Here is a 57,220-nt window from a genome sequence, read left to right on the forward strand (position 1 = left end):
CCCCTTTGGGGTGCTGCCCCTGCCTGAGCCCCTCCCTCCCGCTCCACTGTGGTCATCTAGGTCTGACTCTCTGTCCCTCCGGATCTCAACCTACGGGGTGCCTCTCCCAGCCCCTTACAGTCTCCGTGTGCGGCTGGTGCTCCCTTGAGGCCCTGACAGGGGAGGAATCTGGGAGGGGGGCCCCCCCGGGACTGTCCTGTGATCTAGGAGGGACTTGTGCAGGCTCACCGGCTGCCAAGGCTCCGGGCTCCACTTGGGGGGGTGGGTGGAGTCCACAGAGGCCAGCAGGAGGGTGATGGCCGGCCTGTGGGGGGTCCTGCCCGGGTGCCTGTCCCTTGGACTCTGTCTGGGTGCCCTGTGTCAGGAGGGGCGGAGCTCAGCTTCTGTGCAGGGAAGCCCTTCCCTCTGGCTCCCTCCAGGGTAGGGCATTACAGGGGTGGGGGCTGGACTCCACCCGCCCCTCTGGCCTGCCTCCACCCAATATGGAGACTCATTTTGCTTTAGTATTTATTAATTCATCAGAGAGAGAGGCAGAGACACAGGCTCCATGCAGGGAGCCCGACGGGAGACTCGATCCCGGGTCTCCAGGATCAGGCCTGGACTGAAGGTGGCGCTAAACCGCTGAGCCACCGGGGCTGCCCAGACTCCTTTCTATTCTCTTACAAGGTGCCCGCATTCCCACCAGGGCTGCTGACAATAGGATAGGCTGGCAGTGGGGAGGTTTCTATTTCAAATCCCTCCCCCCACACCCCACCCCCTACCGCTAGGCTTAGTGATTGTGACTTGCAATAGAGGGAATTCGTGTGACACTTCCCTCCTTGAGGGCCCACTACACACTGAGAGGCATTTGCAGGTTTGCAAGGGGTTGCAAGCCTTTATTTAGCTCTCTGGACATCGTGACACGTTTACAGAGAAACAGTTGGTAGAAGATCCTTAATATTTCCCTGCATGGCTCTGCATCGAAAATCAATTAAAGTAATTACTTCTCTAAAAATTGAAAACTCCTCCGCGGCGTTGACTGTAATCTTAATGATGTATGTTTGGAACCTAGGACAGATTTTTCAATGAAAGGAAATCTACTCAGATTTTTTTTTTTTTTTAAAGACACTTTCTTCTGGGCTCATTGCCTTAAGCTGGTTTCCTTGGGTCAAGCTGAAGATGGTGGAGGGCAAGTGGGCATTTCCTGGGAGGAAGTGTTTCTTTCCTTCTGCTGTTCACAGACGCCTCCTGAGGTCTATAGGCAGACTATAGGAGGCTCCATCCTTCAGGCTCCTTCTGCAGGTGGAGACAGGGGGGCAGAGGGGAGGTGGGACAGCCACAGGGATGGGGAAGGGAGGGGGCACCAGGAGGTGAGGGTCAGAGGAGTGTGGCCAGGGCGGGCAAGAGTGGAGCTGGCGCCCCGGAGGGAGCAGGTGACCCAGGGGAGGCTGTGAGAGGGGCCGGGAAAGACCAGGGAGATGAGAGGAGGGAGAAGGGCAGCGGAGGCAGCAGGAGGGAGGGAGGACCTCACCTGGAGAATGGCCCGAAGTTGCTGAGACAACTGCTGACTCCTCCTGTCCAGATCAGCCCAGGGCTGGAAGGGTGTCTCCTGGTGGTCCACGAAGCTCTGCCAGCAGTACTCAAAGTCTGCATGGAGGCGGGGGAGGGAGGTGAGCTGGGCTCTGGGGAGGGCCAGGGGCCTCAGAGTGTCTGATCTCCGGGACAGGCTGAGCCCCTCCCCACTGCACATCTGCTGTGTCCCCTCCCCGGGGCTCCCCTCACCCCGCGGGACTCTTTCTTCAGCCTGGAACCTCAGCCACCTGACTTGTCTCCTTTCTAGAGTCTCCGTGGCACGGCCACCCACGATTCTCCCTCCCCTTCTGGACACCGGTCGCCCCTGACCTGCAGGCCCATGGCCCTCCTGTCCTGTGCCCTGCGGGCTCTGCCCCCTCCCCTCCCCGCAGGCAGCCAGCAGGGGCCACCGCCAAGGATACTACTACTGCCCACCCCTCTGTAGCCCCCCCAGGCCTCTCCCTGCCCACCGTCCCCCCAGGAGGCCCACGCTGACCTCTGAAGGTCATTATGGAGATGTGGACCCCAGCGTCGTACAGGCTGCGCAGCCCCTTCACATAGGGTCCCATGGTGTAGATGCGGGAGGCCAAGATGCTCAGGCTCACGTGTCTGTTCTTGGCCAGAAACCGAATAATCTCCTCGGCACATTTTTCGCAGGGGGTCCAGGAGAGAAAGCACGTGACCTTGTAGCTGAGCTTCTGGTCCAGGTTCCTGGAGCGGATGTGCTCCAGGAGGAACAACTCGGCATGTTGTCCCCCGCCACCCTGACACAGAAGAGGCACGGAAGGGTTCCTGCATTGGCAGTCAATACGGGGGGCGGGTGGGGGTGGCGGGAGGTCCTGGCCTCAGGGAGGCCCCGCTCAGGTCCTGACCCTGGGATGTCAACGCACTATTCCCAGGATCCAGGGTCACCAGGACGGGTGGACAAGCGCAGGAGGGCAATTTCCCAGGGGCCTGGTGGGCGGTGCTCGGGACCCCCATTCTGCCTCTGCTCACTATGGCTCCGCACCTGCCTGTACCTGACGGGTGTCCCTTCAGGTGCTTGCGGTCCCACTGATCAGGGGTATGCAGGATTTCTGGCTTTTACACCACCGCATTCAAATATGATCCAACTTGACTACTGAGTTCCAGGAGCCCCGCTAAGCTTGTGCCCAAGGGAAGGGTCTTCGGGACCCTCACGACTGGGGCCCTGCAGGCAGAGGCAGCAGAGCCACAGACAAGGGAGAGAGGAGGCCAGGTGAGCACCCAGGTCAGTGACCTGATGCCGTGGGAGTGGGTGCTTCCTCCAGGGAGGGGTCCAGCCCTGTCTACATCCACCCATTCACCCACTCCACGCGGGTGTCGCTACCTCCACGAGTCCCAGCGCCGAGCCCACGGCAGATACACAAGGGCTCGCTGGGGGGGCAGGGCTGGGCAGGGGCGCCCGGGGGGAGGTGCCTGGCTCATGGGATGAATGTCACTGTTGGGGTCATAGGACTGGGACATGAGTCCAACCAGTCCAGGGGAGGGATTGTCTAGCAAGGACCCGGAGCAAGTCAGGTGAGCGGTAGCAGTGCAGAGATCTGGGCGGAGCGTGATGGGGACACGGGGACCGAATGGACATTCGGGGGGATGCTGGTGTGGGCAGCAGTGCCTTGGCAGGATCCCCAAGAGTGGGCGAGGGTCCCTCCAGTCCCTCTCGCTTGTGGCCAGGGGGAGTGTCGAGAGCCCACACAACTCGGACTCTCTGGCCAGGGGCCGCCCCGGGGAAGGGGCCAGGGAAAGCTGACCCTTGCCTGGAAGCCTTCTCCTCTGTCCTAACCCTTCCTCGGAGGCACAGCAGAAGGGGAGAGGCTGAGCCCGGGGCTTCGGGTGACAGGGACTGACGGTGCCAGGCCTTGGGACACTGGGACTGCTTCCCGATGTGTGGCTCCAAGCCAGTGACCACCACAGAAACGGTCCCCACCTGACTCCAGGCCGAGGTGTGGCTGCTGGGCCGGGACCAAGCCTGAGAGGTGCGTGGATCCAACCCCACACCTCATGTCCACCCGGAACCTTCTACCCCCTGATGGTCCCAGTATTGGGAGGCCCTGCACACTGCAGTCAGCCTGGGCCAGTCACCTCATTTTGAACGATGTCCTTATCCTGGTCCAGAGGGACCCCGGAGCTGCCATCGCTGAGCTCCACTTGGTAGCAGAGGTAGGTCTTGGATGGGTTATGATCATTCCGGAAGTTCTGGGTGAAGGTGTTCTCATCCAGTAGGTGTCTGTGGACACAAGAGTGGGGGAGAAGCTCAAAGACTCGGGGCTCCCTTTAGGGTATTGAGCATCATCTTGCTGATGTATGTTTGGAGTAGAAGAGAGATTTTACATAAAACGTACAGATACTTTGGGGCGCCTGGGTGGCTCACGGTTGAGCGTCTGCCTTCAGCTCTGGGCGTGATCCCAGGGTCCTGGGATCGAGTCCCGCTTCGGGCTCCCCCCAGAAAGCCTGCCTCTCTCTCTCTGCCTGTGTGTCTGCCCCCCCGCCGCCGTGTCCCTCATGAAGAAATAAATAACATCTTAAGAAAAAACCCAAAGAACAGCTAGTTTGATCTTTAGAACGCTAAAGTATTGCTCATGAGCTCATTCGTTTTGCCGGATTTTTTGGATCCTCAGCGCACGCCCTTTACCCCGGCGCCCCACATGCTGGCCAGACCCACAGAGGACAGGCTTCCGCTCGCTTGCTGGTGCCACCCCGCCTCCCTCTGCGACCCCTTCCGAGGGTCCCCGGGGAGGCCAGGCCAGTCCTCTGCCCGGTGCCCCGCAGGAGCAGCCCGGGACGCTCAGACCTCGCCTGGGCCTCTCCCTCTCCCGGGCAGGCTGGCATCCCATGTCCTGGTCTCACCAGCCCATCCCCGTCCTGCCGACCCTCTCCCTGTGGTGGAGGGACACCCTGGGGATTCCCCCCTTGACATCAAGGCCAGCCCGAGCCACACGCTGTGTCGGGGCCCGACGCATGCCCACTCGGGACCATTGCCGAAAACACAACACCAGAGCCTATTCTCCTCAGATAATCACGGGATTTTCTATAAGGATGAAAATACCACGAGCCCTTTCCAAACCAAAGTCCTACAGCTGGGAGGGACCTCCTGGCCCAAGGCTCAGAAGTGATCCCCAGGCCCAATTCCACCTGGAATTCCGGGATCGGAGGGAGTGAGGGTCGGGACCATCAGGGATGAGTCCCGGAGCCCGAGGGAGGCCGGCGGGACATCAGAGCCGGACGGGCCAGCAGGAGGGAGGCAAAGACGTGGAGGAGCCCTGGGGTCCAGGAGGAGCCCCTGGGGGTGGCGGTGCCCCATCAGGCCGCCCTGGGCAGGGGCTCAGCAGCAGGTGATGCAGGAGGCGGGGTACCTGTCCCAGTCCTCCGGGCCAGCCTCCATGTCCACGGCCCTTCACCGCCTCTGGCTCTGTGTCGGCTGCTCCTCCACCTGGTCGCACCTGTGCTCTCCCGTCGGGGTGCTCCCCGCGGACCCAGGAGCCTTATATACCATCAGCACTCCTGGAAGCTGCTGAGCTGGCATTACCGCGCCACACCCCTTCTCGACTCGACTCGGGCTACTCATGCCACCCTCATGGGTGTCGACATAGGAGGAAGTTGTCTGGGAAGTGTCCTACCCGAAGTCCCCAGGGTCAGGTTTTGGTTTCTCTGCTCTGACGGAGGCCCTACCTGGAAGCCTCAAGGAGTGACCAAGGGCAGATGAGGTCCGAGGAGGGTGCGGTCCCTCTCAGATTGAGGGACCAGCAAGGCGGGAGGCCTTGGGACCTGGACAGGCGTCGGGACCCTGGAGGGCGGCCGGGGCACAGACACAGCCCCAGAGGGCAGGCTCCTGGGCGGTGTCCCCACCCTGCCCCCCAAGAGTCTCCCTTAGCAGCCAGCAGGGCCTTGGCCTGACCTGGGCTCCCCGGGGCCCTCAGGGTGAGACACCTGTGCACCTGCACACAACCTTGTCCCGGGATGGCCGGAGCGTCCGGTCTGAGAAACGGCAGCCGGACCTTCCTCCCGGGTCCTCTCCAGGCGGGAGGACAAACTCCTGCTGAGCTCTCCTTCGGAGCCCACTCCCTAGGCGCCCACCACCCACAGGATGATTGAGACATTCAGCCCCATTACCACCGCAGCAGAAATGAAAGGCTCCAGAGGGTACTGGGACTTGGCCAGGACCCCACAGGGGTCAGAAGGATGGGTGCGGGGACGCAGCCCTCCTCCTGGGCGGCCACCTGTGCTCTTCTGTCCACCTCCAGGCCTGGAGCAATGAAGGGGAATTTGTGTTCCGGTCCCGAGGGGACCCGGGGCCCTAGCCTCGTCCCCGTGCGGCTGCCCCTCTGGCCCACTGACTCCCCCATCCTGGCTTCCCTACCCACTCCACCCCCCATCCTGGCCCATGAGAGACACAGCCCCAGGGGCCAGCTGGGCCAACCCGGGCCTGAGTCACACCTGGCTGCCTCCACTGAGAGCTGAGATCAGCGGGGCTGATCAGCGGGGCTGATCCCCCTCCCCGCTGTCTAGTCACATCTGAGAGTGGAAACCTTAGCACAGTGTCCCTTCCTCCTAGGGGGGGACAGACAGAACGGTGACCTCCCGGGGCCTGTGTTGAGGCCCCTCCCTCGTCCCTCAGCCTCTAGACCCGGTCCTCTCTAGCCCTGACCCCGGCCCCTGGGGGCCCAGGTGGTCTCTGCGGTGTCCTGCCTGGTGCCCAAGTTTCCACTCACAGCCTCTGCACCCAACGGACCGCACACACCCACAGTCTCTAGCCCTCCTGAGCTGGAGCCCCCATCCCTCCCTGGACGGGGGCTGCGGAGGCCAGGCCTGGGCCCCTGAGGATTTCCCCCACCCAGTCCCCAGCTCTTGCCTTCCAGGGGGGAGGATGCGGCCCTGATGCAGGCCAAACTCTCTTCCAGGACCCCCGGAGTTTCCTGGTCACTCACCCCCTCGAGGCAGCGCTGCTGGTCCCCCCACACCCATTGTTTCCGAGGCAGGGACCCCTATGTGTGCATGCAGCCCTGTGCTGGGGCAGGCAGTGGCTCCAGGAGCGAGAGGTCCTGCTGCATAAACCCTGGCCCTGGAGGCCCACTGAGGGCAGCAGCCCCCCCCCCCACACACACACACACATCTGTCCCCTGCCTTCCAGGTGGCTCCTGCAGCCAGGACACCCGCATCTCAATGGGCTCAGCCTGCGGCACTGGCTCTCCTGAGCAGAGGTGCCCCTTCAAGTGTCCTGGAGCGTCTGTGGGGAGACCAACAGGACCTCCTTTGCAGGAGGGTGCCTTGCTCCCACTTTCCCGGGACAGTCTCCCTAGCACTCCAGCTCCTCTGCCAGCAGCTCTGAGGTCTCAGGTTCTGGAATGTTCATCAGCACCCCGTCCTTCCCGGCTCCCCTACCCCTGCACTGTCTGCTCCGTGCCTCCGCCTGCCTGCCCCCTCTACTGCAGACAAGACTGGCTCTGCGTGTCTCCACGTCTGGAAGACCGATTTGCAGTGAGTGACCAGAGTACAGGCAGTGAGAGCATCCTCGTCCCGGGAAGACCAGAGGGCACATCCCGGCCAACAAGGTTCTTGCCCTTCTCCCCAAGGTTACCTCTTGACTCACCTGTGTGAGTCTCAGATGAGGGGCAGGAGCATGAGGCCCCGCCAGCTGGGACCTGGGTGGGGGGGCCTCACCTCAATGTTCTCGTCCCCCTGCTCCTTCCCAAAGGACCCCAGCCCCGCATCCTCACCCATGGCCCCCGCCCCATGTCCTCTGAAGTCTGACTTCACACAGACTTCACAGCACAGGCCCAGGGACTAGCATGCTCCCTGTCCCTGTAGCCCTGAGACATGCTCCTGAAAAGGTGGCTATAGAGCCTGCGTGGTGACCTCTGGGTCCAGGGGAAGCGCTCAACACGACCCGTGTGGCCATGACCTAGAAGCACACAGGTAGCCAGCTGGAGGAGGGAGATCCTGTCCTCTCTGGGGAAGGACAGCCCCTCCTCCCCGAGTCAGCTCTGGAACAGAGTGAAGATGTGAAAAGATCCTTACTGGGGTTCCGCCAGAGTTCCTAGCAAAGCGTGCCAGGGTCCGAGGAGGGAAGGGAAGGGAGGGCCCGGGTCCCCGTGAGAGCTCATGTCTGCACCCCTACCTCGGGAGCAGGTGCAGGCCAGGCCAGGACTGGTCTCTGTTCTCCCGTCAGGAAAACTGGGAACAGGCTGGGCTGCCCAGGGCGGGGGAAGGGGGGCAGACTGGTGGTGCCAGAGAGACAGACTGGAGCCAAAGTAGCCCAGGAGGGTGCACACACGGCCCCTCGGCCTGAGTCTCTCCACCTTCATGAAGCAGATGGTCCCATTAGCGTGGCTCAGCGGTTTAGCGCCGCCTTCGGCCCACGGCCTAATCCTGGACACCCAGGATCGAGTCCCATGTCGGGCTCCCTGCATGGAGCCTGCTTCTCCCTCTGCCTGTCTCTGCCTCTCTCTCTGTCTCTCTCTCTGTCTCTGTCTCTCTGTCTCTCTCTCTCTCTGTGTGTGTGTGTCATGAATAAATAAATAAAATCTTAAAAAAAAAAATAGATGGTCCCGTTAGCATCCTGACTCCAGGCCAGGTGGCTCTGGATGAGCTCCCAGCCCTGCCCGGTGCAGGTGGCCTCCCCTCCCTGGAGCCAGGGACCAGGACAGGCTGCCTGTGCCCAGCCCTGGGGCGAGTAGTGCTCCCTGGCTGTGTCGTGTCCCCTCTCCAGCAACTCATGGCGGTCTCTGGCTCATGGGCAGAGCTCAACACTGGGCTCCTGTAGAGACAGGACCCTGGGAGTTAGGGGGCAGGCCTTCCTGGATCCCACCCTCTGGAAACTGTAACTGTGGGGACCCTACTCCTCCTGTGGCGACCACCAGTCCTCTTCCTGGGTTTCCCCCTATCCCCTATGTCACTGTACCATGGATTTTTTGGTGACTTGCTTCCTGGGACAGAGGTAGGGATGTTGTCAGAGTCCAGAATCAAAACCAAAGGTGTGGGATCCCTGGGTGGCGCAGCGGTTTAGCGCCTGCCTTTGGCCCAGGGCGCGATCCTGGAGACCCGGGATTGAATCCCACGTCGGGCTCCCGGTGTATGGAGCCTTCTTCTCCCTCTGCCTATGTCTCTGCCTCTCTCTCTCTCTCTGTCTCTGTGACTATCATAAATAAATAAAAATTTAAAAAAAAAACCAAAGGTGTGATTTGATGATGCGTTTCTTCCAACAGTCACCATTTGGGGAGTTTCAACCGCTGGCCTTGGTCTGAGTCCAGATACTCACTTGGATGAGTCCTTTAACCCTGGGTGGTTCCTTTTTGTCATGTCCCCGCTTGTCGAGTAGTTGTGCGGGGTGTCTAGGTCATAAAGTGGCTGGGCTCGTTTGCTCAGGCACCAGCGTATAGGACAGCATGTTCTTGTCTATATGTATGTCCTGAGGTCCCAGGGATATCCTGAGTAGGGAACCACCTCTTCTAATCCACCCCTAAGGCTCACAGTCCTGAGATAGACGCAAGATGTGTGGTCACCTCAGCCCTGGAGGACAAAGTAGGCTGGTCTGAGCCACAGGCTGGTGTCCCTCTCTCTTTTCCCCACAGCACATTCTCTCTGCTCAGAATCCTCCTGCTTCTGGCCCTGGCTACCAGGGTTTGCTCCAAGCCTCCTCCTGGGCTGGGCTCAGGTCCTGATTCTGCTCTGCCTGGCGATCCTCAGTACAGAAGAACAGGGCTCAATCGACTCGTGTTATTGCTCTCGTTCACTTTACCAGTGGGTACCTGCTTCAGAGAGATGCAGATACTCAAGCAGGTGAAGGCTGTGGGTGGGTCCAGTACACCCAGTTTCTTCTACTCCCAAGACAAACAACATTGTTGGGCACTCCCATACTGACCTCTGAGGAAAGTATCTGGGGGCTGTTTCTGTTTCACGCTCTGACAACCTGATGTGATGCCAGAAAATCTGTGGCTGTCACCTGTTGTGAGCAAGAGGGGGTGCAGCTCTGTTCTCTGACAGTCCCTCCTCCTGGGGACAGAGGACAAGGCCTTGGCTGGAGATGCTCCTGTATCCGTTCCTGGATCCATCCCACCTCCCTTTCCAGGCCCTACATTTGTACTCCACATGTGTGCAGACTTCGGAGGGGGGGACATAAGGGTCCATGTTGGGAATCAGGGGTTGGGCTTCCATCCTGGGGGAATGGGTGGGGTGGGGTGGGGGAATCACCTGAATGTAACAAACAAAGCGTCTGGCTTTGTGAGCCTTCACTCTGGGCTGAGGGAGCGTTCTCAGGCGCTCCTGGCAGTTCCTCGCCGCCACACAGAGCTGTCCGTGTTACACACTCAGGGAAGCTGCCAGAACTCCCCAGCTTGGCTCTTTGTGTTTGTCTTCTGCTATTCTCCTCTGCGACCAGAGGGCTGCCCGCCTCCAGGCACAGGGTCTCAGCCCAGGGAGCAAGACGGCCACACAAACCTAACACCCCAGAGTCCACACGTCCTGCTGGGTCACAGTGGTTACTGAGTGTGATGATGGCCCAGCAGGGACCCATTGTTTACGGTTCCTGTTGTTGTTTCCTTTGGAGACCCTGCTTGTCCTGTTGCTCTCTGAGCCTTCCTTCTCACCAACCCCTTCCTCTGGGTGGCCCACACCCCAGCCCTTGCCCTGCTCTCTCTCTAGGCCCTTCTTTCTGGCTCTGGTCCTGCTCTGGCCACACCCCTCACCTCTCTGCTGATGCTCATTATGTGCAACCCTGTCCTATCGCACCTACCCTCGGCCTCCTGGGTGGACCCTCACTCATGTGCTCCCCCTTGGCTCCTCCTGCATCCCCAGTGTCTGAGCTCCAGCCAGAAGCTTCCCTGCGATGTCTCTGTAAGGGTGCTGTATGCTCACAAGGCCCTGGACTTCACTTGGATCCCAGCCTCCTCCATGCTCAGAGGCCTTGAACTCCTTCCTTGAAACACAGGGACAATGGCTGTGAATGACCATGGGGGCTGTTGTGGCAGCTAAGTGACAAGGCAAGTATCAAGTGCGTTAGACAATGTCTGAGATCACCATTCCTCAACAAATTATGATGTTATGATAAAAAAAAAGAGGGGGATATCCTTGTTTGATAAATCATTCTACTCACAATGTAAGCACCAGTCCACCGGAATTTCTGGCCATATACTCGCAACCCGGCACGGGAGAGGCAGGGTGGGCAGTGGCCTCAGGAGAGTGGTCACCGCTGAGATTCAGGGTGGGCCCAGTTCCTGGGGATGGAGGAAAAGATGGGGTGTCCAGGGCTGAGCCCAGATGGGGGCATGGGAACAGGAGCAGCCAAGAGACAGAGCCCAGAGAAGGGGAGTGCAGCCTGGAGGAGGTGCTCAGAAAACTGAGACAGTCCTCAGTGCAGAGGACACAGAGGGGTCAAGACAGTGGCTTAATTTTTGGGTCTGTCCCCAGGGCCTATGGCACTGCTTCTTGCTCTGACTAGAGGCTTATGCTTGATGACAGCTCATGGTTTCACCAAGATGTCCTGTGGGACTCAGGCGTCCCAGAGATAAAAATGGAGGGCCCGGCACACAGCTGTGCCCAGGATGGAGGCCCAACCCCTGATTCCCAACATGGACCCTTATGTCCCCCCCTCCGAAGTCTGCACACATGTGGAGTACAAATGTAGGGCCTGGAAAGGGAGGTGGGATGGATCCAGGAACGGATACAGGAGCATCTCCAGCCAAGGCCTTGTCCTCTGTCCCCAGGAGGAGGGACTGTCAGAGAACAGAGCTGCACCCCCTCTTGCTCACAACAGGTGACAGCCACAGATTTTCTGGCATCACATCAGGTTGTCAGAGCGTGAAACAGAAACAGCCCCCAGATACTTTCCTCAGAGGTCAGTATGGGAGTGCCCAACAATGTTGTTTGTCTTGGGAGTAGAAGAAACTGGGTGTACTGGACCCACCCACAGCCTTCACCTGCTTGAGTATCTGCATCTCTCTGAAGCAGGTACCCACTGGTAAAGTGAACGAGAGCAATAACACGAGTCGATTGAGCCCTGTTCTTCTGTACTGAGGATCGCCAGGCAGAGCAGAATCAGGACCTGAGCCCAGCCCAGGAGGAGGCTTGGAGCAAACCCTGGTAGCCAGGGCCAGAAGCAGGAGGATTCTGAGCAGAGAGAATGTGCTGTGGGGAAAAGAGAGAGGGACACCAGCCTGTGGCTCAGACCAGCCTACTTTGTCCTCCAGGGCTGAGGTGACCACACATCTTGCGTCTATCTCAGGACTGTGAGCCTTAGGGGTGGATTAGAAGAGGTGGTTCCCTACTCAGGATATCCCTGGGACCTCAGGACATACATATAGACAAGAACATGCTGTCCTATACGCTGGTGCCTGAGCAAACGAGCCCAGCCACTTTATGACCTAGACACCCCGCACAACTACTCGACAAGCGGGGACATGACAAAAAGGAACCACCCAGGGTTAAAGGACTCATCCAAGTGAGTATCTGGACTCAGACCAAGGCCAGCGGTTGAAACTCCCCAAATGGTGACTGTTGGAAGAAACGCATCATCAAATCACACCTTTGGTTTTTTTTTTAAATTTTTATTTATTTATGATAGTCACAGAGACAGAGAGAGAGAGAGAGGCAGAGACATAGGCAGAGGGAGAAGAAGGCTCCATACACCGGGAGCCCGACGTGGGATTCAATCCCGGGTCTCCAGGATCGCGCCCTGGGCCAAAGGCAGGCGCTAAACCGCTGCGCCACCCAGGGATCCCACACCTTTGGTTTTGATTCTGGACTCTGACAACATCCCTACCTCTGTCCCAGGAAGCAAGTCACCAAAAAATCCATGGTACAGTGACATAGGGGATAGGGGGAAACCCAGGAAGAGGACTGGTGGTCGCCACAGGAGGAGTAGGGTCCCCACAGTTACAGTTTCCAGAGGGTGGGATCCAGGAAGGCCTGCCCCCTAACTCCCAGGGTCCTGTCTCTACAGGAGCCCAGTGTTGAGCTCTGCCCATGAGCCAGAGACCGCCATGAGTTGCTGGAGAGGGGACACGACACAGCCAGGGAGCACTACTCGCCCCAGGGCTGGGCACAGGCAGCCTGTCCTGGTCCCTGGCTCCAGGGAGGGGAGGCCACCTGCACCGGGCAGGGCTGGGAGCTCATCCAGAGCCACCTGGCCTGGAGTCAGGATGCTAACGGGACCATCTATTTTTTTTTTTAAGATTTTATTTATTTATTCATGACACACACACACAGAGAGAGAGAGAGACAGAGAGACAGAGACAGAGAGAGAGACAGAGAGAGAGGCAGAGACAGGCAGAGGGAGAAGCAGGCTCCATGCAGGGAGCCCGACATGGGACTCGATCCTGGGTGTCCAGGATTAGGCCGTGGGCCGAAGGCGGCGCTAAACCGCTGAGCCACGCTAATGGGACCATCTGCTTCATGAAGGTGGAGAGACTCAGGCCGAGGGGCCGTGTGTGCACCCTCCTGGGCTACTTTGGCTCCAGTCTGTCTCTCTGGCACCACCAGTCTGCCCCCCTTCCCCCGCCCTGGGCAGCCCAGCCTGTTCCCAGTTTTCCTGACGGGAGAACAGAGACCAGTCCTGGCCTGGCCTGCACCTGCTCCCGAGGTAGGGGTGCAGACATGAGCTCTCACGGGGACCCGGGCCCTCCCTTCCCTTCCCTCCTCGGACCCTGGCACGCTTTGCTAGGAACTCTGGCGGAACCCCAGTAAGGATCTTTTCACATCTTCACTCTGTTCCAGAGCTGACTCGGGGAGGAGGGGCTGTCCTTCCCCAGAGAGGACAGGATCTCCCTCCTCCAGCTGGCTACCTGTGTGCTTCTAGGTCATGGCCACACGGGTCGTGTTGAGCGCTTCCCCTGGACCCAGAGGTCACCACGCAGGCTCTATAGCCACCTTTTCAGGAGCATGTCTCAGGGCTACAGGGACAGGGAGCATGCTAGTCCCTGGGCCTGTGCTGTGAAGTCTGTGTGAAGTCAGACTTCAGAGGACATGGGGCGGGGGCCATGGGTGAGGATGCGGGGCTGGGGTCCTTTGGGAAGGAGCAGGGGGACGAGAACATTGAGGTGAGGCCCCCCCACCCAGGTCCCAGCTGGCGGGGCCTCATGCTCCTGCCCCTCATCTGAGACTCACACAGGTGAGTCAAGAGGTAACCTTGGGGAGAAGGGCAAGAACCTTGTTGGCCGGGATGTGCCCTCTGGTCTTCCCGGGACGAGGATGCTCTCACTGCCTGTACTCTGGTCACTCACTGCAAATCGGTCTTCCAGACGTGGAGACACGCAGAGCCAGTCTTGTCTGCAGTAGAGGGGGCAGGCAGGCGGAGGCACGGAGCAGACAGTGCAGGGGTAGGGGAGCCGGGAAGGACGGGGTGCTGATGAACATTCCAGAACCTGAGACCTCAGAGCTGCTGGCAGAGGAGCTGGAGTGCTAGGGAGACTGTCCCGGGAAAGTGGGAGCAAGGCACCCTCCTGCAAAGGAGGTCCTGTTGGTCTCCCCACAGACGCTCCAGGACACTTGAAGGGGCACCTCTGCTCAGGAGAGCCAGTGCCGCAGGCTGAGCCCATTGAGATGCGGGTGTCCTGGCTGCAGGAGCCACCTGGAAGGCAGGGGACAGATGTGTGTGTGTGTGGGGGGGGGGGGCTGCTGCCCTCAGTGGGCCTCCAGGGCCAGGGTTTATGCAGCAGGACCTCTCGCTCCTGGAGCCACTGCCTGCCCCAGCACAGGGCTGCATGCACACATAGGGGTCCCTGCCTCGGAAACAATGGGTGTGGGGGGACCAGCAGCGCTGCCTCGAGGGGGTGAGTGACCAGGAAACTCCGGGGGTCCTGGAAGAGAGTTTGGCCTGCATCAGGGCCGCATCCTCCCCCCTGGAAGGCAAGAGCTGGGGACTGGGTGGGGGAAATCCTCAGGGGCCCAGGCCTGGCCTCCGCAGCCCCCGTCCAGGGAGGGATGGGGGCTCCAGCTCAGGAGGGCTAGAGACTGTGGGTGTGTGCGGTCCGTTGGGTGCAGAGGCTGTGAGTGGAAACTTGGGCACCAGGCAGGACACCGCAGAGACCACCTGGGCCCCCAGGGGCCGGGGTCAGGGCTAGAGAGGACCGGGTCTAGAGGCTGAGGGACGAGGGAGGGGCCTCAACACAGGCCCCGGGAGGTCACCGTTCTGTCTGTCCCCCCCTAGGAGGAAGGGACACTGTGCTAAGGTTTCCACTCTCAGATGTGACTAGACAGCGGGGAGGGGGATCAGCCCCGCTGATCAGCCCCGCTGATCTCAGCTCTCGGTGGAGGCAGCCAGGTGTGACTCAGGCCCGGGTTGGCCCAGCTGGCCCCTGGGGCTGTGTCTCTCATGGGCCAGGATGGGGGGTGGAGTGGGTAGGGAAGCCAGGATGGGGGAGTCAGTGGGCCAGAGGGGCAGCCGCACGGGGACGAGGCTAGGGCCCCGGGTCCCCTCGGGACCGGAACACAAATTCCCCTTCATTGCTCCAGGCCTGGAGGTGGACAGAAGAGCACAGGTGGCCGCCCAGGAGGAGGGCTGCGTCCCCGCACCCATCCTTCTGACCCCTGTGGGGTCCTGGCCAAGTCCCAGTACCCTCTGGAGCCTTTCATTTCTGCTGCGGTGGTAATGGGGCTGAATGTCTCAATCATCCTGTGGGTGGTGGGCGCCTAGGGAGTGGGCTCCGAAGGAGAGCTCAGCAGGAGTTTGTCCTCCCGCCTGGAGAGGACCCGGGAGGAAGGTCCGGCTGCCGTTTCTCAGACCGGACGCTCCGGCCATCCCGGGACAAGGTTGTGTGCAGGTGCACAGGTGTCTCACCCTGAGGGCCCCGGGGAGCCCAGGTCAGGCCAAGGCCCTGCTGGCTGCTAAGGGAGACTCTTGGGGGGCAGGGTGGGGACACCGCCCAGGAGCCTGCCCTCTGGGGCTGTGTCTGTGCCCCGGCCGCCCTCCAGGGTCCCGACGCCTGTCCAGGTCCCAAGGCCTCCCGCCTTGCTGGTCCCTCAATCTGAGAGGGACCGCACCCTCCTCGGACCTCATCTGCCCTTGGTCACTCCTTGAGGCTTCCAGGTAGGGCCTCCGTCAGAGCAGAGAAACCAAAACCTGACCCTGGGGACTTCGGGTAGGACACTTCCCAGACAACTTCCTCCTATGTCGACACCCATGAGGGTGGCATGAGTAGCCCGAGTCGAGTCGAGAAGGGGTGTGGCGCGGTAATGCCAGCTCAGCAGCTTCCAGGAGTGCTGATGGTATATAAGGCTCCTGGGTCCGCGGGGAGCACCCCGACGGGAGAGCACAGGTGCGACCAGGTGGAGGAGCAGCCGACACAGAGCCAGAGGCGGTGAAGGGCCGTGGACATGGAGGCTGGCCCGGAGGACTGGGACAGGTACCCCGCCTCCTGCATCACCTGCTGCTGAGCCCCTGCCCAGGGCGGCCTGATGGGGCACCGCCACCCCCAGGGGCTCCTCCTGGACCCCAGGGCTCCTCCACGTCTTTGCCTCCCTCCTGCTGGCCCGTCCGGCTCTGATGTCCCGCCGGCCTCCCTCGGGCTCCGGGACTCATCCCTGATGGTCCCGACCCTCACTCCCTCCGATCCCGGAATTCCAGGTGGAATTGGGCCTGGGGATCACTTCTGAGCCTTGGGCCAGGAGGTCCCTCCCAGCTGTAGGACTTTGGTTTGGAAAGGGCTCGTGGTATTTTCATCCTTATAGAAAATCCCGTGATTATCTGAGGAGAATAGGCTCTGGTGTTGTGTTTTCGGCAATGGTCCCGAGTGGGCATGCGTCGGGCCCCGACACAGCGTGTGGCTCGGGCTGGCCTTGATGTCAAGGGGGGAATCCCCAGGGTGTCCCTCCACCACAGGGAGAGGGTCGGCAGGACGGGGATGGGCTGGTGAGACCAGGACATGGGATGCCAGCCTGCCCGGGGAGGGAGAGGCCCAGGCGAGGTCTGAGCGTCCCGGGCTGCTCCTGCGGGGCACCGGGCAGAGGACTGGCCTGGCCTCCCCGGGGACCCTCGGAAGGGGTCGCAGAGGGAGGCGGGGTGGCACCAGCAAGCGAGCGGAAGCCTGTCCTCTGTGGGTCTGGCCAGCATGTGGGGCGCCGGGGTAAAGGGCGTGCGCTGAGGATCCAAAAAATCCGGCAAAACGAATGAGCTCATGAGCAATACTTTAGCGTTCTAAAGATCAAACTAGCTGTTCTTTGGGTTTTTTCTTAAGATGTTATTTATTTCTTCATGAGGGACACGGCGGCGGGGGGGCAGACACACAGGCAGAGAGAGAGAGGCAGGCTTTCTGGGGGGAGCCCGAAGCGGGACTCGATCCCAGGACCCTGGGATCACGCCCAGAGCTGAAGGCAGACGCTCAACCGTGAGCCACCCAGGCGCCCCAAAGTATCTGTACGTTTTATGTAAAATCTCTCTTCTACTCCAAACATACATCAGCAAGATGATGCTCAATACCCTAAAGGGAGCCCCGAGTCTTTGAGCTTCTCCCCCACTCTTGTGTCCACAGACACCTACTGGATGAGAACACCTTCACCCAGAACTTCCGGAATGATCATAACCCATCCAAGACCTACCTCTGCTACCAAGTGGAGCTCAGCGATGGCAGCTCCGGGGTCCCTCTGGACCAGGATAAGGACATCGTTCAAAATGAGGTGACTGGCCCAGGCTGACTGCAGTGTGCAGGGCCTCCCAATACTGGGACCATCAGGGGGTAGAAGGTTCCGGGTGGACATGAGGTGTGGGGTTGGATCCACGCACCTCTCAGGCTTGGTCCCGGCCCAGCAGCCACACCTCGGCCTGGAGTCAGGTGGGGACCGTTTCTGTGGTGGTCACTGGCTTGGAGCCACACATCGGGAAGCAGTCCCAGTGTCCCAAGGCCTGGCACCGTCAGTCCCTGTCACCCGAAGCCCCGGGCTCAGCCTCTCCCCTTCTGCTGTGCCTCCGAGGAAGGGTTAGGACAGAGGAGAAGGCTTCCAGGCAAGGGTCAGCTTTCCCTGGCCCCTTCCCCGGGGCGGCCCCTGGCCAGAGAGTCCGAGTTGTGTGGGCTCTCGACACTCCCCCTGGCCACAAGCGAGAGGGACTGGAGGGACCCTCGCCCACTCTTGGGGATCCTGCCAAGGCACTGCTGCCCACACCAGCATCCCCCCGAATGTCCATTCGGTCCCCGTGTCCCCATCACGCTCCGCCCAGATCTCTGCACTGCTACCGCTCACCTGACTTGCTCCGGGTCCTTGCTAGACAATCCCTCCCCTGGACTGGTTGGACTCATGTCCCAGTCCTATGACCCCAACAGTGACATTCATCCCATGAGCCAGGCACCTCCCCCCGGGCGCCCCTGCCCAGCCCTGCCCCCCCAGCGAGCCCTTGTGTATCTGCCGTGGGCTCGGCGCTGGGACTCGTGGAGGTAGCGACACCCGCGTGGAGTGGGTGAATGGGTGGATGCAGACAGGGCTGGACCCCTCCCTGGAGGAAGCACCCACTCCCACGGCATCAGGTCACTGACCTGGGTGCTCACCTGGCCTCCTCTCTCCCTTGTCTGTGGCTCTGCTGCCTCTGCCTGCAGGGCCCCAGTCGTGAGGGTCCCGAAGACCCTTCCCTTGGGCACAAGCTTAGCGGGGCTCCTGGAACTCAGTAGTCAAGTTGGATCATATTTGAATGCGGTGGTGTAAAAGCCAGAAATCCTGCAAACCCCTGATCAGTGGGACCGCAAGCACCTGAAGGGACACCCGTCAGGTACAGGCAGGTGCGGAGCCATAGTGAGCAGAGGCAGAATGGGGGTCCCGAGCACCGCCCACCAGGCCCCTGGGAAATTGCCCTCCTGCGCTTGTCCACCCGTCCTGGTGACCCTGGATCCTGGGAATAGTGCGTTGACATCCCAGGGTCAGGACCTGAGCGGGGCCTCCCTGAGGCCAGGACCTCCCGCCACCCCCACCCGCCCCCCGTATTGACTGCCAATGCAGGAACCCTTCCGTGCCTCTTCTGTGTCAGGGTGGCGGGGGACAACATGCCGAGTTGTTCCTCCTGGAGCACATCCGCTCCAGGAACCTGGACCAGAAGCTCAGCTACAAGGTCACGTGCTTTCTCTCCTGGACCCCCTGCGAAAAATGTGCCGAGGAGATTATTCGGTTTCTGGCCAAGAACAGACACGTGAGCCTGAGCATCTTGGCCTCCCGCATCTACACCATGGGACCCTATGTGAAGGGGCTGCGCAGCCTGTACGACGCTGGGGTCCACATCTCCATAATGACCTTCAGAGGTCAGCGTGGGCCTCCTGGGGGGACGGTGGGCAGGGAGAGGCCTGGGGGGGCTACAGAGGGGTGGGCAGTAGTAGTATCCTTGGCGGTGGCCCCTGCTGGCTGCCTGCGGGGAGGGGAGGGGGCAGAGCCCGCAGGGCACAGGACAGGAGGGCCATGGGCCTGCAGGTCAGGGGCGACCGGTGTCCAGAAGGGGAGGGAGAATCGTGGGTGGCCGTGCCACGGAGACTCTAGAAAGGAGACAAGTCAGGTGGCTGAGGTTCCAGGCTGAAGAAAGAGTCCCGCGGGGTGAGGGGAGCCCCGGGGAGGGGACACAGCAGATGTGCAGTGGGGAGGGGCTCAGCCTGTCCCGGAGATCAGACACTCTGAGGCCCCTGGCCCTCCCCAGAGCCCAGCTCACCTCCCTCCCCCGCCTCCATGCAGACTTTGAGTACTGCTGGCAGAGCTTCGTGGACCACCAGGAGACACCCTTCCAGCCCTGGGCTGATCTGGACAGGAGGAGTCAGCAGTTGTCTCAGCAACTTCGGGCCATTCTCCAGGTGAGGTCCTCCCTCCCTCCTGCTGCCTCCGCTGCCCTTCTCCCTCCTCTCATCTCCCTGGTCTTTCCCGGCCCCTCTCACAGCCTCCCCTGGGTCACCTGCTCCCTCCGGGGCGCCAGCTCCACTCTTGCCCGCCCTGGCCACACTCCTCTGACCCTCACCTCCTGGTGCCCCCTCCCTTCCCCATCCCTGTGGCTGTCCCACCTCCCCTCTGCCCCCCTGTCTCCACCTGCAGAAGGAGCCTGAAGGATGGAGCCTCCTATAGTCTGCCTATAGACCTCAGGAGGCGTCTGTGAACAGCAGAAGGAAAGAAACACTTCCTCCCAGGAAATGCCCACTTGCCCTCCACCATCTTCAGCTTGACCCAAGGAAACCAGCTTAAGGCAATGAGCCCAGAAGAAAGTGTCTTTAAAAAAAAAAAAAAATCTGAGTAGATTTCCTTTCATTGAAAAATCTGTCCTAGGTTCCAAACATACATCATTAAGATTACAGTCAACGCCGCGGAGGAGTTTTCAATTTTTAGAGAAGTAATTACTTTAATTGATTTTCGATGCAGAGCCATGCAGGGAAATATTAAGGATCTTCTACCAACTGTTTCTCTGTAAACGTGTCACGATGTCCAGAGAGCTAAATAAAGGCTTGCAACCCCTTGCAAACCTGCAAATGCCTCTCAGTGTGTAGTGGGCCCTCAAGGAGGGAAGTGTCACACGAATTCCCTCTATTGCAAGTCACAATCACTAAGCCTAGCGGTAGGGGGTGGGGTGTGGGGGGAGGGATTTGAAATAGAAACCTCCCCACTGCCAGCCTATCCTATTGTCAGCAGCCCTGGTGGGAATGCGGGCACCTTGTAAGAGAATAGAAAGGAGTCTGGGCAGCCCCGGTGGCTCAGCGGTTTAGCGCCACCTTCAGTCCAGGCCTGATCCTGGAGACCCGGGATCGAGTCTCCCGTCGGGCTCCCTGCATGGAGCCTGTGTCTCTGCCTCTCTCTCTGATGAATTAATAAATACTAAAGCAAAATGAGTCTCCATATTGGGTGGAGGCAGGCCAGAGGGGCGGGTGGAGTCCAGCCCCCACCCCTGTAATGCCCTACCCTGGAGGGAGCCAGAGGGAAGGGCTTCCCTGCACAGAAGCTGAGCTCCGCCCCTCCTGACACAGGGCACCCAGACAGAGTCCAAGGGACAGGCACCCGGGCAGGACCCCCCACAGGCCGGCCATCACCCTCCTGCTGGCCTCTGTGGACTCCACCCACCCCCCCAAGTGGAGCCCGGAGCCTTGGCAGCCGGTGAGCCTGCACAAGTCCCTCCTAGATCACAGGACAGTCCCGGGGGGGCCCCCCTCCCAGATTCCTCCCCTGTCAGGGCCTCAAGGGAGCACCAGCCGCACACGGAGACTGTAAGGGGCTGGGAGAGGCACCCCGTAGGTTGAGATCCGGAGGGACAGAGAGTCAGACCTAGATGACCACAGTGGAGCGGGAGGGAGGGGCTCAGGCAGGGGCAGCACCCCAAAGGGGAGGACCTGGGGGAGCACAGAGAAGGCTGCAGGCCAGCAGCCTGTGAACTTTGAGTTTCCGCAGAACAACAAGTGATTTGGAACCTACTGGAGAGCCCCGTACTCCCAGGAACTGCTGTCCTATACTGTCATTTGCTCAGTCTGTCTGACTTTGTGTAGGACACACTCCCAGGAGGCTCCATTCAGGTCCCAGAGTGACAAGATGAGCAGGCCTCAGGGTCCTTGGCCCCAGACCATGTCTCTGACCCCAACCTGAGCCCCTTCCCCAGCACCCTGTCGTGCTCCCTGGATGGTTTCTGGAATGCTCCAAAGAAGAGTCAGGCTCACAGGGCGAGCCTGCTGCCGAGTATCAGGGAGTATCAGGAGCGGGTGGCACTGACCTTGAACTCTCGGGGGCATCTTGGAAACACACGTGACTCGGCAACAGCCCCCAAGGAGGGTGATCTCTGCTTGCTCCTTGGGACAGACTATCTGCATCGCTGGTCACTGCAACTGCAGAAGGTGCTGGGGGTTCAGCTTGTGGTATGGAATGTCGAAGGCAAAGCTGAGGCTCCGAGGGGAGGCCTGTGGGTGGGGAGCTGGGAGACAGCAGGGAGCCGGGGTCCTCCTCTGTCAGAGGGCAGGCCGGGGAGGCCGTGGGCGGTTGACTGGAGGGGAGGTGCACCTTCAGCCGGAGAGGGGACGAGCTGAGGCTGGGACCAGCGATGTCCCTTCGAAGTCTGGGAGGACGGGAGGGGGGCCCAGGGGTGGACTCTCAGCATCGTGGGCGGTGGCAAAGGTGCTGGGTGAAGGCCGGGCAGTCCAAGCCAGGGGTGACCTGGGCACAGACCACAGGAGTGCAGAGGGACGGGCTCAGGGCTGGTGTGTCCAGCTCCGGGGTCGGCAAGGACACAGACACAACTTTGGGTTTGGGCTTGGGTTTGTCTGTCGCCGTGATTTGGCAGGCGTCTGTCGTCACACTGGTACCCTTCCGTTTCCTTCCCTACAGGGACGCAGGCTCTGGATGATGCTTTGTAGCCAGTGTGACAGGAAACGAACCGAACTCAGGCGATATATAAATGTAACAGGCGACCTCGCAGGTCCCGTGTGTCGCACCTGCAGGAATGCTAGTGGGGTTCCAGGGTAAGAGGGGGGACCCGGGTAGCGTGTGGTGGCCGGTGACAGGGCCGACGTGTCCCGGGCTGGAGGGGCTGGAGCAGCGCGGGGCCAGCAGGGGGACCGGGAGGGACGGGAGCCAGGCCGGGGCTGAGACGGAAGCCCGCTCCTCCCCGTGGTCCCCATGGAGCCCTGCCCCCCCCCCCCCCCCCCCGGATCCAGCACCGGATCCAGCAGGGCCGGCTCTAGGCAGCAGGCGGTCGGGGCCACCGGGAAGCGTGTCTGTGGGACTCGCCCTGGGCTGCAGGTGGCAAGGACTCGAGGGACCAGTGGGATGTGAGGTCGCGCCGGGCCCTCGGGGAGCGTAGCCTCCTCCTGGACAGGCTGGGAGATGAGCACTGCCCCTCGGGGGGTCGGGCACCCGCAGCTCCTGCAGGCCCGGCAGCTCCCAGCCCCTGTGGCCCCAGGTTCTCCTGTCATCAGGTGGGCGGCCCGGCAGGCCCCTCGTGTGCCCCGAGCCCGGGCCGGGTGACCCGCCGGGCGCTGGCTGGACATACGTCTGCTCCGGGACCCGCTCTCCTCGTGCGCCTCTGGACGATGCCCCTCCACCGTCTCCATTATCCCGTTCTGACAGCTCTCCTCTCTGGGCTAAGCTGACGGTTGACGCCTCTCCTGGTCTCAGTGGTCATGAGTCCGGACTCCAGGTGGGGTCCCGGGCCCTCGGCTGTGCCCTCTTCACCCAGCGGGGCTGGCGGGCGGGAACCAGTGCGGCCCCCACCTGTATTCTGAAGTCACCGGCCATCTGGGCTGGGTTGGCATTTTTTTTTAAGATTTTTTGTAAGTTATCTGATAGCAGGAGCAGGCGTGAGAGGCAGAGGGAGAGGGAGAAGCAGACTCCACAGCGAGCAGGGAGCCCGTCCTGGGGCTCGATCCCAACTCTGCGACCATGCCCTGAGCCAGAGGGGGGAGCCCTAACCCACTAGGCACCCTGGCGCCCCAGGGGTGGGATTTTTAGTGACCCTTTTTATCAACATAATTGAGTTGAATTTCATCTATATAATTAAAATAAAATTTGGAAATTACATTTAAAAATGGATCAAAAGAGGGATGCCTGGGGGCCTCGGCGGGTGAGCATCTGCCACTGGCACGGGTCATAATCCCGGGGTCCTGGGATCGAGTCCCACCTCGGGCTCCCCGCAGGGAGCCTCTTCTCCCTCTGCCTGTGTCTCTGCTTCTCTCTGTGTGTCTCTTATGAACAAATAAGTAAAATCTTTTTTTAAAAAAAAAGGATCAAAGGAGAGAAAGAGTGAAAAAAGAGAGAAAGGTGTCCGACCTGCCTACATAGACCCTGGGCTTCGTACCCTCTTCCTGTCGGAGGACCGCAGCCAGCTGGACCCCTGTACTCCCCGGAGCTGGACGCCCACAGTCACCTTGACTCTCTGGGCCTCTCCTCCACGTTCTTGGCTGTTTCTGCCTCTGGTGCTCTGGGTCCTGGAGTGTGGCCCACCGTGTGACCTGGGAGCTGACAGCGGGTCTCCCCCACGCCCAGCGTGGTAGACTTTAAGGACTGGATCTGAGGCAGGCAGGAGCGAGCCTGACTGGCCACCAGGGTCTGTTCCTCATGCCTCATAGGACTGGGAGTGGCTCTTTGAACCCTCCCACCCCGCCCAGCAGTGAGGACGGGTCCTCTCAGGTCCCCCCACAGGGGAGGACACAGCCTCTGGGGGAGAGGTCACAGCCAGAGCCGGGAGGTGGCCGTCGTGCTCTCCATGCTCGGTCCATGCGCCCCAACTCAGAGCCTGGCAAGCTGAGGAACGTCCGAAATGGGGCACCAAGATGTCTTTGTAAGCGTGGAGGTTTACGCGATCCCACAAGCAATAGCCGAATCTCAGACACAATGATGAGAAGAAAATAGGAGGGAGCTCCCTTCAGGGGAAGAGGAAGTCATACAGGCTCCTAAGGAAACAATTACTTTTCAGAGAGGAAGCCCACTTGTCCTGTGTTTTCAGACAACTCACCACACACTCAGTCACTCCCGTGTCAAATGATCAGCCCACCCTTCACATGCTTTCTTAGAAGTTTCCTTACATAAGGATTGACGTCACGCCAAGTGAGCCCCCAGTGCCCGCGCCCCGACTTAAGAAATAGACACAAGACTGGCCGACTGGGCCCCGGGCCCCCGTTTCCTGCCCGCTGGGAGGTTCGGGAAAATGGGTGTCCCCTGACCTCCAGCTCGGGGCTCAGGAGGGGCGAGGGATTAAGGGAGGGTCGGGGCAGGGCCTGGGAGGGGGCCGGCCTCTGGTCTGCAGGTGGTGGCCGTCCTGCCCTGGAATCCAGGCGGGACCCACACCTGGAGGCCTGTCCCCCTCCGCCCGGCGGCCGGGCCTACACAGCTCCCCAGGTCTCAATATGTCAGAGGAGGAAGGCGAGCTCCTCAAATCCCGAGAGACGCCATCAATATTCACAAGGGCCCGTGAGATTCTGCATGTGCACGAGCCCTGATCCACTTGATCCAGCCAGTCCCCTAACGGAGCACACTTCGGGTCTTTCCAAATGTTTGCTATTCTCAAGAAAGCCCTGGCGCTGAGTTTTACAAATGCTCTGGCATTCTGGACAGATGGTCGTTGGAAATCCCCAAAGCATTGCAAGCTGAGGCTCTGGTTCGCCTCGACAGATTTCCCTGTGACACCCTGCTTGGAGCCCTCTCCCACTGAGGCCGTGAGAGGCGCCTGGTGACACCCCCGCCCCGGCTCTCCTGCATTTGGGGGATCCTGGCAGGGGAAGAACAGGACCACCCAGCGGCTTGGGAGGAGGTCAGCCCCAAGCCATATCCCGGCCACTATTCTGGAACACAATCCCTGAGTTACTGAGCTCACGTCACTCTGGATGAAGGCCCCTCCTTCCACAGCTGGGCTCAGCAGAGTCACCCAGGTCGAGGCTCCCTTGTTGGCCACCTAGAGCTGCTCGCTCAAGGAGAAGGGGTTCAGGTTGGACCCATGGGGTTGATGTCCTGGGCTGAGGAGAAGCCCAGAGGGCGTGGGGACGGAGGATCAGTGTCCTGGCAGGGGGCCTGGGGACAGTCATCATGTAGAGGGCCTGAGGGATGGAAGGGGCAGCCCCTGGGTCTCAAGGGGTGACCGTGTTCCCAACTGCAACAGAGAAAAGCATGAGATGTGACCACACGGACCAGCCGAATTCGGGGCAGGGCTGCCCAGAGGCCACCGGCGAAGGCAACAAAAGCTTCCCGGGCTGGTCCCACGTGGCTGGAGACACAGAGATGAAAAAGCCCCTGCCTGGACCCCGAAAAGCCCTCTGGACCTTCCTTTTTTTCACCCACCACCGTCCCCCTGGCCTCCAGGAACCTGATGCCCCCAGAAGACTTTATCTTCCAGGGATAGGTGACGGGTGGCAACAAGCCTTCCCTATGTTACCATGTGGTGCAACAGGCCAGTGACGCCTCCTTGTTTCACGATGACTTCCCGCACAGCCAGGCCCCAGGCGGGGACAGGCCCAGACAGCCCGACATGCAGGGACAAGAGTGAAGCCGTCGGTGGGCCTTTCTCAATCATACACCTGTCCTCCCAGCGCGTGGACTGTGAAGGTCCTGGCAGCAAGCAGGTGGCTGGGGACACCAAAGGTGGAAGCCGGGTCCTGAGGCATCCCTTCAGCTGGGGTCCACAGGCAGAGCAGGGGGTGGGTCCGTGGGACGAAGATATGGGGTCACCTGGGTCCTCTCCTGTCTCCTCTAGGCTGCCATCTCCTCGAGGGCAGGACAGTACCTAGCACATCCTTGCATGCCAGGTTCCTGCCGGGGTGGGACCCCGAGTAGGTGCTCCTGGGTGCTGCTGGATGGCCGAGGGACACAGGGAAGGACTGAACCAGCCTTGCCTTCCCTGTGGGTGGGAGTATCACATGTGGAAATGTGGCATACCTTCTTGGAGAACATTCTGGCAAAGCCAGACGCACACAGGCACTGCCGGGGCCCTGGCAGGTTCCCGGAGCCCTGGCTCTGAAGGTGACTTGAGCACAGAGCTCCGTGCCTGAGCCCTTTGTAGCCAAGACCCCCTCCAGTCCTCCCAGCAGATGGGCAGGAGCTGGGACCGTGCACAGGCGGAGGTTGCCAGGGGTCAGTGGTCCTATAGGGGCGGCGGGGGTGTCTAGCTAGCTCCCAGAGGGAGGATTCCAGCCTGTGCTGAGCGTGAGGTCAGGATCCTGGGTAGGTGACCCTGGGGACAACTTCAGAGTCCCTGGAGGGCGAGGAGGCAGACAGGGGCATGTGTGGTGGGGCGGCTTCTCTGTCCTACAGGGAAGCTGACTGTCTCCTCTCCCACCACAGAGCTCCCAGGATGTGGGAGGACGCAGGCACCCCAGGGAGGCCGGGAGCCCTGGTGCCACCTGTGCACAGGTGCTGGGAGAGCCCCGGGGTGAGGATGCCCTTGGGCCCTCTGCTCCTCTCTTTCCCATCCTACCTGTTACTGGGTCTTCCTCCCTTTGGGGCTGACCCTCCCTTGTGTATATTTTCCCTCTCCTGCCTCTTTCTGGCCCCTGTTCTCCCTTTGGCTTAGCTCTGCTGTTCCCAGTCCCTTGTCCCTGCCTTGTCTCCCTCCCTCCCTTGTGTGCCTTTCTCAGGCCAGGCTGGCGGTAGCGTGGGGAATAGGGAGTGAGGAGGAGCCTCTGGGAGACCAGAGTTGGCCTTTGTACCTTGCCACATGATCCCCAGGCCTATTTAAACCACATTTTCTTCATGTCCCTTATGTTCCCTATCACTGCTCTCTGCAATTTCATAGCATAATGTATTATTTTATAAAATTATAGAGAAAAGCCAGAGATAGTGACGTAATGGTGCCTGCTCCTCTGCAGAGACAGCATGTCCTTTCTAGGGATTTCTGGGCAACCTGCTGTAGCCCCCACACAGACTCACCTGAGCCAGCTGGCCGCCCAAGCTTAACTTGGCTGTGGGGTGGTCCCCAGCACATGACCATCACTTGTCCCTTTATGAACTGGGATCATGTCTGTAGCGTTCTGGCACCCCAGCTACAGCAGTGGCCATGCCCCTTCTCTCACAGAGATATTCTGGTAAGGAGTATTGTGGCAAGGGATGGGGGGTCCACCTGAATACCGCAACATACAAATCTTTCATCTAAATGAGGAGTAAATGACAGAGAAGTAGACAGTTGGATAGATAAGGAGATACATAGATAGTAGGAAACAGATAAGGAAAGAGTACACCAAGGCTAAAGCCAATGGGGAACATGTTCACAATATGCAAATTTGCGTGAGGAGCATATGGATACTCTTTACATACAACTTTCTGTAAGTTCGGCATAAAATAAAACGTTTAAACAAGTAAAAAAATTAAATTAAAATGTTCGCTCTCTGTAGGAGGTAATATGGAGCCTTTTCTGTTACAACTTATGTCTGCTCTTCAAATTGCCCACAATGAGTGACTGTTGTTCTCACAGTCATGGAAGTCAGGAAGAAAGAAAAATCTCGGGCAGCCTGGGTGGCTCAGCAGTTTAGCGCCTGCCTTCAGCCCAGGTGTGATCCTGGAGTCCCACGTTGGGCTCCCTGCATGGAGCCTGCTTCTCCTTCTGCCTGTGTCTCTGTCTCTGTCTCTGTCTCTCTCTCTCTCTCTGTGTGTGTGTGTGTGTGTGTGTGTGTGTGTGTGTGTCTTAGGAAAAAATAAATTTTTAAATCTTTAAAAAAAAAGAAAAATCTCCTGAAGCCCCCATTTCCTCACAGGATCTCACCGGTGATAGAACCTGTTACAGGGATCCCTGGGTGGCGCAGCGGTTTGGCGCCTGCCTTTGGCCCGGGGCGCGATCCTGGAGACCCGGGGTTGAATCCCACGTCAGGCTCCCTGCATGGAGCCTGCTTCTCCCTCTGCCTGTGTCTCTGCCTCTCTGTCTCTCTCTGTGTGACTATCATGAATAAATAAATAAAATCTTTAAAAAAAAAAAAGAATCTGTTACAAGTACAATCTTAAAAATAGGCCCCCCCCCAACCACTGTGAGCCACCCTTCAGTCTACAAGAGCTGCTGCAAATGTGGGGAGCAACCCTCTGGCAAGTGCTGCCCCAGCTCCAGGTGTCACCTCCCACAGAAGCAAGAGGTCAAGGATTCTGCATTCCAGTCAGCACCCCAGAAGATGGGGGTTCTGGGGCTCCTCCTTAGACAGAGCCTGGTGGCCCCAGCCATGGGAGCCAGAAATTGATGAACAGAAGCCATGTTCACCTAGACAGAATGTGCTACCATTTTTCTGTCTCCTTGGATCTTTTGGATCAAAAATAGTTTTGCTTCTACTTTAAACGCTTCCAGGTCCATGAACAGAGAGAGCATTACCCACATGTGCTTCGGGCTACAGTGACCACAGGTTGATGCCAGGCCAGCCTTGCTGTTGCTGATCCCTTCAAAGCCAGGTGTCATCCAGACCTCCATTTTGAAGAATCCAGGAGAAAGATGGGCCCGGTTTAGCACTGAGTCCATGCTCATGATTGCAAATTCTTTAAATTCCATTATGCTAAGATTGCATTATTTTCCCCTCTTGTCTTCATCAGTTTGGGCTGCTGTAAGAAAGCACCACAGACTGAGTGGCTTATAAACAACAGAAATTTATTTCTCATGGTTCTGGAGGCTGGAAGTTTGAGATCAGGATGCCAGCATGGTTGGGTTCTAGTGGGGACCCTCTTCCATGCCCTTACCTGGCAGACAGCAGAAAGAGGAAGTAAGCGCTCTGTGATTCTTATGAGGACACTGATTCTATAGATGATGAGGACTCTACGCCCATGGCCTCATCTAATCTTAAAACCTCCCAGAGCCTCACCTTCCTGGTACCATCACATGGGGGCAGGTATAGGATTTCAACATATGAATTTTAGGGGGACACAAAGATTCAGTTGGTAGTTTTCCCCCATGATCACTGAGACTTCCCAGGACCCTGACACGGGGACAGATTTGAGCCTTGTTCTCTCTCCACTGAAAGTGGGGGATGGTGAGGCACTCGGGAGGGGCTTCTGAACAAGGGGGAAGCTGGCATCACAGTGTCTGCCCCCCACCCCCAAGCAAGAATTCCAGGGTCCCCAGAACCTACCCAGGTATCTACTGAGCTGAGGATAACAAGAGCAGAGGGGGAGGACTCAATTCCAGATGGATTCCCAAAGCTGATTTTCAAAAGCCATGTGACTCCCAGCTGTCCACTTCCTAATTCAGAAATGTGGGGGACGAGCCAGATGAAAAGGGAAAGGAGGGCCTTGCAGACCAGGAGCAGAGTAGAGCAAAGATGGGGAAGCAGGCGGAAGCAGGGTGTGGGAGCCGGTAGCCAGGAATCCCGGATGCTGCTGGTAGGTGACCTTGGGGCCAAGAGAGGTGGAGATGAGGCTCTGCTGGCATGGAAGCCAGGACACAGAAGGTCTTTTGTGTGTGTGTGTGTGTGTGTGTGTGTGTGTGTGTGTGGTTTAAAAAAAACACACAAAATATCTCATTCTGAACGGGACAATTCAATGGCTTTAAGCACATTCACATGGTTGGCTGTGCAACCATCACCACCGTCTCCAGACCCTTTTCATCATCCCAAACCGAAACTCTGGCCCATTACAAACTGACTCTCCCTTCTTCCTCTCCTCAGCCCCTGGCAAAATGTCACCTGTTAAGGAAACCTGCAGGACAGTTTCTACTTCGTGTCTGCAAGTCTAAATTTACAATAATGAATTCCATTCTATTTTTTAAAATATATTTAGAAGGCATGTAGGATTGTAGAATTAGCTACCCAATTTTATTCAGCCACCATGCAAAATACACGAAAGTCAGTCCCACTATCGCAAATTTTGGAAGAATAGGATAGTAGGCACTGTTATCTAACAGTAGTTTCAACTCTTATAGCCCAAAATTTCTGACTCATTCTCCTAAGAAAAATAAATCCCTTTTGGGTCTTTCTTCTCAGACACATAGGGAGCAAGAACCATAAATTCAGAGTGTGACAATTATATTCTGTTGCATACACAAATAGACTTGGAAATTTTGCAAGTTGTACTGATTAAAGATAGGCTGTCTGTTAAATGGAATTGAAAAAGTAATCCTGACCCAAGTGCCACTACTTAGTCCAAATGATCAAAGAACATTTTGTAACATATTTTTACTTTTGGGAGATGGTAAACATCGATACCATGCATACTATATATGTCATATTAATAATTTAAAAGTATACAAAAGGGATCCCTGGGTGGCGCAGCGGTTTGGCGCCTGAATTTGGCCCGGGGCGCGATCCTAGAGACCCGGGATCGAATCCCACATCGGGCTCCCGGTGCATGGAGCCTGCTTCTCCCTCTGCCTGTGTCTCTGCCTCTCTCTCTGTGTGTGTGTGTGTGTGTGACTATCATAAAATAAATAAAAATTTAAAAAAAATAAAATAAAAGTATACAAAATAGGACCATACATTCCTACTTCTCAGAGTATCATGTACAAGATAAACCCTGATAGGTAGAAGCAGTCTTTTTTTTTAAGATTTTTATTTTTATTTATTGTATTTTATTATTATTTTTTATATTCATGAGAGACACACACAGAAAGAGAGAGGCAGAGACACAGGCAGAGGGAGAAGGAGGCTCCCTGCGGGGAGCCCTACGTGGGACTAGATCCCAGGTCTCCAGGATCATGCCCTGGGCCGAAGGCGGCGCTAAACCGCCAAGCCATCCGGGCTGCCCTAGAAGCAGTCTTATAGACAAAAACAATATGGTTTCTCCACTGCTTAGGTAATATATCTTAAAGAAACCCAAGAGATTGCTGAAAAAAAATTTTTGTCCACTAGAGATTGACAGCAAAGACATGTAGGACTTAAAATGTCTGCTTTTTAAAAAACATCTCAGGGCAGACTCTTCCATCACTTCAGAGGCACTGTGGATTAGTTTCCCTTGAATGAAGGGCATCAAACTCATTTTTTAAAAAATCCACACCTGGGTGGCTCAGCAGTTGAGCATCTGCCTTCGGCTCAGGTCACAATCCTGGGGTCCTGGGATGGATCCCACATCGGGCTCCCTGCGAGGAGCCTGCTTCTCCCTCTGCCTGTGTCTCTGCCTCTCTCTGTGTGTCTCTCATGAATAAATAAATAAAATCTTTTAAAAAATAACAAATTAAAACAATTTAAAAATCCAGACTACATACTTTCTGTATAAAGAAAAATAACAGATTTCTGGATGACCAGATTTGATCACATTGCATTATTCAGAATGAAATCATGTTTTTGGTAAAAAGCTATTGTTTATTTGTTAACCACATTCACTTGTGAACTAAGATCTAGTTCAGTTGCATTTATGGTACAATATCTCATTTCCAAAACAGTGGCACCAATGTTCCTTAAGCATACATGGTACTCAATTTTTAGTAGCCGTTGTATTTTTAAGAGGCTAACAACTTGTAGAACAAAATGTTTTAACTATATTTACTTTGTACTTCCTACTATTAACAGCTATAATATTAAAAGGAAGAATAATCTACCTCCAGGGGGATCATTCTCATTCTCCCATCTCACTACTTTTTTTTTTATTTAAAAATTTTATTTATTTATTCATGAGAGACAGAGAGAGAGAGAGGCAGAGACACAGGCGGAGGGAGAAGCAGGCTCCATGCAGGGAGCCCGATGTGGGACTCAATCCTGGGACTCCAGGATCACGCTCTGGGCGGAAGGCAGGTGCTAAACCGCTGAGCCACCCGGACTACCCAAATACTTGTGTATTTTGGATGGGATTCTGGATTTCAAGTGAGTCTGAAGGCAAATCTAAGACAAAACAATCATGAGTTCACAGTACATTACAGTGCCCCGAAAATTAGCCATGTGAGAAGTGGTATCTCTCAAGAACCTATAGGGGGTGAGGCATTCTGAGGTCCCTACATGTGCAATATTAGAATCTGTAACAAGGGAACAATGAGAACTTAAGAATGTCACCTAGTCAAGTTGCCAAGCAAACAACACTGATGGCCAGTAGTAAATATATCTTATGATGAAAACTGCATTTTGTTAGCAATGCCTCCCTAAACATCCCCAGCTCTGTCGAACTATACTTTGTGTTAAAACTCTCAAGTTAGTAGGGGACATAATCATAGCAGAATGCTGGTGACAAACTACTAGTTGTGAAAATTGGCAAAGGAGTTCACAAATTCCTGAAAAGAGCAAATTGAATCATTTGCCAAAAGAAATACTGGGCAAGATAAAACTAGCCCCAATCTGAAATTTGAATGAAATGAAATGAAACGAAAATTGCGAACCTATGAAACAAGTTTCCGAGCAGATGTCAGGTTTCCTTAGGCCCCAAGAATGATCATTTTCACCAATTCCCACATCAGAAGGAGTCATGAAGTATTTTGATGCTGTGAAAGAGGAAACAAGGAAGAGATGTGCGCACAAGTTTAAGTGGATCTGATTTTTAGAAGCCACTACTAGAAAATAAGCTATTAAACTGATGTCAAATCGACAAAAATGTTTAAACGCTTTGAAAACAAAACAACAACAAAAAAAAAGGACAACCAGAAAACACAAGGTGGAGGGAGCACAGTTGAGGCTTGTAAGAAAAAAAAAAAATTTAAACCCAGATGGTTTTGGCCCATTAAAATGTTTTACACTATTTAATGAGCAGGAGGGTTGGGGGGCGATTGAAAGCAGCTGGAAAACATGCAAATTGTTTGAAAACCCTGCATGACACATTCAGCCTGCAAACCCCACTCAGCTGGTTGGTTGCCAAGGACAATAAAGCCGCTTCTCTCCGCGGATCCTTCTGGGTGTCAGGTCCTTCCCCTTCCGCGACACTCCTGCAACCCAGAGCTCCTTGCGCAGACGGTGACACACTAGCGGTCTGCAGGGAAGGGGCTTGGCACAGCTCGGAGAGCAACCCCGCTTTCATTTTCCAGATCCTCTGCGTGTTCAGGTTTACCCTGGAGAGCTGTGATCGCTCCTTCTCCGGGGACTCATTCTCTGCCTTGTCCCATCCACAGAACCGCCCCTCCCTTCTAATGTCCCAGTGACGGTAAGGGCGTCCGTGTGTCCTGCCTGCGAGGCATCTCGTTTTCAAAAGAAACACTCGTTTTCAAAAGAGTGCAACAGCCCTCAATTTTTCATAGCTATCGCATTCGTTAAAGGCTAACAACGCGCAGTCTCGGTTCGGCTCCGATCGGCCCGGGCGCCTCCGCACCGGCCCTGGACGCGGGCCGCGCGGTCAGCCTGCCCGGCCCCGCACCGCGCAGCCCGCTCCGGCCGCGCGCATCGCCGGCTGCCGTTCCGGCTGCCGCCGGCAGGGGGCGATGGCGAGGCGGGGGCGCGCGTGCCGGTGGGCGTGCCCGCTCTCCGCCCCGCCCCGCCCCGCCCCACCCGCCGCCCTCCGCGCGCCCCCGGGACCCCGCAGTGCGCGCCGAGCCCGGGCCCCCGGCGGCAGCGGGCGCGGCGGGCACGGCGGGCGCGCAGCGGCGCCGCGCACCGGAAACCTCTGGAAGTGAAGATCTTTGTCTTTCCGTACCGCGGGGGACCGGAGGCCGCTATTCTGTTCAGTTTTGTTTTGTCTTAAACGCTGTTGGGCTTATTTTTGTTTGTTGAAAACCCATACCAATAAAGCCGTCTACTGAGAATGTTCCAGATTCTTGGTGTGTGACTGGCAAACAGAAGATGCAAGGATGGCGACTGGCCTTGAAAATATACGGGTGTCCTCTGTAAAAAAAAAAAAAAAAAAAAAAAAAAAGAGGGCTTTGGGGCGCTGCCCATCAGGGTCAGCCTTCTGGAAGCAAATCTGGCCAAGGGATCCAAGGTCTCTCTACCCATACGTGCACTCCACCCCACCCTCCCCAGGTTCGGTCTACACCGCAGGAACTAACAATCCTTAAGGTCTCAGTGGCTTGAAACAACGAATTCTTTTTCCTGTTCATGTTAACTGCCCGTGGTGGGCGGTGGGGGACACTCTGTCCCCTAGTCCTCGTGGAGATTGGGGGGCTGAGCCGGAGCCTCCACCCCGAACACTGCTCGACAACTTGGCAGGGACGCAGCACATCGCTCCCCGGCTCCTCAAGCTTCCACCTGGAAGTGATGCGTCATTTTTGCTCACATTTCATTGGCCAAAGCAAACCACCCGCGCACACCTGAAACCAAAGGTGTGGGGAAATGGAACTCCGCCAAGTGACAGAAGAAGAAAAGCGAGAATGTTCCCAAGCAGCACGGATGGCCCTCACATCTCTCACCACCGGGGCGAAGCCAGCTTCCTGGTGAAGGTCTGAGACAATAAATCAGCGAAGGAAAAGGACAGAGGTGTGATCAGTAGAAAGAGGAAACATTTGTCATTATTTCTAGGTTATTTTGCTCTCCTATCTCTACTTAAGAGGACAGAGGGTCACAACCCCGCAGAAGTGAACTTCCGTGTCCTACTTCAGCACAGGTATGAGTTGGCTCAGGCACAAAGCATCCATTTGCCTAGAATGTTCCTTCCACACCTTACCTACCACCTCCTCCTGGCCGTGAAAAAGCAAAAAGCCAGAACGGAGGGAAAGAGTTGAACACAAATAATTAATGGTCTCACAACCTTACCCTCCTTCCTTCTCTCCTCTTCTCTTCTCTTCTCTTCTCTTCTCTTCTCTTCTCTTCTCTTCTCTTCTCTTCTCTCTTCTCTTCTCTTCTCTTCTCTTCTCTCTCTCTCTCTCTATATATATATATTTATATTTATATTTTAAAGATTTATTCATTCAGGGGACTTGGGTAGCTCAGTAGGTTGAGCATCTGCCTTCAACTCAGGGTATGATTCCAGGGTCCTGGGATTGAGCCCCATGTCAGGCTCCTTGCTCAGTGGGGAGCCTGCTTGTCCCTCTCCCTCTAACTGCTGCTCCACCTGCTTGTGCTCGCTCTGTGTGTGTGTCAAATAAATAAAATCTTTTTAAAATGATTTATTCATTTTAGAGAGAGAGAAAGTGAGTGTGTGAAGGAGGGGGGAAGGGCGGAGGAGGAGGGAGAGAGACAAGTAGACTCCCCATTGAGCATGGAGCCCCATGTGGGGCTCCATCTCATGATCCTGAGATCATAACCTGAGCTGAAATCAGGTCTGTCACTCAGTGGACTTAGCCAGCAGGCACTGCCTGATATATTTTTTCAGACTTGCGGGTCTTATTCATCTGTTTTCACCTCCCCCTCCCCACTCACCTCTCTCTCTCTCTCTCTCACTCTCTCTCTCTCACACATACACACACAAACACACACACACACACCCCAAAACCGCCATTGTGAAGTTTCAGAAAATTAGGAATAAAAATAAGCCTAAGAAATGACCAAGTGGGAGAGGCATATTGCCCTTTCCTAATTGAACTCGGATCAGACTAACATAGGGCTTCTGGCTGGCAAGTTATGTTTGCTATTTTTGAATTCCTGCGGTTATTATTCTGTTGCATTATATCTCCAGTTCACAAAAACAAATCAGTGACCCAAACAGGTTCTTCCAATTGTAAATTAATGATGAAAATGGCAACATAAATTCTCAGAAGAACACAGTACACATCATGAATAAGCAGTTCTCCAGTGTATCGAAGAAATATGGAACCATGCATTTCAGAACAAGCAAATTCTTGAGGAATGATTGTACACAGGTACAGGTAAATGAAAATTGTGAGGACAGGTCCAATGGGAAATTTTGGAAATTTTCATTTATTGCACCAGCAATGTATCTGCCCCTAGTCCTCAATATATTACCAGTAACATTAAAACTGGGATAAATAGTAGTCTGAAGCCATAAAAAGTGTTTTCTGTTATCTCTCCCCAAAGCAACCAGTCCAGTTTTCCCAGAACAAACCCAAAATAATGCTTTCTAATGTAAGGTCTTGTTACTAAAGATACAGAGGAGGCCAGAGCTACAGGGGCATCATTCTAAATTGCTGCCCTATTAATAAATGCACAGAAAAGTCAGTCGTACAATTACCAAGAAGCCTGTAAACCAGCTGCAAAATTAATGATAAAGGTTATGCACGGAGAGAAAGCAAAGAGGCCTATTGACAAAACTCCCTTATCAGATAACACAGTTGGACATTATGCAACATTAGGAACACACATGGTGGAAAAGCAATCAGTGCATGCACATGCTAGTAGATGCTTGGCTTTGGAGAAAGCCAAAATCCTCATGTGAGGGGTATGAAGCAAGCCCTTGGCACATACGGGGCTCAAACGTGAAGGAAAAATGCTGCCTGGCTTGGCATTTTGTTTGTCGTGCCAAAGTATGATAAGAGGTCTTTCATTTATAGGTTATTTATTTTGTGAGTCATGCGCTAGAAATGGTACTTTGGGATCAGTGCCAGAGCTGAAGGAGCCGTGGCTGCCACAAGGAAGGGCTCGGTTCTGTGAATAAAAGAGGTTGCTCCACGCACTGCTTTACCTACAGAAAAGAGTTGATGGTCAACAAAATGCATCGGGACCTTGATTCGGGGTTAAATGAAGTAATAAGAAAAATAACGAATATCATCTAATCCTAGCAGAGTGAAATGCACATCTTTTTGGCCCGCTGTGAGCAAAAGCAGGTAGTGTACAGGTCAGTCTGCTTTCAGCCAGGGATGATAGAAAGCCAGTTCCAAGTGGATTAAGCAATAAATGGAACTAATTAGATCATTTGTGATGTCAGGGCTCTGGCTCCATTTCGCTGCAGGTGCCTTGGCTCTGTCGTCCTCCTTGAGTTGGCTTCTTTTCAGAGCAGCTTCCCTTGTGGTAGAAAAGTGCTACAGCAGTACCAAACCCCACACGTTCACCCCTCGCCATCCAGACCCACCCCAAATTCCCAGCCAAAGACCTGAGATTCACACTGATTGGATGGGCTTTGGTCACATGTCCACTTCTGAACCAATCACGGTGTGGTAGGGGGTGGCCCCACTGATTGCTCCGCCCCTGCCCTGGTGGCTGAAGGCCAGCAGAGCTGGAGCGAGGAGGGCGGGAGGGTGCGAGGCAGACCTCACTGATATGAAACTGGCCTTCAGGCTTAAAGCACTGGCTTATCTTGTTTAAAGTCGTTGATGAAACTCCACTTTTTGGGTACAAATTGGTGATCTGTGCTCTGAAAACTTTGAGGAACGGCGGCCTACGAGGATGCTTCAAGTATCCAATACCTGATCCCATTCGTTGCAAACAAAACAAAACAAAACAAAACAAAACAAAACACCCTCTCCTTCATCCGTTCCTGTCGGAATAAATGAGGTCAGTAAATCTCAGGGAGAGAGCTGGAAGCTTCTGCTATGCTGTGGCTCTGCAGTCTGTACTGACCTAGCACCAGCCCCAGGATGTCAGTGTCCCCTGCAGGCTGCCCTCACCATGACAACGCCTCTGCCTGCCTCCTGCCGCTTGTTTGTTTCTCCTTCTTCAGCTCCTTCCTTCCAACCCCTCATTGGTCTGATTTCTCTGTTTGCGCAAGGGCTGTCATGGTTGTCTATGCACAAGGCCTATCATGTCCCTAAATGGCTCCCTCAGCCCCAGGTCTCCCTGACCTTCCAGGTCTGGTAGCCAAAGCTGACCTAGAAGATCCACTGCCTCACATATGACTCCAGAATAGAGACTCTGATTGGTGCAGCTTGCATCAGGTGTCCACACCTGGTCCAATTAACCATGGGAGGCTGAGGAGCCCACCAGTGTGTGGGAGGAGGGGAGATGGCAGCAAAAGGGGACCCTGGCTCAGTAAGTACTTCAAAGAGTTGACAGGTCCTTTGGAAGACATCTTGACATCCTCCTCGAAGTATACCTTTCATGAGACAACGGTTCTTAAGGGTGACGGGTCAATGTTGCCTAATGAGTGAAAAACCAACACTCAAGCAGATTGTGTGGAATCAGGATAAGTCCTCAGCTGACTGGAAAAAACTCTGTTCCCCACTGCTCTGAGGGGAGGGCTGGCTGCATCTCTAGATCTGATTAAAGCCGGCGGGGGGGGGGGGGGGGCTGCCAACCTGATTCTTCCAGGAGCTGAAGAAAACCATTCAGCTGCAAGTCAGACCAAGCCTTACACTGCATCACCTGACATGTATCTTGTTCCCACACCAGATCTGTTGTGTCTTTATGGGCTCTCCTAATGACTTCTTCTGTCTTTGGGAATTACTCCCTACTTTTGCTGACCAAAGCTGGAACACGCATGAGGCACTGAGATAGGGAAGAAATCGTGGGTCCTGCTGAGGTTTGAGCTCATCTCTTTCCCCTTCTTAACCTTAGACCTAAGCTTCTGTTTCCAAACCCTGATGAGCAATAGTTGCCATCACAAAATCAGTTTTCTAACCTTTGACACAATCTCCAGACGTTAAACAAGATCCTCGTACAGATTGCAAGCCCATCTTTCCCTTGTAAAGTTTGTGTCTTTCTTTGCACAAGAAGAAAATAGCCAATGGTGGTAGGGAAAATATGGCCTTTGGGGTCAGCAAGATCTGAGTTCGAGCGCTAGACTCACCACAAGAGCAATGGGATCTCACTCAGGAGGCTTGCCTCTGTGAGCCTGATTCTTGACTGAAAAATTTGTGATAAATCTCCCATGGGGATTAAATTAAAGAACCTAATTTAAAATGACTGACTTAGGTAAATCTCAAATGTTAACCCCTTTGCCCTCCTTCAGGGCTGGGATGAAAGCAAAACTTGAGTACCTAGTCTAGGCTCTGTCTCTTACACCCAACATTTTCTCAATTCAACCAGTGCTTACTGAACACCTACTGTACACCTACCCTATCACTGGCAAGGGAATCCAACATGGAATCTGAACTCCAGGAGCTCACAGTCCTGTGTTTCCATCATCATCTATAAACTTATCATCAGAGAGAAATGGTGAGGTTGTATGCTTCCCAACAGAGATCTTGGAGACTGTAAAACTTTGTAAATGATGATTGCAAGGGAAAAAAATTCCATTTTCCTCTCTCTGGAAATGTCTCAGCAGCAGGATTTTCCAAAGGAATTGGTCTGCCCTTTTCTCTTCTCTCTCTCACTCCTTGCTCTCCTGATTCCCAAGTCCTGGGGTGAGTTAAATAGAAGTCACCACTGCCCCAATGGAAAGTGGAATAACTGTGCAATAGAGACCAGCAGATGTAGTTCAGGACCATGAACAGCACCAGGTATCTGGCTCCTGGCCAGAAACAGGTGAGTCTTGTTAGCCAGTGGCCTTATTGCCCCAGTATAGGAGCCATTCTGATGGCAGTCTCCCTGCCCCTGGTAGGTTCGGCTCTTGCTGCTGGAGAAACTGGATCTACACCAGATCTTGTGTTGTGAACTATTACAACACTCTACTGGGGCTGGAAGATGAGTCTGAAAACCCAAAATACCCAGGAACACTGTCCATTTGGACCAATGCACAGAGAAAGGGAAAATCCAATTGTCAGCTTCTGGAGTAAGCAGATATAAAGGGACTGAGCATTTGTGGATTTGCCCAAGAGCAATTTCTAAGCCAAGTCACGGTGCTTTTCTGCTTTGAGCCTCCTCTTAAGCCAGTCAATGACTTTCAAGCACAAGAGTTCACAGAGGAATGTCCTAGTGAAAGAAGCCCAGAGCCGAATCCAAAATGTGGCTGATCCTTTTCTGCGTGCCCATGTGTGGCACTTGAAAGGGTTGATCTTCCCTTTCTTGAAACTCTGTTTTTATAGCGATGCCTCTCATAGCAAACTGCTCGATTGACATTCCTTCTTCCTCCTACCCCATCACTAAAGGCCTTGAACAACACGAAGTCTGGACCCCTATTTACTATCTCTGTGTGTGTGTGTGTGTGTGTGTGTGTGTGTCCTCTTTTCCTTCTGTCTCAAGCTCCTAGTCTCACTTCCCTGTCTTTGCCTCCAAAATCTGTTTCACTATCCTGGATTCTTTTTTTTTTTTTTTTAAGATTTTATTTATTTATTCATGAGAGACACAGAAAGAGAGGCAGAGACACAGGCAGAGGGATAAGAAGCAGGTTCCATGCAAGGAGGCTGATGTGGGACCTGATCCCAAGAATCCAGGATCAGGCCCTGAGCCAAAGGCAGACGCTCAACTCCTGAGCCACCCAGGCGTCCCACTATCCTGGATTCTTAAACTCTAGTCCCTTAGGCTAGCAATGTAGAATCACCTGCAATTCTTCCTGTCTCTCCCTCTCTTGTTAAATCTGCTAATGAAAACTTTTTTCCACTATATTCTTTTTTTTAAATTTATTTATGATAGTCAGAGAGAGAGAGAGAGAGAGAGAGAGAGAGGCGCAGAGACATAGGGAGAGGGAGAAGCAGGCTCCATGCACCGGGAGCCTGACGTGGGATTCGATCCCGGGTCTCCAGGATCGCGCCCTGGGCCAAAGGCAGGCGCCAAACCGCTGCGCCACCCAGGGATCCCTTTTTTCCAATATATTCTAAACCAAAATATATGCAGGCTGAAGAATAGAGGTTTTATTTTTTAATAAAGATTTTTTTTTTGTTTTTAGAGAGAGTGTACAAGCGGAGGGAAGGACAGAGGGAGAAGGAGATAATCCACAAGCAGATCCCTCACTAAGCAAACACGGGGGCTCCATCCCACAACCTTGAGGTCATGACCTGAGCTGAAACCAATGCCTAACTTACTGAGTCCCCAGGCGCCCCTGAAGAATAAAGTTTTTTTTTAAAGATTTTATTTATTCATCTCACACACACACACACACACACACATACAGAGAGAGAGAGAGAGAGAGAGAGAGAGAGAGGCAGAGGGAGAAGCAGGCTCCATGCAGGGAGCCCGACGTGGGACTCGATCCTGGGTCTCCAGGACCAGGCCCTGGACTGAAGGCGGTGCTAAACTGCTGAGCCACCTTGGCTGCCCCAAGAATAAAGTTTTAAATGATAGTTTGGGCATCCAGTTGAAGTTGATGAGGTGACCACATGCATCCAGCCATTTGTCTCTGGAGATTCCTCCAAGATGATAGTAAAAAATAAAAAATCAGTGAACCCATAATTAGGAAGAGAAAGGAAGAGAAGTCATAGAAAAGAAAGATCTGAAAGACCGAAAATAGATGGAGAAGAGAAAAATCAGCGATGCTTAGATACTTGGAAGGAAATTCAACCAAGAAACAAGCTGTTTTGCCTCCGGGGTTGCTCACAAAATGGAAGACAGAGCCCAGGCTCACTGTTTGAGGTCTTGGGTCTTGGATGGATTGCCCCCTGTCTGTGAGAAGAAGATCGGGAAGCCTGGGGGGTAAGGGAGTATAAAAGACCAGGAGCTATGCCAACCTCCCGCTGCTCTATAACTGGATCAGTCACAGCCTGATGTAACCACAGAACAGTAACCACCTGAACTACCCTCTGTGAAGTGAGATCAAGACGGAGGGCCTGAAAGACCCAGCAACTGAAAAATGAAGACCAGAGAGAGCAATTGGGCCGGGGGCAGGGCGGGGGTGGGGGGGAGGAGAGGAAAGGAAAAAAGAAGATACAAAAACAGAACAGTTTCCTTTGAAAATAACTCTGTAAACCAGAATTCCCAAAACCTACAGGGAAATCAAATGCTAAGGAAGTAAGACAGCAAAATCAACGCATGAAGTCACTACAGATTAAGCAATCTTAAAGGACAATATTACAATAACTTTAAAGAAGTTTATGAGAATATTCAATGATCTGAATGTCTGCTCTGACTCATGGCTGGGAGACACTTGTAAAGAGGCTTCCTCCTGGAATTTGTGGGAGGTGAGCTGAGTGCCAGACCCCACCCTTGAAACACTGGCACACAGGGTGTACAACTCCTCTGCTTTTCACCACTTGCTGGACTCCTGCCTTTAAGAGTATTCCAACAGAAAAAAAAAAAAAGAGTATTCCAACAGTCAGACCTGAGTCCCAACAGGCTGACTGAGGAAGTTAACGAGGCATCCCTGCAGCCAGAGGGAAGAACATCAAATTGAACAGTTAGAACACATGGCTGATGTAGCAGACTGAATAAAGCCCCACCCCTCCAAAGATGTTCACATCCCAGCCTCAGAACCTTCGAATATGTTGCCTGGTGTAGCCAAAGGGACTTTGCAAATGTGATTATGCTAAGGGTTTTAAGATAGGAATATTATCCTGAATTATCCAGAAGTGCCAGGTGTAGTCACAAGGGTCTTTATAAGATGGAGGCAAGAGAATCAGAGGCAGAAGAAAGAGATGGGATGACAGCATCAGAAGTTAAGAGTGATAGGCCTTGAACATAGAGAAAGGGGCCGTGAGCCAAGGAATGTCGGTGGTCTCCAGAAGCTAGAAAAGGCAAGGAAGTGGATTCTCCCCTTGCAGCCCCCAGAAGGAAACTGACATGTTGATTTTAGCCCAGTGAAATGTATTTTGGTCTTCTCACCTCCAGAACTGTATGATAATACATTCATGTAGTGTTATGGTCACTTTGTGGTTATTTCTTATACGAGCAATTGAGAACTAATATGCCTAGTGAAATGGAACTACTTAGTTTAAAAATGAAATCTAAAATGCAAGTGCTACATGTACATGCTCTCTCTCTCTCTCTCTCTCTCTCTCTCTCACACACACACACAAACACACACAACTTCTTGGAGCAGAAAACATGATTTTTAACTAAAAACTTCAGCAGGTTAATTAAAGATTACTGAGACCCAATTAGTGACTCTAAAGATGACATGCAGGAAATACCTCAAAAACATGGAGAAGAAAGTTTTTTTTTTTAAAAAATGTAATTTATGAGGGAAAAGAGACATAGTGAACAAAACCAGGAGATCTAATGAACATATAATAGCTACTCCAGATGGAGACAAGCATGAACAGATGGGGGAAGAGTCTTAATTGAATGCTAGAAGAAAATCTTCCTGAGCTGAGGAAAATATATCTATCAACTGATTGAGAGGCTTGCTGAGTTCTATCTGGATTGATGAGAAAGTCACCTGTGAGGGCACATCCTGGTAAAATGCACGATCTTGGAGAATAAAAAGAAAATCTTCCAGGCTTCCAGGCAGAAGAGTTTAAAGGATGGAGTTTTATCTTACAGGGTGCAGTTTTTGCTTTGGGTTGAAAACCTATATATGGTACTTTCTCTCTCATCACTGGAATATATAAGTCCAAGAATTAAGAGATAGAAATAGGAATGAGTCCTCTCACTATTACACCTAGTAACCTGCTTGCAGAATTTTCACTTCCCTCCCCACAACTCCGAGCTCTGTAGGTTTGAAAGTCTTGCTTCCTAAGAGAAGAATGCTTCTATCAAAAGGCACAAGTATAGTTCCATTACACTGGAAGTTGGGACTGCTACCAGTCATTTTGAGTCTTTCTTCCACTAAACCAAGAGGAGAAGAAAGGGGCTACTCTACTGCCCGAGGTAACTGACCTTGGTTGCAAGGTGAAATTTGTTTGCTGCTACACAGTGGAGGTGGAGGGGACTCTATCTGAAACTCCGAGGATGTTCTGGGATGCCTCTCAGTACTTCCATGTCCAGTTGTAAAAATGAATGGAAAGTACAGCATTCCAAAAGGCAGAACCACTAAGAATTCAGAGACTTCAGAAATGAAGATTTAGGGCACCTCAGAGGTAAAGACCATTAACTAGTTGAGAACACAGAGTATGTAGAATGAAGCGTGGAAGAAGAAATTACAAATGTCAACCACAGCCTCATGACAAATCACAGAAACAGACTGAATCAACTGTGAATATTTTCTTCCTTGCATGCTCTATAATGTGTGTGTGTGTGTATCAACCACTTCTTCTTCTCTCTCCCCCCTTCCCATTATTATTTTATGTAACTTTTGTGGAAGTTAAATTTCCAATTTCATATTTAGGTAACAGAATATTCAGGCGGGACTGTAATTGGATTTGAGAAGTTATTAGTTGACCAGACACGAATACAGACCATTGAGACTTTGTGTCTTCTCATTTTGGGGAGAGATTGAGAATGTCTTTATTTGTGTGAAAGATAGTTGCATCATGTTAGATGGAAATAGAGTTATTTTCTTGTTGCCTAAAAGTCAAATGTAGGTGTAATGGTGAGTGTGAATACCAAGAAGCCAACGGGAAGGACTATGCCACAGAAAGTATTGTCTCCCCAGCTCTAAACCCAACCGCCTATACTCTACTTTATGATGGGGGACCTGGGACTACAAACCATATTGCAGCTTGGTCAGCTGGTGCCATGTTAGGTTCTGCAGTAGGGGGCACTAGGGGAGCAATAGGAGGCAAGGGGAGGCAAAAAAGGGCTGGCTACTTTTTATCTGCTTCTTACTTGATTCCCAGCAGCTTGCTTTTCCTGTGAGAGTCACCTAGCAGGTCTTCCTAAAACAACAGCTGAGCCCAGTTTGAAGTGTGTCCAACACTTGCAGAACCACCTTCTTCATGCTCCTCACACACAGCCCAAAGACACTAGCACCAGCCAGCCTGGGGTCCCTCTTTTTTTAAGATTGTATTTACTTATTCATGAGAGAGAGAGAGAGAGAGAAAGGCAGACACATAGGCAGAGGCAGAAGCAGGCTCCTCTCAGGGAGTCCTGGGCTTCCTCTTAGGAAGTCTGGTTTCCATCCCTGGGGGCTCTTCCTCCAAACTGAGTAACACCTGCTCCAGGCTAACAGTACCTCCTCATTAGGGAGAGGTCTGAGTTTCACCTTTATGAGGCCCCTCCTCTAAGTCACTAAATTTTAATAACCCCAAACTCTTCCCTTTGTTTCCCCAACTTTAGGGTGGCAGCTGCATTAAGTTACTTCCTCCATATCTAAAAGGATCTCTTTCAGTTACTTTGTTAATGACTTTATACCTGGTTAACAACTCTTTCTTTTAAATTCTCTTGGTTCAAATAACCTGTGGCTTTTATTCCCTGAGTAGATCCCAACTTATATACTACTCATTTAACATCTTTAATGATTATAGGGCTATCCGTGTTTTCTATATCTTCTTGAGTCAATACTAGTAAGACATATTTTTCTAGGAATCTGTCCAGTATAAAATTTGAAATATGTTGGTATAAATTTGTTTATAATACCCCATCACTATCTTATGGATATCTGTCAGCTTGTGGAGTTATATCCTCCTTCTTCCATTCTTGGTATTATATTATTTGTACCTTTCCTTTCTCTTGATCAATCTCAGCAGAAATTTATCAAGTTCCTTAGCATTTTATTTTGTTTTACTTTAAATTCATGTAAATTATTTTAATTCCAGTTGGTTAACGTAGTGTTATATTAGTTTCAGGTGTACAATATTGTGATTCAGCACTTCCATACAACACCCAGTGCTCATCACAACAAGTGTACTCCTTAATTCCCATCCTGTTTCCCCAAACCACGCCTACTCTGTAACCATCAGTTTTTTCTCTGTAATTAAGAGTTAACTAGTGTTTTGCTGTCTTTGTAGATCTTCTACTGTATGTTTGTTCTCTCATTAATTTCTACCCTTTATTATTTCCTTCCTTCTCTTTCTTTGGCTTATTTTGCTGTACTTTTTACTAACTTGAGATGAGCAAATCATTAATTTCAGTTTCTTATTTTCCAAAGTATGAAGTTAGGGCTATAAATTTTCTTCTAAATATTATTTTAACTGCATGTCACAAATTTTAATGTGTGATATTTAATATTACCTTTCAGTTCAATGTTATAATTTCATCTCTGACTTTCAGGTTATATGAAAGTTAAGCATCTTAATTCCAAATATGTTAATAATGTATCATCTTTCTGTTGTCTGTTTATAAGTTAAGCAATATAACCATAGAAGGTGATCTATATAATTTTAATTGTTGACATTTGTTGTGGCTTGCTTGGTGGCATATGGTTAATTTTCACAAATGTTCTATGGAAGCTTGAAATGAATGCATATTCTTCAATTCATTTTCAAAAAACTATATAAATTAACATTCAATAATACTTGCTAACTACATTTCATAGCCTTCATTTCATAGCATGTTTTTTCTGCTTGGTCTGTCAATGATAGGGAGAAGTGGGCTAGCATCTTCCACAATGGTGAGTGATGTCAAGTTCTTGTTCTGTCAATTTCTGCTTTACTCATTTTTAAAGCTATCTTATAAGACACATGTAAATTTTGAATTGTCTTGACTTCCCGGTAAATTGATATTTTATCACTACATGGATATTTTCTCTATTCTCAGTGTTGGCTCTTTAACAAATATTTTATCTGATGTTAATATAATTAAAATAGTTAATTTTGGCATACTTTTCCCATCTTTTTGTTTTTAAGCTTTTTACACTCTTTTAGATTGAAGACATCTCTTGGACAGCTGAAAGGGGATAGGTGGTTAATCCATTTTGAAAATTTCCATCTTTGCCTGGTGAGTTTAGTCCACCTATTTCTGTGATTATTGGTAAATTTGAACTTTTTTCTACAATGCTTTTTTTTTAAAGATTTTATTTATTTATTTCTGAGAATACACAGAGAGGAGAGAGAGAAGCAGAGACACAGGCAGAGGGAGAAGCAGGCGCCATGCAAGGAGCCTGACATGGGACTCGATCCCAGGTCTCCAGGATCAGGCCCTGGGCCGAAGGCGGCGCTAAACCACTGAGCCACCCGGGCTGCCCCTTGTGTTTCCTTTTTGATGCTTCTTTGTTTTTCTTCCTGGCCTTTTTTGTTTGTTTGTTTCAGTGACTGATTTTTCTTTGTTTGTTTTTCCTATTCCTATTTTCTATTCCTATTTGTAGTTTCTATTTCATGTATTCTCTGGAATTTATACACTCAATTCCTTTTTAGGGATGATCTTTGAAACTATACCATGCACATATAATTTACAAAGTCTAAAATTAAGCAATACCTTATTCTACCCCTTTCTGTACAATTCAAGAAACTTAGAACATTTAACATCAATTTACCTCTCTTTAATTATAAGCTATTGTTATTCAGTATTATGAGTCCTAAAGTTTATAAGCTTTGTAGATTTTTTTGTCACCTGCTTGTTTTCTTTTTATTTTTTCTGTTATCTTTATTAATTAATTCCTTCTGCATACTTGAGTGTAATTTGCTCTTATTTTTCTTAATTGTTAAAGTGGGAGCTTAGATTATTGATTTTAAATCATCTTTTTATTCCTTTTCCAATATAAGCATTTAAGTTTTCTTTGATAACTTTGATATAAGTATAAGGTATAAGTTTTCCTCTAAGCATTGCTTTAGTTGTGCCCCACAAACATTGATAAATATTGATAAAGACCAAAAGGCTATACAATTAGAGTTGGAGATTTTAATATTTCATTCTCAGTAATTTATAGAACAAGCAGACAGAAAAAAATCAGTAAAGACAGTAGATTTGAACAACACTATTAACAATGCAATCTAATTGACACTTATAAAACATTACATCCACAAACTAAAATATACATTTTTTTAAATGCACATGGAACATTAACCAAGTTAGTTGTATGCTGGGGCACAAGTCATGTCTCAATAAATGTAAAAGGATTGGAATCAGAGTACGTACTCTGACTAAAATGGAATGAAATTAGAAACCAGGGACGCCATGGGCAGCCTGGGTGGCTCAGCAGTTTAGCGCCGCCTTCAGCCCAGAGTGTGGTTCTGGAGACCTGGTATCCAGTCCCACATTGGGCTCCCTGCATGGAGCCTGCTTCTCCCTCTGCCTATGTCTCTGTCTCTCTATCTTTCTTTGTCTCTCATGAATAAAGAAATAAAATCTTTAAAAAATTAGAAACTAATAACAAAAAGAAACCTAGGAAATCTCCAAATTTGGAAATTAAGCAACACCCATCTAAATAATTCTTAGGTCAAAGACGAAGTCACAGAAAAATTAGAAAATATTTTGAGGGGATCCCTGGGTGGCGCAGCGGTTTGGCGCCTGCCTTTGGCCCAGGGTGCGATCCTGGAGACCCGGGATCGAATCCCACGTCGGGCTCCTGGTGCATGGAGCCTGCTTCTCCCTCTGCCTGTGTCTCTGCCTCTCTCTCTCTCTCTCTCTCTCTCTCTCTCTCTGTGACTATCATAAATAAAAAAAAAAAGAAAATATTTTGAACTGGAAGTCATTGAAAGCCCAGGTGATTTCCCCTGATCAGTGGGAAACTCACCCATAACTTGAAGCCACCATAGGTACCTACTCACCTGCGAAGGAACCAGTATTTTATTTCTTTTAAAATTTTTTTGAGATTTATTTATTTATGAAAGAGAGAGAGAGCACAAGCAGGGAGAGGGGTAGAGGGAGAGGGAGTAAGAGACTCCACACTAAGTGGGGAGCCCTATACTGGGCTCAGTGTCACGACCCTGAGATCACAACCTCAGCCAAAATCAAGAGTCAGATGCTTAACTGACTGCCACATGAGTGCCCCTCCCATTACTTTCTGTAATTTGGTTCATTGGGACTTACTGATACACAGTGCCCTTTGCTAGGTGAGTTTTTAAAATAAGTTTTTAACTCTATTTAAGTTTTTATTATTGTTACTAATGGGATGAAAGTCTTTTTTTGTTTTTGTTCTTCATAAATAGATGTGAAATGTTTCCATTGTATTTCTTGAATCTGTGGATGCATCTCTTTTTAATCAGTTCTGAAAATTTTACTGCTATTACTTACCTTCTCAAATTGTGCCTTTCTTTTACACTCTCTATTCTTTCCTTTGAGACTCTGAATAGACGTTTCTATTTTATTTCCATATCTCTCAACTCCTCTTCCATGTTTTTTTCTTCTGTGCTTTATTGTGGGAAATTTCTTCAGAGATACATTTCAGTACACTAATTCTCTCTTCAGTTGTATCTAATATGCTGCTTAATCCATTTAGTGATTATTTGGTTCCAATATATTTTTCATTTAAGTTTTATATTTTTTCCAATCAACTTATTCATTATGTATAACATCTTGTTCCTTGTTCCTTTGTGGATGTATCCTATATTTCTTTAAATGTGTTACAAATATGTGTGTGTTTTTTTTTACAAATAGTTTTATATAGAATCCTAATCTGGTATTATATATCAGTTCCAATATCTGCAATCTTTAGGGGTCTACATGTTTTTATGTTTGCTATTTTCCTGACTAACTCATACTGCCTCAATTTCTTGGATGCTTAGAAATCTCTGATTATGTGTTTTTTGATAAATTTAATCTGTGGAATCTCATAGGTCCTAACTGAAGCTTTCACTTTGGGCAATTTGTACTTTATGTCCTATTTGTGCTTGCCAGAGGCTCCATGCAGCAACAATGACAAGAGATGGCTTCAGAGCTGATGTAGAAAGAAACAGATGACCTATGGAGGAATAATGATGCCTGATTTCTTAGCAGCAAACCAGAAGTCTTAAGCTATCTACAAAATTAAAAAAAGTAAAAAAAAAGTCAACCTAAAATTGTATTTCCAGTGAAACAGTTCTTCAAGAATAAAAGAAAAACAAGGACACTTTCAGACAAAAACTAAGTTTACCACCAACAGGCTTTCATTATAGAACTTCTTAGGAATGTATATCACAATGTCTGTAATTACTCTAAAATATTTCATCATAGACAATGTGTCAAAGCCTATAGGAGTCCTCATTTGGCATTGTATTAGGAGACACATTTCAGAGGCAGGGACATTTTCTGCTATCCATATCTAGACCAATATATCAGGCTTAATTAATAAGTTGAATACCAGGAAATAGTTTTCACTAATTTACATTAACAATTAACTAATTAACAAATTTCTAAATAGCTTGATGACTGTTAGTAAGACTCTCATGTTTAAATTAAAGGTACTCAAGATATGTTAACTTCTTTGAGTGACACTCCTTATCCTTGTTTTAGCGAGTCCTGTAGGGTGCATACTTAGGTATGCTCCCTGAGAATTGAGCTCTAAAATTCCCTGTATCCAGGCAATGATGAGGAGAATTTCAATTTGCCTGATACCAAACATAAAGTAGTACAACCCTGCCTCTGGGCTGGTGTCACATCTATCTTTAGTGCACACTCTATGCAAGATGATGCCTAGAGTACCTAAAAGGACAGAGTTGGGGCTTCATTAGCAAATAGAACTACTTTCTACCTACTTGCTATTAACTGTTTGTTTATTAAGCATCTATTTATATATGTGACAGAATTTGGATGGGAGAAGCAAGTAGCACATCTTCATTCATTTCAGACTTTTAACAGTTGCTAAAATCTACCAAAACAAAGCTAAGAGTTCACTTGACCATATTGGCTTAATCAATTCACATTATCTGACATAGCAAGCAATGGCAAAGACCTTTTGTAGAACCCAAACATGCATGCTGGCAAGGCAGTATGTTGTTATGCTTCTATTGTGTAAACTAAAAAGAAGGAAATGGTGGACTGGTGGGGGGATTACTTAGAAATAAATCCATGGTGTTGAAATAAAACCATTGTGACATTTTGATTGAGCTTAGGGATTGTGTGAAGGAGAGTAGAGAGTTTGGTGTAAGGGACAGTGAGAAAAAGATACAATGTTAAAGATGTTAAAGAGAGTATGAGGAGAAGGATGGAGTAGGGGCAGCCCTGGTGGCTCAGCAGTTTAGTGCTGCCTGCAGCCCAGGGCGTGATCCTGGAGTCCTGGGATCAAGTCCCACGTCAGGCTCCCTGCATGGAGCCTGCTTCTCCCTCTGCCTGTGTCTCTGCCTCTCTCTCTCTCCTCTGTGTGTGTCTCTCATTAATAAATAAATAAAAATTTTTTAAAAAGAATAAAATCTTTAAAAAGAAAAAAAGAAGGATGGAGTAGGAACTTAAGAGTAAAATCTTAGAAGAAAACACAAGTGTATATTTTCAAGACTTAGGATTAAGCAATAGTTTTTATTTTATTTTTTAAGCAATAGTTTTTAAAATATGATAGCAAAAGCACAAAAAAAACAAAAAATAGACAAATTAGGTTTCATCCAAATTAAAACTTTTGTATTTCACTATCATGAAAGTGAAAAGATAATCCACGAGAGGGGAGAAAATACTTGCAAATCATGTATCTAAAGGTATTGTCTCTCAGCTCTAAACCCGCTATTCTACATCACTTGGTCCAGTACCCAAATATGTAAAGAGCTCTTACAACTCAACAACAAAAAGACATATAACAGAATTTTTTATGAGCAAAGGACTTGAAGACTTTTTTCCAAAGAAGATAAGCATCTTCTTATCATCATCTAATGACAAAGATAAGCTTAGAAGATAAGTGTCATCTTACAGAAATGAAAAAAAAGATATACAAATGGTCAATAAACCCATGAAAAGATGTTCAACATCATTAGTTATTAGGAAAATGCAAACCAAATGGCCTTAAGATACCACTTTAAACCCATTGAGACGTCTATAAGACAGACAATAGAAAATGTTGGTGAGGATATGGAGAAATTGAAATTATTGTACATTGCTGGTGGGAATGTAAAGTGGTTCAGCCGCTGCAGAAAATAGTCTTGCTGTTCCTCAAAAAGTTAAACATGGAATTACCCTATGACCCAGCAATTCCATGCCAAGGTATATACCCAGAAGAACTGGAAATAGGTATGCAAATAAATATACATGCACTCATTTTATATCAGCACTGTTCAAAATAGCAAAAATAGAAACAACCCAAATGCTGCTCAGTGGATGAATGGATAGACGAATTATAGTGTACAATGGAATTTTATTTAGCCAAAAAAGGGAATGAAGTGCTGACACATGCTGCAACATAGATAAACCTGGAAACACTATCTTAAGAGAAAGAAACCAGACACAAAAAGTCACAAATTGTATGATTACATTTTTAAAAGATTTTATTTAGGGCAGCCCAAGTGGCTCAGCGGTTAAAGCGCCGCCTTCAGCCCAGGGCTGATCCTGGAGACCAGGCATCGAGTCCCACATCAGGCTCCCTGAATGGAGCCTGCTTCTCCCTCTGCCTGTGTCTCTGCCTCTCTCTCTCTCTCTGTTGCTTATGAATAAATAAATAAAATCTTTTATTTTATTTAAGATTTTATTTATTTATTCATGAGGGGCACAGAGAGCAACAAAGACACAGGCAGAGGGAGAAGCAGGCTCCCCTAGGGGAACCTGATGCAGAACTCGATCCCAGGACCCCGGGGTCATGTCCTGAGCCAAAGGCAGACCCTCAATCACTGAGCCACCCAGGTGCCCCTGTATGATTACAGTGATATGAAATATCGAGAACAGGTAAGCTAATAGAGACAGAAAGAAGATTGGCAATGTAGGGGTTGGGGAATGAGGGGAATGAGGAGTAACTGCTTAATGGGTATAGGGTCTCCTTTTGGAGTGATAAATTGTTTTGGAACCAGATAGAGGTGGGGTTGTCCAGCATTGTGAATGTACTAAATGCCATGATCTGTTCACTTTAAATGGTTAATTTTGTGTTATGTGTAGTTCACAGCAATTTAAAAAAAAAGTGTTTGCCAGGTTTGATAGAAACAAAATCTATGTTTAAAAATAAAAGAATGAGGGAACCCTGGGTGGCGCAGCGGTTTGGCGCCTGCCTTTGGCCCAGGGCGCGATCCTGGGGACCCGGAATCGAGTCCCACATCGGGCTCCCGGTGCATGGAGCCTGCTTCTCCCTCTGCCTGTGTCTCTGCCTCTCTCTCTCTCTGTGTGTGTGTCTCTCATGAGTAAATACATAAAAAAAATCTTAAAATAAAAATAAAAGAATGAAAAATACACAATGGGAAAATACTAGTCCAAAGAAAGCAAGTGTACAAATATGTAGATTTTTTTCATCCTTTAACGAGTTAAGAGAATTTTTTTGTGTTCTTAGTTTACTTGGAATTTTTAAAAATCATAAATGAAGGTTGAGTTTTATCAAACACTTTTTCTATATCTATTGAGATGATCATATGGTTTTTCTCCTTTTATGGGTTGATGTGATGAATTATATGACGTGATTTTCTGATGCATTCCTGGGATCAACCCAACTTCGTCATAACGTATTACCTTTCATATGTTTGTGAAAAAAATTGACCTACATTTCCTTGATTTACAAAAGTCTTTGGATTGGATACCAAGATCATGCCAACTTTTTAAAAAATTGGTTTAGGGCGTACTGGTATTTTTTTCTCCTCTCTGGAAGTTTGTGTTAGATTAAAACTATTCAATCCTTAAATATTTGTTGAAAATCTTTGGTTTAAAAAAAAAAGTCTCATTCTGATATTTCTTTAGTGTGAAGATTTTTGATCATCAATTCAATTTTTGAACATTGTTCCAATTTTGTATTTTTTCTAGAGCCAAATTTTATTACTTGTAAGTGTGGAAAATTGTGCATTTGATTTAAAACTTCAAATTATTGGCCAAAAGTGGCTCATAATATCCTCTTACTATATTTTTAATTTATTCTTTGTCTGAAGTCATGTTTTTCGATTCCTTTCAACAGTTCATGGGTTCGATCTTTTGTTTCCTACTGAGATCTGCCGGATGTGTGCCAGTTTTATTAGTCTTTTCTAAGAACCAGGATTTGGCTTCATTATTTACATCTACTTAATGGTTGTTTCTATGTCATTTATTTCTGCCCTTATCTTTTACATTTCCTTTTTCCTACTTTCTTTGGGTTTATTCAGCTGTTATTTTGCTAACTTTGTAGGTCAAATGTTTGGCTTGTGGGTTTTCAGCCTTTTTATCACATATAAGCCTCTTGTAAGTTCTGATGTGATAAATTTTTATTATTTTTCACTTCTGGTATATTCTAAAGTCCATTCTTTCCAGGACTTTTTATCCAGGAATATATTTTTTAAAGATTTTATTTATTTACTTGACAGAGAGAGAGCACAAGCAGGGGGAGAGGCAAGGGAGAAGGAGAAGCAAATTCCCCACTGAGCAGGGAGCCTGATGGGGGCTCAATCTCAGAACCCTGAGATCATGACCTAGGCCAAAGGTAGCCACTAACTGATTGAGCTACCCAGGTGGCCCTGTCCAGGAATTATTTAAAGAGAAGTTTGTTTGTTTGTTTGTTTTTTTAAGTTCTATGTATTCTTGTGATTAAATTCTTGAGTTACGTGATGGTTGGAAAATGTTACTTGTTCAATCCAACTCTTTGATGTTAACCAAAGATTGCATTTGGGTGAGATAAATGATCAATTTTCATAAATGTTCCATATGTGCTTGAAGAGAACGTAATGTCTCTAGTTACTTGGTGAAATGTTTTAGGCATCCCCCATTACGTGATGCTTGTAATTTTGTAATTCCTGTCTTTTCTTTCCTCACAGACCTTTTATTTGCTCGCTTGTTTGGATTGTTTGCTCCTGCTAGTTACTGCGTGAGACGTGTTAGACGTGTTAGACATGTTAGACGTGGGAAAAGCAGGAAACAAAACGATGAGTTAAACTCACAAGGAACCAATCACACATCCAGAAGGCAGGATGTTCTACAAACAATAGCTTAGTGCCTTCAACTCATGTTAGGAAAACAGGACTGTTCTAAATTTAAAAAGATTTAGGAATGCAAGCAGATTCGGCCTGGATCCTAATTTAGAAAAACTAGCTAAAAGGACATTTGGGGGACAACTGATTTGGGGTTAATTCCTGGGTCCCTCCTGTTTAGGTCCAAGGCCATCCAAGTGTCCTGCCTTTCTAGATGGCCAGTGCTTTGATTGTGCCAGAGGAAAGCTGACATCATCGTCAAACTATTACAATGATGATAGACACTTCTTTTGCTATGATAACAAAAGTCCGTCCCCAGCACTCAGAAGAGTAGCTGGTAAATGGTAGACACTTGAAAATATTATTTTGATTGAGTTACCAGTGGACTTAAGAAACAGACTGTGGTAGGTCATGTTCTCTCTAAAGACTCTGACAATGGGGTAGCCTCTCCCCTTCCCCACGTCCCCTCCATTGTTTCACAAAACCCAGAGCAGGTTTATCATTACCCTTATAGTTCTCTCAGTAATCTGTTTATGGGCCTCTTCTGCACAGCTAGCTCCTCAAGAGTGGAGACTATCTAATTTCCCTGTGTCTCCCCAGTCTCTAGCCTGGCTGGTAGAGCAAACAGAAGAATTAGACAGAGGCCGTGGAATCCGGCCTCTGTCTTGGCACAGCCTCCACAAGCTGTATTTGCAAAAATCCTGAGCCCAACTCCCTTTACCTCCTTCATCTCTCTTCAGATAGGATGTTCTAGACCATCAAGGGGTGAAAAACATTATGTGCAAACCCAGCCTTGACAGATCTAAAGGAGGGCAGATGGCAGATTTTTGTGGCCAAACTATTACTATGTCTATCTAAATGGGGAAATTACAGGGTTTGGAAATTCCCCAGCTGAGGACAGGCAAAGGCTCCACCCTGGCTAGCTCTCCCAGCAGCCAGCCAGTGAGGACAGTTTCATTTTGGGGTATGAGGCTGTGTTACACCCTCTGAAGGACCCAGAAGAATGAAACCACTGTTCAGAGAAGTTGGGGAGTGCCCAGGTTTGCAGAGAAATGAGAATCTACAGCTGGGCTTGATGGGACAAGGTCAGCTGTATACCTTCCACTAACGTTTAAGATTTTTCTCTAAACTCAGACCACTAGACATATTCTAAGAAGATAACTGGAAAGTGCAAGAAGACATGGTTTAAGGGCCTTTGTCATAGCTTATTCTTAAATTAAAAAAAAAAACTAGAAACAACATCTAGATCCATCAATTTGGGATGACATAGATGAATAATGCTCATCTGCACAATGGATTACTATGTAGGTGCCAAGGGATAATTATAGATCAGTATTCATTGATAATGAAAGAGATATATGATACACACATGATACATAGAAACTAAGACATATGTGTACACATATGTATAAAGAGGATGTCCAGAATTGCAAGCTATGCCAAACTTCACCAAAGTGTACCAAAGATTATCACTGGATAGTGGAATTTAGGATGATATTTATCTTCTCATTTATACTTTATGTACTATTTAATTTTTTTCCATGAACCTACATGATTTTTCTTATCAGGAAAAATAAAGTCATTCACATTTTAGGATAAATAAAATGTGCAATTGGCATTTGTGAAATGTTTAGAAAGAATTCCTCAATATATACATATATCAAATCATTATGCAGCATACTTGAACCTAACACAATGTTGCGTGTCAACTACATGTCAATAAAAGAAAGAGTTGGTCAACATGCATAAAATTCTATTCTAAAAGTAATAAAACTTAAGTGCACTGTTTGTCTTTTCTTCTCAACCCTCCATGTAGGTTTTAGTAAAATCAGCTGGAATTTAAGTCTGAGATTTGTTTATGTTTTAATTATGAGGCTTCCATTTTGGAAATTCTGAACTATTGAAACACTGAGGTAGTTGAGCCAGGCACTGGATCGGACTCTAGCTCTGTGATCCTGGCTGGGTCATGCAACCATACTTTAACTTCTGTTTAAATCTGGGATGATCATAATATCTATGTCATAGGATTAAGGATCATTATGAAGGGTTACTGTGTTGATACAGAAAGCACTTAGAACAATGCCTGGCTTAAAGCAAACACTCAATAAAGGTTTTCATTTTATTTTTTATTAAAATTCACAATCACAACCTCAATCATTTGAACTTACTATATATCTTACTGGCTTACTCTCAAATTGCATGTCTCCCATTTTGGATCCCATTCTCTTTTTTCTGGAGTAGATCCTTGAAATTTTTTTTCCAAAATATTGACTAGGAATTAGCTTTGTGTGTCTTTGTATCCACGAAATTGTTATTATTTTTGCTATCATCATGAGCAAAATTTTTCATGAGTCCAGATGGATTAGAAATTATATTCACCAGGACACCTGGCTGGCTCAGTCTGTAGAGCATGTGACTCTTGATCTTGGGGTTATAAATTTGAACCCCTTCTTGGGTGTAAAGAATACTTAAGGGGATCCCTGGGTGACGCAGCGGTTTGGCGCCTGCCTTTGGCCCAGGGCGCGATCCTGGAGACCTGGGATCGAATCCCACGTCGGGCTCCCTGCATGGAGCCTGCTTCTCTCTCTCTGCCTCTCTCTCTCTCTCTCTCTCTCTCTCTCTGTGTGTGACTATCATGAATAAATAAATAAAATCTTTAAAAAAAAGAATACTTAAGATTTTTAAATTAAAATTAAAAAAAGAAAAAAAAAATAAAATTTAAAAAAGAAAGAAATTATATTCACCCTGGAAGTGTGTGAATGTTGTTCCTCTGTTTGGAATTTCATGTTATAGATAACGCTGGATTATAAGCATCCAGAAAGGCCTGGGATTGGCAGCTATTTATTGACATTTCAAAGGCCGTAAAGGTAACCAAATTCTAAAAGTGAGAATGAGTGGGGCTGGAAGTGTCCTGGGATAGTAGGACAATGCATTTCTGTGTATTATTTGGGTTGACTATTAAGCAAATGTGTCTTCTCCTTCCCCTCCCACGTGGGCAGTGTAAATGTCCTCACCCTGTTGCTATTGGGCTTGGGCTTGGACAGACATTAGCCAATGCGATGTTTGTGGCCACACTGAAAAAAAAAAAAAAAACATGAAATATGTGCCATGGGATTTTCCCATTTGTGCTTCCACCGTCACCAG

At 50.6% G+C, this 57,220-nt stretch overlaps 2 protein-coding genes across 2 annotated transcripts; one reads left to right on the forward strand and one right to left on the reverse strand.

The window, feature by feature from the left end:
- Positions 1-854: 854 nt before the first annotated feature.
- Positions 855-5,009, reverse strand: LOC129512092 (DNA dC->dU-editing enzyme APOBEC-3A-like). Its single transcript, XM_055329374.1, has 5 exons — positions 4,923-5,009; positions 3,652-3,796; positions 2,048-2,315; positions 1,511-1,626; positions 855-1,275 (listed from the first exon to the last, which is right to left on the reverse strand). The coding sequence occupies exons 1-5, from the start codon at positions 4,949-4,951 to the stop codon at positions 1,246-1,248; spliced, it is 588 nt and encodes a 195-aa protein (XP_055185349.1). The 5' UTR covers positions 4,952-5,009; the 3' UTR covers positions 855-1,245.
- Positions 5,010-15,815: 10,806 nt separating this feature from the next.
- Positions 15,816-19,969, forward strand: LOC129511780 (DNA dC->dU-editing enzyme APOBEC-3A-like). The gene is made up of 5 exons (XM_055328789.1): positions 15,816-15,902; positions 17,028-17,172; positions 18,509-18,776; positions 19,198-19,313; positions 19,549-19,969. The coding sequence occupies exons 1-5, from the start codon at positions 15,874-15,876 to the stop codon at positions 19,576-19,578; spliced, it is 588 nt and encodes a 195-aa protein (XP_055184764.1). The 5' UTR covers positions 15,816-15,873; the 3' UTR covers positions 19,579-19,969.
- Positions 19,970-57,220: the final 37,251 nt, after the last annotated feature.

This window comes from Nyctereutes procyonoides, unplaced genomic scaffold (genome assembly GCF_905146905.1).
Source record: "Nyctereutes procyonoides isolate TBG_1078 unplaced genomic scaffold, NYPRO_anot_genome, whole genome shotgun sequence".
Lineage (NCBI taxonomy): Eukaryota > Metazoa > Chordata > Mammalia > Carnivora > Canidae > Nyctereutes > Nyctereutes procyonoides.

Bases quoted from the DNA above. Each gene is read 5' to 3' on its own strand.
- LOC129512092 (XM_055329374.1), bottom strand. From the start codon at position 4,951: ATGGAGGCTGGCCCGGAGGACTGGGACAG. The intron at 3,797-4,922 runs GTACCCCGCCTC...TTGTGTCCACAG, and splicing joins GGCCCGGAGGACTGGGACAG to ACACCTACTGGATGAGAACA. The intron at 1,627-2,047 runs GTCAGCGTGGGC...GCCTCCATGCAG, and splicing joins CTCCATAATGACCTTCAGAG to ACTTTGAGTACTGCTGGCAG.
- LOC129511780 (XM_055328789.1), top strand. From the start codon at position 15,874: ATGGAGGCTGGCCCGGAGGACTGGGACAG. The intron at 18,777-19,197 runs GTCAGCGTGGGC...GCCTCCATGCAG, and splicing joins CTCCATAATGACCTTCAGAG to ACTTTGAGTACTGCTGGCAG. The intron at 19,314-19,548 runs GTGAGGTCCTCC...CTCCACCTGCAG, and splicing joins AACTTCGGGCCATTCTCCAG to AAGGAGCCTGAAGGATGGAG.